The 72,089-nt window shown below is 43.8% G+C and overlaps 4 protein-coding genes across 11 annotated transcripts in view; 2 read left to right on the top strand and 2 right to left on the bottom strand.

Moving 5' to 3' along the window:
• Positions 1 to 23,591, top strand: part of cpm (carboxypeptidase M) — a 136,583-nt gene extending 112,992 nt beyond the window's left edge. Inside the window, exons 5-9 of the mRNA XM_071331677.1 lie at positions 11,477 to 11,664; positions 12,235 to 12,405; positions 14,263 to 14,415; positions 19,657 to 19,805; positions 22,765 to 23,591. Of these exons, the coding sequence (XP_071187778.1) occupies positions 11,477 to 11,664; positions 12,235 to 12,405; positions 14,263 to 14,415; positions 19,657 to 19,805; positions 22,765 to 23,019 (916 nt within the window). The 3' untranslated portion in view covers positions 23,020 to 23,591. The remainder of the gene's footprint in view (positions 1 to 11,476; positions 11,665 to 12,234; positions 12,406 to 14,262; positions 14,416 to 19,656; positions 19,806 to 22,764) is intronic.
• A 5,257-nt stretch (positions 23,592 to 28,848) lies between these two features.
• On the top strand, positions 28,849 to 42,222 carry LOC139533550 (NLR family CARD domain-containing protein 3-like). The gene is given in 12 exon segments (XM_071331687.1): positions 28,849 to 30,171; positions 30,351 to 30,404; positions 31,212 to 31,450; positions 32,314 to 33,935; positions 33,937 to 34,112; positions 34,941 to 35,117; positions 36,155 to 36,328; positions 36,578 to 36,748; positions 38,724 to 38,894; positions 39,910 to 40,083; positions 40,621 to 40,667; positions 41,092 to 42,222. Coding segments are annotated over 12 exon segments (3,591 nt in total). The 5' UTR covers positions 28,849 to 30,160; the 3' UTR covers positions 41,667 to 42,222.
• Positions 42,223 to 43,592: 1,370 nt separating this feature from the next.
• On the bottom strand, positions 43,593 to 58,950 carry mdm2 (MDM2 proto-oncogene). 8 transcript variants are annotated; one of them, XM_071331674.1, is made up of 11 exons: positions 58,792 to 58,950; positions 57,031 to 57,120; positions 56,843 to 56,917; positions 53,480 to 53,613; positions 52,553 to 52,602; positions 52,319 to 52,377; positions 48,111 to 48,180; positions 46,944 to 47,107; positions 46,211 to 46,366; positions 45,893 to 45,958; positions 43,593 to 45,097 (listed from the first exon to the last, which is right to left on the bottom strand). In XM_071331674.1, exons 2-11 carry the CDS (start codon positions 57,106 to 57,108, stop codon positions 44,489 to 44,491), a joined length of 1,461 nt encoding a protein of 486 aa, XP_071187775.1. In that variant the 5' UTR covers positions 57,109 to 57,120; positions 58,792 to 58,950; the 3' UTR covers positions 43,593 to 44,488. The 8 variants fall into 8 exon arrangements, with proteins under 8 accessions (XP_071187775.1, XP_071187772.1, XP_071187774.1 ...); XM_071331671.1 differs by having other exon boundaries at positions 45,887 to 45,958; XM_071331673.1 differs by lacking the exon at positions 58,792 to 58,950 and adding an exon at positions 58,580 to 58,791 and having other exon boundaries at positions 45,887 to 45,958.
• Positions 58,951 to 70,818: 11,868 nt separating this feature from the next.
• slc35e3 (solute carrier family 35 member E3) overlaps positions 70,819 to 72,089 on the bottom strand; it is a 5,177-nt gene continuing 3,906 nt past the window's right edge. The window contains exons 4-5 of the mRNA XM_071331690.1: positions 71,881 to 71,963; positions 70,819 to 71,572 (exon numbers count right to left, since the gene is read on the bottom strand). Of these exons, the coding sequence (XP_071187791.1) occupies positions 71,386 to 71,572; positions 71,881 to 71,963 (270 nt within the window). The 3' untranslated portion in view covers positions 70,819 to 71,385. The remainder of the gene's footprint in view (positions 71,573 to 71,880; positions 71,964 to 72,089) is intronic.

The raw sequence follows: 72,089 nt of genomic DNA on the forward strand, positions 1-72,089 counted from the left end.
GTATGGTGGCGTTAAAACACAGTGAAAGATTTGACCAGGACATCCTGTTGGTTTACAGCCAGCGGTATGATGCCGTTAAAACACAGTGAAAGATTTGACCAGGGCATCCTGTTGGTTTACAGCCAGCGGTATGATGGCGTTAAAACACAGTGAAAGATTTGACCAGGGCATCCTGTTGGTTTGCAGCCAGCGGTATGATGCCGTTAAAACACAGTGAAAGATTTGACCAGGGCATCCTGTTGGTTTACAGCCAGCGGTATGATGGCGTTAAAACACAGTGAAAGATTTGACCAGGGCATCCTGTTGGTTTACAGCCAGCGGTATGATGGCGTTAAAACACAGTGAAAGATTTGACCAGGACATCCTGTTGGTTTACAGCCAGCGGTATGATGCCGTTAAAACACAGTGAAAGATTTGACCAGGACATCCTGTTGGTTTACAGCCAGCGGTATGATGCCATTAAAACACAGTGAAAGATTTGACCAGGGCATCCTGTTGGTTTACAGCCAGCGGTATGATGGCGTTAAAACACAGTGAAAGATTTGACCAGGGCATCCTGTTGGTTTGCAGCCAGCGGTATGATGCCGTTAAAACACAGTGAAAGATTTGACCAGGGCATCTTGTTGGTTTACAGCCAGCGGTATGATGGCGTTAAAACACAGTGAAAGATTTGACCAGGGCATCCTGTTGGTTTGCAGCCAGCGGTATGGTGGCTATAAAACACAGGGAAAGATTTGACCAGGACATCCTGTTGGTTTCTTAACTGTTGAGTTTTTCAAACCTTCGACCACCCAGAGATATGTGTGTTTTTACTACATTCTGATTCTTGGAAGTTAAAAGCCATTGGAGTGAGCCCCCTCCCCCCCCCGTAATGAAGATGCTGTTGAAGATGCGTTGATGATATAAAGATGTCCGTTGTGTAGTGGATGATGAGCATTAGCAGACAACAAACTCTCGACATCAAAGCGTTGTAAACATCTAAGTTCATAGGGATTCCTGCAGGGGATCATTTGTTTCTCTGTGGTCTGGTGTAAACAGACCTGATTTTGTGTGTGTGTGTGTGTGTGTGTGTGTGTGTGTGTGTGTGTGTGTGTGTGTGTGTGTGTGTGTGTGTGTGTGTGTGTGTGTGTGTGTGTGTGTGTGTGTGTGTGTGTGTGTGTGTGTGTGTGTGTGTGTGTGTGTGTGTGTGTGTGTGTGTGTGAGACCTGGTCGTGCTGTGTTTTAATCACTGTAAAAGGCACAATCTGGGATATTTCCTACTGGTCATTGGCTGACCCGCTGCTGGAGTGCATTGGGTTGAAATAGGAATTAAAATATACTAGACTCAATATTAATGCCAAGACAATGCTTTTTACATCCTTGAGGGGTAGTGTACACTTGGAGGATAAGGAATGATTGCACTACCTCCTTGAGAGGTAGTGAACAAGTACAGGAGTTGATTCAGAATTAGGGTTTCTCTCAGCCTACCTCAGCCTGCCTGGGCCAAGCCTACAGCCTCTTCCAGCCTGACCGTGACAGCTATAATAACCTCTGGAAGGGAAGGGTTAGACAGATAAACCGGGCAGTCAGCCACAGACCAGACAGATAAACCAGGCAGTCAGCCACATGCCAGACAGCTATACCAGGCAGTCAGCCACAGGCCAGACAGCTATACCAGGCAGTCAGCCACAGGCCAGACAGCTAGACCAGGCAATCAGCCACAGGCCAGACAGATAAACCAGGCAGTCAGCCACAGGCCAGACAGATAAACAAGGCAGTCAGCCACAGGCCAGACAGATAAACCAGGCAGACAGCCACAAGCCAGACAGATAAACTAGGCAGTCAGCCACAGGCCAGACAGATAAACCAGGCTACACCCGAGGCAGCTCTGTAAATGTTTTTACTCAATATACTGTCCATTTGAACGTGGACTCCCTGGAAAGCCGTGGCAATTGTTACTGAGGAGATAAATAAAACACAAGTGTCGCTGGTAAGCTTTCTCGACTTGGACATCATGTTTGCCAACACATTTAACCAGCTAAACAGCTGCTCTTAGCGAACATGTTAAGAGTTTAGGATTGTTCAGAATGAGTACAGGTGACTGACGTTTCGACATCAAACAGAATGTACTCATCCTGAACGACGGAATAAAGTGAGATGAATTATTCTCTGCCTTTTTGTTGTTGAGTGTTCCAACTCCTTTCTGCCTTGAATCAGTTTCTTGGTAAGCCCTGTGTTCCAACTCCTTTCTGCCTTGAATCAGTTTCTTGGTAAGCCCTGTGTTCCAACTCCTTTCTGCCTTGAATCAGTTTCATGGTAAGCCCTGTGTTCCAACTCCTTTCTGCCATGAATCCGTTTCTTGGTAAGCCCTGTGTTCCAACTCCTTTCTGCCTTGAATCCGTTTCTTGGTAAGCCCTGTGTTCCAACTCCTTTCTGCCTTGAATCAGTTTCTTGGTAAGCCCTGTGTTCCAACTCCTTTCTGTCTTGAATCAGTTTCTTGGTAAGCCCTGTGTTCCAACTCCTTTCTGCCTTGAATCAGTTTCTTGGTAAGCCCTGTGTTCCAACTCCTTTCTGCCTTGAATCAGTTTCTTGGTAAGCCCTGTGTTCCAACTCCTTTCTGCCTTGAATCAGTTTCTTGGTAAGACCTGTGTTCCAACTCCGTTCTGCCTTGAATCAGTTTCTTGGTAAGCCCTTTTCATGGTTTTTGCCATTGCTGTCCAGCGCCCCTCCTTTCCTGCATTTGCTGAAGCCAAGGTCCACCTGAACTCTAATCTACCTAAATAGATTCATTATATAATGTTGATTACTTCTCCACGACATTGTCATTCACCTGATGAGACAAGATGTGAAGAAACTAAATGTTTTGTTAACGTATGATAGGGGCCCCTGGTTCGGCAGTTTCCCCTGGTCAAATTGTTTTTAAAGACCCCTGATGTAGAGACACGGCCTGGGAGTGAATCAAACTGCAATGTCTTCTTCTTCCCTCGACTGTAGCAGAGCTGCGATTCCCCCTTGAGAGGCAGCGTGAGGATAAAGAGCTCTCTGTTCTCTGGGGAGAGGTGGAGTAGAGGGGAGGCAGAGAGGGGGGGTTTGAGATAGCCTTATAATGTTTACCTAATGCACCTCATATCGCGGCCCGGTCACGCACTGACGAGTTCAGCAAACATCCTGGCACTTCCTCCTCCTCCGCTCTGAGCCTCCTTCCTTCTCCTGGCTTGTGTCACAAATGGCACCCTATTCCTGTCACGTCCTGCTCCTCCCCTCCGGCGTTCGACGTCGCCGGAAAACTAACCACCGGTCCTGGGATTCTTCATTACGCACACCTGTAGACCATTATGATTCACACCTGTAGATCATTATGATTCACACCTGTAGATCATTATGATTCACACCTGTAGATCATTATGATTCACACCTGTAGATCATTATGATTCACACCTGTAGACCATTATGATTCACACCTGTAGATCATTATGATTCACACCTGTAGATCATTATGATTCACACCTGTAGATCATTATGATTCACACCTGTAGATCATTATGATTCACACCTGTAGATCATTATGATTCACACCTGTAGATCATTATGATTCACACCTGTAGATCATTATGATTCACACCTGTAGATCATTATGATTCACACCTGTAGATCATTATGATTCACACCTGGACTCCATTACCTCCCCTTTATCTGTCCCTCTATTACCTCCCCTTTATCTGTCCCTCCATGACCTCCCCTTTATCTGTCCCTCTATTACCTCCCCTTTATCTGTCCCTCTATGACCTCCCCTTTATCTGTCCCTCCATGACCTCCCCTTTATCTGTCCCTCCATGACCTCCCCTTTATCTGTCCCTCCATGACCTCCCCTTTATCTGTCTCTCCATGACCTCCCCTTTATCTGTCCCTCCATGACCTCCCCTTTATCTGTCCCTCCATGACCTCCCCTTTATCTGTCCCTCCATGACCTCCCCTTTATCTGTCCCTCTATTACCTCCCCTTTATCTGTCCCTCTATTACCTCCCCTTTATCTGTCCCTCTATTACCTCCCCTTTATCTGTCCCTCCATTACCTCCCCTTTATCTGTCCCTCCATTACCTCCCCTTTATCTGTCCCTCCATGACCTCCCCTTTATCTGTCCCTCTATTACCCCCCCCCTTTATCTGTCCCTCCATGACCTCATCTTTATCTGTCCCTCCATTACCTCCCCTTTATCTGTCCCTCTATTACTTCCCCTTTATCTGTCCCTCTATTACCTCCCCTTTATCTGTCCCTCTATTATCTCCCCTTTATCTGTCCCTCCATTACCTCCCCTTTATCTGTCCCTCATTTACCTCCCCTTTATCTGTCCCTCCATTACCTCCCCTTTATCTGTCCCTCATTTACCTCCCCTTTATCTGTCCCTCCATTACCTCCCCTTTATCTGTCCCTCATTTACCTCCCCTTTATCTGTCCCACCTTTACCTCCCCTTTATCTGTCCCTCCATGACCGCCCCTTTATCTGTCCCTCCATGACCTCCCCTTTATCTGTCCCGTCATTACCTCCCCTTTATCTGTCCCTCCAAGACCTCCCCTTTATCTGTCCCTCCATTACCTCCCCTTTATCTGTCCCGTCATTACCTCCCCTTTATCTGTCCCTCCAAGACCTCCCCTTTATCTGTCCCTCCATGACCTCCCCTTTATCTGTCCCGTCATTACCTCCCCTGTATCTGTCCCTCCAAGACCTCCCCTTTATCTGTCCCTCCAAGACCTCCCCTTTATCTGTCCCTCCATTACCTCCCCTTTATCTGTCCCTCCATTACCTCCCCTTTATCTGTCCCTCCAAGACCTCCCCTTTATCTGTCCCTCCAAGACCTCCCCTTTATCTGTCCCTCCATGACCGCCCCTTTATCTGTCCCTCATTTACCTCCCCTTTATCTGTCCCTCCATTACCTCCCCTTTATCTGTCCCTCCATTACCTCCCCTTTATCTGTCCCTCATTTACCTCCCCTTTATCTGTCCCTCCATTACCTCCCCTTTATCTGTCCCTCCATTACCTCCCCTTTATCTGTCCCTCCATTACCTCCCCTTTATCTGTCCCTCATTTACCTCCCCTTTATCTGTCCCTCCATTACCTCCCCTTTATCTGTCCCTCCATTACCTCCCCTTTATCTGTCCCTTCATGACCTCCCCTTTATCTGTCCCTCCTTTACCTCCCCTTTATCTGTCCCTCCTTTACCTCCCCTTTAACTGTCCCTCCATTACCTCCCCATTATCTGTCTCTCCATGACCTCCCCTTTATCTGTCCCTCCATGACCTCCCCTTTATCTGTCCCGTCATTACCTCCCCTTTATCTGTCCCTCCATTACCTCCCCTTTATCTGTCCCTCCAAGACCTCCCCTTTATCTGTCCCTCCATTACCTCCCCTTTATCTGTCCCGTCATTACCTCCCCTTTATCTGTCCCTCCAAGACCTCCCCTTTATCTGTCCCTCCCTTACTTTCATTCCTCAGTCGGTATTGTTCCTGTGTTGAATGCCATACCGCCACTGTTACACTGTCTCGTGTGTTGTTCTGTTAAACGTTTTCACCTGCTTCTCGACTCACAGCGTCATCGTTACAATTCCCTATATAGTGCCCAGGCGCTGGTCAACAGTAGTGCACTATATAGGGAATAGTGTGTTATTTGGGACGCAGTGCTGGATAAACAGTAGGATTTTTAATCAAGGTCGCGACTGGCCCTGAACCTCATGAATGGAGCGACATATGATTTATGTATCTCTTCACTAAGACCTGAAGACGCTCAAATGATGTTACTGGATGGTGTTAGAGGTTTGAAGTCACTGTGAGTGTCATCACAGAGCAGAGAGAGAGAGAACAGTAGCAAGACAGTGGTTTGGTATAGGTCCACCTCAGTCTGTACGGTGAGTGACTGTTTGGTATAGGTCCACCTCAGTCTGTACGGTGAGTGACTGTTTGGTATAGGTCCACCTCAGTCTGTACGGTGAGTGACTGTTTGGTATAGGGCCACCTTAGTCTGTACGGTGAGTGACTGTTTGGTATAGGTCCACCTTAGTCTGTACGGTGAGTGACTGTTTGGTATAGGGCCACCTTAGTCTGTACGATTACTGACTGTTTGGTATAGGTCCACCTTAGTCTGTACGATTACTGACTGTTTGGTATAGGTCCACCTTAGTCTGTACAGTGAGTGACTGTTTGGTATAGGGCCACCTTAGTCTGTACGGTGAGTGACTGTTTGGTATAGGTCCACCTTAGTCTGTACGGTGAGTGACTGTTTGGTATAGGGCCACCTTAGTCTGTACGATTACTGACTGTTTGGTATAGGTCCACCTTAGTCTGTACGATTACTGACTGTTTGGTATAGGTCCACCTTAGTCTGTACGGTGAGTGACTGTTTGGTATAGGTCCACCTTAGTCTGTACAGTGAGTGACTGTTTGGTATAGGGCCACCTTAGTCTGTACGGTGAGTGACTGTTTGGTATAGGTCCACCTTAGTCTGTACGGTGAGTGACTGTTTGGTATAGGTCCACCTTAGTCTGTACGGTTACTGACTGTTTGGTATAGGTCCACCTTAGTCTGTACGGTGAGTGACTGTTTGGTATAAGTCCACCTTAGTCTGTACGGTGAGTGACTGTTTGGTATAGGGCCACCTTAGTCTGTACGGTGAGTGACTGTTTGGTATAGGTCCACCTTAGTCTGTACGATTACTGACTGTTTGGTATAGGTCCACCTTAGTCTGTACGGTGAGTGACTGTTTGGTATAGGTCCACCTTAGTCTGTACGGTTACTGACTGTTTGGTATAGGTCCACCTTAGACTGTACGGTTACTGAATGTTTGGTTTAGGGCCACCTTAGTCTGTACGGTTACTGACTGTTTGGTATAGGGCCACCTTAGTCTGTACGGTTACTGACTGTTTGGTTTAGGGCCACCTTAGTCTGTACGGTTACTGACTGTTTGGTATAGGGCCACCTTAGTCTGTACGGTGAGTGACTGTTTGGTATAGGTCCACCTTAGTCTGTACGATTACTGACTGTTTGGTATAGGTCCACCTTAGTCTGTACGGTGAGTGACTGTTTGGTATAGGTCCACCTTAGTCTGTACAGTGAGTGACTGTTTGGTATAGGGCCACCTTAGTCTGTACGGTGAGTGACTGTTTGGTATAGGTCCACCTTAGTCTGTACGGTGAGTGACTGTTTGGTATAGGGCCACCTTAGTCTGTACGATTACTGACTGTTTGGTATAGGTCCACCTTAGTCTGTACGATTACTGACTGTTTGGTATAGGTCCACCTTAGTCTGTACGGTGAGTGACTGTTTGGTATAGGTCCACCTTAGTCTGTACAGTGAGTGACTGTTTGGTATAGGGCCACCTTAGTCTGTACGGTGAGTGACTGTTTGGTATAGGTCCACCTTAGTCTGTACGGTGAGTGACTGTTTGGTATAGGTCCACCTTAGTCTGTACGGTTACTGACTGTTTGGTATAGGTCCACCTTAGTCTGTACGGTGAGTGACTGTTTGGTATAAGTCCACCTTAGTCTGTACGGTGAGTGACTGTTTGGTATAGGGCCACCTTAGTCTGTACGGTGAGTGACTGTTTGGTATAGGTCCACCTTAGTCTGTACGATTACTGACTGTTTGGTATAGGTCCACCTTAGTCTGTACGGTGAGTGACTGTTTGGTATAGGTCCACCTTAGTCTGTACGGTTACTGACTGTTTGGTATAGGTCCACCTTAGACTGTACGGTTACTGAATGTTTGGTTTAGGGCCACCTTAGTCTGTACGGTTACTGACTGTTTGGTATAGGGCCACCTTAGTCTGTACGGTTACTGACTGTTTGGTTTAGGGCCACCTTAGTCTGTACGGTTACTGACTGTTTGGTATAGGGCCACCTTAGTCTGTACGGTGAGTGACTGTTTGGTATAGGTCCACCTTAGTCTGTACGATTACTGACTGTTTGGTATCCTCGCTCGTCATCTTTCAATGCGGCAGGATGCCACTGGGTAAACAGCGACCACAGAATTTCAATCGAGCTCTTTGCCTGAATCTTATGAATGGACCAATGACTGTTTTTAAATAAGGAATGGTCTGATGATACTGAATGGGACATCAGTGCTCTGAATGTCTTCACAGCGCAAAGAGAGAGCCATAGAAAGAGAGAGGGAAACAATTCCACCAGCTGTTGGTGCTTTCAGACAGGTCCCCTTGTCTGTCCCTATTTGGACCCTCTATATAAATGTGGTTGTGTGTTTAGATGACGCCATTTGTCATGACCCGTGGATCTCAGTTTGTACTGATGGCTATGTGGGGGGATAAATCATGCCCCGTGGATCTCAGTTTGTACTGATGGCTATGTGGGGGGGATAAATCATGCCCCGTGGATCTCAGTTTGTACTGATGGCTATGTGGGGGGATAAATCATGCCCCGTGGATCTCAATTTGTACTGATGACTATGTGGGGGGGATAAATCATGCCCCGTGGATCTCAGTTTGTACTGATGGCTATGTGGGGGGATAAATCATGCCCCGTGGATCTCAGTTTGTACTGATGACTATGTGGGGGGATAAATCATGCCCCGTGGATCTCAGTTTGTACTGATGGCTATGTGGGGGGGATAAACCATGCCCCGTGGATCTCAGTTTGTACTGATGGCTATGTGGGGGGGAATAAACTGAACTTGAACTAAAACATTCCAACTGTGAAACAATAGAAAAATAAACGAGATCCATGTCTGAACGACGACATTAACATACAGCTGGCGGGTTATACACGCTATCGGTAGGACAGAACAGCAGCCTCTGTTAAGACACGGGGCCGGGGCCTATGCAGTTACGTAAACAACAGCTGGTGCACGATATCTAAGGAAGTCTTGAGGTTTTGCTCGCCTGAGGTAGAGTATCTCATGATAAGCTGTAGACCACACTATCTACCGAGAAAATTTTAATCTGTATTTTTCGTAGCTGTCTACATACCACCACAGACCGATGCTGGCACTAAAACCACACTCAATGAGCTGTATTCCGCCATAAGCAAACAGGAAAACGCTCACCCAGAGGCGGCGCTCCTAGTGGCCGGGGACTTTAATGCAGGGAAACTTAAATCAGTTTTACCTCATTTCTATCAGCATGTTAAATGTGCAACCAGAGGGGAAAGAACTCCAGACCACCTTTACTCCACACACAGAGATGCATACAAAGCTCTCCCTTGCCCTCATTTGGTAAATCTGACCATAATTCTATCCTCCTGATTCCTTCTTACAAGCATAAATTAAAGCAGGAAGCACCAGTGACTCGGGTCTATAAAAAAGTGGTCAGATGAAGCAAATGCTAAACTACAGGACTGTTTTGCTAGCACAGACTGGAATATGTTCCAGGATTCTTCCGATGGCATTGAGGAGTACACCACATCAGTCACTGGCTTCATCAATAAGGGCATCGAGGACGTCGTCCCCACAGTGACTGTACGTACATACCCCAACCAGAAGCCATGGATTACAGGCAACATTCGCACTGAGCTAAAGTGTAGAGCTGCTGCTTTCAAGGAGTGGGACTCTAACCTGGAAGCTTATAAGAAATCCCGCTATGCCCTCCGACGAACCATCAAACAGGTAAAGCATCAATACAGGACTAAGATCGAATCGTACTACACCGGCTCCAACGCTAGTCGGATGTGGCAGGGCCTGCAAACTATTACAGACTACAAAGGAAAGCACAGCCGAGAGCTGCCCAGTGACACGAGCCTACCAGACAAGCTAAATAACTTCGAGGCAAGTAACATGCATGAGAGCATCAGCTGTTCCAGATGACTGTGTGATCACGCTCTCCGCAGCCGATGTGAGTAAGACCTTTTAAACAGGTCAACATTCACAAGGCCGCAAGGCCAGACGGACTACCAGGGCGTGTACTCAGAGCATGCGCTGACCAACTGGCAAGTGTCTTCACTGACATTTTTAACCTCTCCCTGTCTGTAATAGTCTGTAATACCAACATGTTTCAAGCAGACCATCATTGTCCCTGTGCCCAAGAACACTAAGGTAACCTGCCTTAATGACTACCGACCCGTAGCACTCACGTCGGTAGCCATGAAGTGCTTTGAAAGGCTGGTCATGGCTCACATCAACACCATTATCCCAGAAACCCTGGATCCACTCCAATTTGCATACCGCACCAATAGATCTACAGATGATGCAATCTCTATTGCACTCCACACTGCCCTTTCTAACCTGGACAAAAGGAACACCTATGTGAGAATGCTATTAATTGACTACAGCTCAGCGTTCAACACCATAGTGCCCTCAAAGCTCATCACTAAGCTAAGGACCCTGGGACTAAACACCTCCCTCTGCAACTGGATCCTGGACTTCCTGACGGGCCACCCCCAGGTGGTAAGGGTAGGTAACAACACATCCGCCACGCTGGTCCTCAACACTGGAGCCCCTCAGGGGTGCATGCTCAGTCCCCTTCTGTACTCCCTGTTCACTCATGACTGCACGGCCAGTCACGACTCCAACACCATCATTAAGTTTGCTGATGACACAACCGTGGTAGGCCTGATCACCGACAGCTATGAGACAGCCTATTGGGAGGAGGTCAGAGACCTGACAGTGTGGTGCAAGTGTAACGGATGTGAAATGGCTAGCTAGTTAGCGGGTACGCGCTAATAGCATTTCAATCGGTTACGTCACTTGCTCTGAGACCTGAAGTAGGGTTTCCCCTTGCTCTGCAAGGGCCGCGGCCTTTGTGGCGCGATGGGTAACGATGCTTCGTGGGCGACCGTTGTTGATGTGTGCAGAAGGTCCCTGGTTCGCGCCCGTGTCGGGGCGAGGGGACGGTTTAAAGTTATACTGTTACACAAGGACAACAACCTCTCCCTCAACGTGATCAAGACAAAGGAGATGATTGTGGACTACAGGAAAAAGAGGGCCGAACACGCCTCCATTCTCATCGACGGGCTGCAGTGGAGCAGGTTGAGAGTTTCAAGTTCCTTGGCATCCACATCACCAACAAACTAACATGGTCCAAGCACACCAAAACAGTCGTGAAGAGGGCACGACAAAATCTACTCCCCCTCAGGAGACTAAAAACATTTGGCATGGGTCCTCAGATCCTCAAAAGGTTAAAGAGCATGCTGACGGGTTGCATCACTGCCTGGTATGGCAACTGCTTGGCATCCGACTGCAAGGCATTACAGAGGGTAGTGCGTACGGTCCAGTACATCACCAGGGCCAAGCTTCCTGCCATCCAGGACCTCTATACCAAGCAATGTCAGAGGAAGGCCCTAAAAATTGTCAGACTCCAGCCACCCTAGTCATAGACTGTTCTCTCTGCTACCACACAGCAAGTGGTACCTGAGTGCCAAGTCTAGGTCCAAGAGGCTCCTTAATAGCTTCTACCCCCAAGCCATAAGACTCCTGAACAGCTAATCAAATGGCTACCCAGACTATTTGCTTTGTACCTAGTGAACTTAATATTCTGTATTTTGTCATATGGTTCCCTGACAGGTTCAATAAGAACGGCATCGATCTGAACAGGAACTTCCCAGATGCCTTCTCTAAGCAGGAGAGTGGAATGAGAGAGATGGAGGTGAGAGCCATTATGGACTGGCTGAAGACTGAGAGCTTCGTCCTGTCGGCCAACCTGCACGGTGGGGCTGTGGTGGCCAGCTACCCCTACGACAACAGCAACGGAGGTACGTTACACCGTCACACACAGAGAGAGAGAGGCTGAGTGATCCCAATATAGAGACTACTAGAATGACTACAGAGTAACAACAGGTGTCTAATATAGAGACTACTAGAATGACTACAGAGTAACAACAGGTGTCTAATATAGAGACTACTAGAATGACTACAGAGTAACAACAGGTATCTAATATAGAGACTACTAGAATGACTACAGAGTAACAACAGGTGTCTAATATAGAGACTACTAGAATGACTACAGAGTAACAACAGGTATCTAATATAGAGACTACTAGAATGACTACAGAGTAACAACAGGTGTCTAATATAGAGACTACTAGAATGACTACAGAGTAACAACAGGTGACCCTGCCAAGAGATCAATAGATCAACCAATCACGTCAATATTTGTTATGTCTCTCTTGTGTCCCAAATAGCCCAGGGCCCTGGTCAAAAGTAGTGCACTATATAGGGAATAGGGCTCTGGTCTAAAGTAGTGTACTATATAGGGAATAGGGCTCAGGTCTAAAGTAGTGCACTATATAGGGAATAGGTTGACGTGTTGTGTTGTCACCCAGGTAGTGAGCTGCAGAGTGGATCCAGTGTTGCCCCTGACAACGACGTGTTGATCCAGCTGGCTAAGACCTACTCCTACACCCACAGCGAGATGCACAAGGGAGACCACTGTTACGACTCCAAGGACTTTAAGGAGGGCGTCACCAACGGTTACTACTGGTACCCTCTACCAGGTCAGTCAGTACACCTATCAGCTTACAGATCTGTGGTAATAGCTAAGGGTGCTGGGTTGACAGTCGCATGCTCCCCCCCCCCCCCCCCACCGCCTGGTTCAAAGTTCAAACCACGGGACTAATTCGCTACAGTACTAATACTAGAGGTCACGTGTACAGACATGACCTTTCACTGGGGGGTGGAACCTGTCCGTGGTGTCATCACCCTGGAGATATCGGGCTAAGATTTATCAGAGTTGATAACACATCCAAGTCAGAACTGAAGTCCCTCTTGTCTACAATAGAACGTTCTCGTAAAATCATTGATGTCAATGTTCCGGTATGTTCCACATCATCTCAGTGTAGAATACATATAGAACTGCACACAGTCTTTCCCTTCACCCTATAGATACTGGTCTAATAGACTACGGTGACTGGTAGAGTGACGTCCGTTCAGTCTTTCCCTTCACCCTATAGATACTGGTCTAATAGACTACGGTGACTGGTAGAGTGACGTCCGTTCAGTCTTTCCCTTCACCCTATAGATACTGGTCTAATAGACTACGGTGACTGGTAGAGTGACGTCCGTTCAGTCTTTCCCTTCACCCTATAGATACTGGTCTAATAGACTACGGTGACTGGTAGAGTGACGTCCGTTCAGTCTTTCCCTTCACCCTATAGATACTGGTCTAATAGACTACGGTGACTGGTAGAGTGACGTCCGTTCAGTCTTTCCCTTCACCCTATAGATACTGGTCTAATAGACTACGGTGACTGGTAGAGTGACGTCCGTTCAGTCTTTCCCTTCACCCTATAGATACTGGTCTAATAGACTACGGTGACTGGTAGAGTGACGTCCGTTCAGTCTTTCCCTTCACCCTATAGATACTGGTCTAATAGACTACGGTGACTGGTAGAGTGACGTCTTTCCCTTCACCCTATAGATACTGGTCTAATAGACTACGGTGACTGGTAGAGTGACGTCCGTTCAGTCTTTCCCTTCACCCTATAGATACTGGTCTAATAGACTACGGTGACTGGTAGAGTGACGTCCGTTCAGTCCTTCCCTTCACCCTATAGATACTGGTCTAATAGACTACGGTGACTGGTAGAGTGACGTCTTTCCCTTCACCCTATAGATACTGGTCTAATAGACTACGGTGACTGGTAGAGTGACGTCCGTTCAGTCCTTCCCTTCACCCTATAGATACTGGTCTAAAAGACTACGGTGACTGGTAGAGTGACGTCTTTCCCTTCACCCGATAGATACTGGTCTAATAGACTACGGTGACTGGTAGAGTGACGTCCGTTCAGCCTTTCCCTTCACCCTATAGATACTGGTCTAATAGACTATGGTGACTGGTAGAGTGACGTCCGTTCAGTCTTTCCCTTCACCCTATAGATACTGGTCTAATAGACTACGGTGACTGGTAGAGTGACGTCCGTTCAGTCTTTCCCTTCACCCTATAGATACTGGTCTAATAGACTACGGTGACTGGTAGAGTGACGTCTTTCCCTTCACCCTATAGATACTGGTCTAATAGACTACGGTGACTGGTAGAGTGACGTCCGTTCAGTCTTTCCCTTCACCCTATAGATACTGGTCTAATAGACTACGGTGACTGGTAGAGTGACGTCTTTCCCTTCACCCTATAGATACTGGTCTAATAGACTACGGTGACTGGTAGAGTGACGTCCGTTCAGTCTTTCCCTTCACCCTATAGATACTGGTCTAATAGACTACGGTGACTGGTAGAGTGACGTCTTTCCCTTCACCCTATAGATACTGGTCTAATAGACTACGGTGACTGGTAGAGTGACGAGCACCATTCTGGCTCTAGTCTGGCTCAGTTTCATGTTTTTCTATCCGTTTCCTAGGAGGGATGCAGGACTATAACTACGTGTGGGGCCAGTGTCTAGAGATCACCTTGGAGCTGTCCTGTTGTAAATTCCCTCCAGAGAGTGATCTGCCTGGGCTCTGGGAAGCCAACCGGGCCGCGCTGCTGGCATACATGCAACAGGTCCATCTGGGTTAGTACCACGCTGTCTATTGTGGGTTAGTACCACGGGGTTAGTACCACGGGGTTAGTACCACGGGGTTAGTACCACGCTGTCTATCGTGGGTTAGTACCACGCTGTCTATCGTGGGTTAGTACCACGCTGTCTATCGTGGGTTAGTACCACGCTGTCTATCGTGGGTTAGTACCACGGGGTTAGTACCACGCTGTCTGTTGTGGGTTAGTACCATGGAGTTAGTACCATGCTGTCTATCGTGGGTTAGTACCACGCTGTCTATCGTGGGTTAGTACCACGCTGTCTATCGTGGGTTAGTACTATGCTGTCTATCGTGGGTTAGTACCACGCTGTCTATTGTGGGTTAGTACCACGCTGTCTATCGTGGGTTAGTACTATGCTGTCTATCGTGGGTTAGTACCATGCTGTCTATTGTGGGTTAGTACTATGCTGTCTGTCCTGGGTTAATACCACGCTGTCTATCGTGGGTTAGTACCATGCTGTCTATCGTGGGTTAGTACCACGCTGTCTATCGTGGGTTAGTACCACGCTGTCTATCGTGGGTTAGTACCACGCTGTCTATCGTGGGTTAGTACCATGCTGTCTGTCCTGGGTTAGTACCACGCTGTCTATCGTGGGTTAGTACCACGCTGTCTATTGTGGGTTAGTACCACGGGGTTAGTACCATGCTGTCTGTAGTGGGTTAGTACCATGCTGTCTATCGTGGGTTAGTACCACGCTGTCTATCGTGGGTTAGTACCACGCTGTCTATTGTGGGTTAGTACCATGCTGTCTATCGTGGGTTAGTACCACGCTGTCTATCGTGGGTTAGTACCACGCTGTCTATCGTGGGTTAGTACCACGCTGTCTGTCGTGGGTTAGTACCACGCTGTCTATCGTGGGTTAGTACCACGCTGTCTATCGTGGGTTAGTACCACGCTGTCTATCGTGGGTTAGTACCACGCTGTCTATCGTGGGTTAGTACCACGCTGTCTATCGTGGGTTAGTACCACGCTGTCTATCGTGGGTTAGTACCACGCTGTCTATTGTGGGTTAGTACCACGCTGTCTATCGTGGGTTAGTACCATGCTGTCTATCGTGGGTTAGTACCATGCTGTCTATCGTGGGTTAGTATCATGCTGTCTGTCGTGGGTTAGTACCACGCTGTCTATCGTGGGTTAGTACCACGCTGTCTATCGTGGGTTAGTACCATGCTGTCTATCGTGGGTTAGTACCATGCTGTCTGTCGTAGGTTAGTACCACAGGGTTAGTACCACGCTGTCTATCGTGGGTTAGTACCACGGGGTTAGTACCATGCTGTTTATCGTGGGTTAGTACCATGCTGTCTATCGTGGGTTAGTACCATGCTGTCTATCGTGGGTTAGTACCATGCTGTCTATCGTGGGTTAGTATCATGCTGTCTGTCGTGGGTTAGTACCACGCTGTCTATCGTGGGTTAGTACCACGCTGTCTATCGTGGGTTAGTACCATGCTGTCTATCGTGGGTTAGTACCATGCTGTCTGTCGTAGGTTAGTACCACAGGGTTAGTACCACGCTGTCTATCGTGGGTTAGTACCATGCTGTCTATCCTGGGTTAGTACCACGCTGTCTATTGTGGGTTAGTACCACGCTGTCTATCGTGGGTTAGTACCATGCTGTCTATCGTGGGTTAGTATCATGCTTACTGTCGTGGGTTAGTACCACGCTGTCTATCGTGGGTTAGTACCACGCTGTCTATCGTGGGTTAGTACCATGCTGTCTATCGTGGGTTAGTACCACGCTGTCTATGGTGGGTTAGTACCACGCTGTCTATTGTGTGTTAGTACCATGGGGTTAGTACTATGCTGTCTCTCGTGGGTTAGTACCATGCTGTCTGTCCTGGGTTAGTACCATGTTGTCTATCGAGGGTTAGTACCACGCTGTCTATCGTGGGTTAGTACCACGCTGTCTGTCGTGGGTTAGTACCATGCTGTCTCTCGTGGGTTAGTACCACGCTGTCTGCCGTGGGTTAGTACCACGCTGTCTATCGTGGGTTAGTACCACGCTGTCTATCGTGGTTTAGTATCATGCTGTCTGTCCTGGGTTAGTACCACGCTGTCTATCGTGGGTTAGTACCATGCTGTCTATCCTGGGTTAGTACCACGCTGTCTATCGTGGGTTAGTACCACGCTGTCTATAGTGGGTTAGTACCACGCTGTCTATCCTGGGTTAGTACCACGCTGTCTATCGTGGGTTAGTACCACGCTGTCTATCGTGGGTTAGTACCACGCTGTCTATCGTGGGTTAGTACCACGCTGTCTGTCGTGGGTTAGTACCACGCTGTCTCTCGTGGGTTAGTACCACGCTGTCTATCGTGGGTTAGTACCACGCTGTCTGTCGTGGGTTAGTACCACGCTGTCTATCGTGGGTTAGTACCATGCTGTCTATCGTTGGTTAGTACCATGCTGTCTATCGTGGGTTAGTACCACGCTGTCTATCGTGGGTTAGTACCACGCTGTCTATCGTGGGTTAGTACCATGCTGTCTGTCTTAGGTTAGTACCACAGGGTTAGTACCTCGCTGTCTATCGTGGGTTAGTACCACGGGGTTAGTACCATGCTGTCTGTCGTGGGTTAGTACCATGCTGTCTATCGTGGGTTAGTACCACGCTGTCTATCGTGGGTTAGTACCACGCTGTCTATCGTGGGTTAGTACCACGCTGTCTATCGTGGGTTAGTACCATGCTGTCTATCGTGGGTTAGTACCACGCTGTCTATCGTGGGTTAGTACCACGCTGTCTATGGTGGGTTAGTACCACGCTGTCTATTGTGTGTTAGTACCATGGGGTTAGTACTATGCTGTCTCTCGTGGGTTAGTACCATGCTGTCTGTCCTGGGTTAGTACCACGTTGTCTATCGAGGGTTAGTACCACGCTGTCTATCGTGGGTTAGTACCACGCTGTCTGTCGTGGGTTAGTACCACGCTGTCTCTCGTGGGTTAGTACCAAGCTGTCTGTCGTGGGTTAGTACCACGCTGTCTATCGTGGGTTAGTACCATGCTGTCTGTCGTGGGTTAGTACCACGCTGTCTATCGTGGGTTAGTACCACGCTGTCTATCGTGGGTTAGTACCACGCTGTCTGTCGTGGGTTAGTACCACGCTGTCTCTCGTGGGTTAGTACCACACTGTCTATCGTGGGTTAGTACCACGGGGTTAGTACCATGCTGTCTGTCGTGGGTTAGTACCACGCTGTCTATCGTGGGTTAGTACCACGCTGTCTATTGTGGGTTAGTACCATGCTGTCTATCGTGGGTTAGTACCACGCTGTCTATCGTGGGTTAGTACCATGCTGTCTATCGTGGGTTAGTACCATGCTGTCTATTGTGGGTTAGTACCACGCTGTCTGTCCTGGGTTAGTACCACGCTGTCTATCGTGGGTTAGTACCACGCTGTCTATCGTGGGTTAGTACCACGCTGTCTATCGTGGGTTATTACCACGCTGTCTATCGTGGGTTAGTACCACGCTGTCTGTCCTGGGTTAGTACCACGCTGTCTATCGTGGGTTAGTACCACGCTGTCTATCGTGGGTTAGTACCACGCTGTCTATCGTGGGTTAGTACCATGGGGTTAGTACCACGCTGTCTATCGTGGGTTAGTACCACGCTGTCTATCGTGGGTTAGTTCCACGCTGTCTGTCGTGGGTTAGTACCACGCTGTCTATCGTGGGTTAGTACCACGCTGTCTATCATAAATACAATCAAATCAATCAATACTTCTGTACAGTGTTTCACTACCAAGGGGTGGCTTGATCATTTCAATGGTAGAATGATAGACTACTAGTCTATTTAGGTATGAATCGTTTAGGTAGTACGATTCATGTAGGTAAGAATCGGTCTACCCTGGGATGACTCCTGGTCCGGGTCAGTCATCACGGTCTACCCTGGGATGACTCCTGGTCCGGGTCAGTCATCACGGTCTTCTACCCTGGGAGACTCCTGGTCCGGGTCAGTCATCACAGTCAATAGTAGTGCACTATATAGGTATTAGGGTGCCATTTGAGATGCACAGGGAGAGTCAGTGTGATGCTTGGTGCCTCAACTGACATCACAACAATCACCACTGTAACGTGACCCTGGCTAAAAGGTCATATTTAATAACCAACAGAAGCTCCCCCTGTAGTCCAGTCAAAAGCTTTTCCAGAATAGTCTGACTGTCCTCCTGTGTTGTGTCGAGGTAAACACAGAATAGTCTGACTGTCCTCCTGTGTTGTGTCGAGGTAAACACAGAATAGTCTGACTGTCCTCCTGTGTTGTGTCGAGGTAAACACAGAATAGGGCGACGAAGGGTTCATTCATTCCAGTGAAGTTAAGAAGGGGAAACTCCACCCCTTCTGAATAGTTAATGGAGTATCGTCTAACTAACAACCGGACTATTGAGTAGCAGCGCACAAGCTCCGCCCACCTGAGGATCTATTTCCTGAGGGGGAGGGGCAAAATCCACCTGACATTTAAATCTCGCTGGATTGATTAATTTAATTTTACTCCTGCGAATCATTCATACTCTTTGCTTGTGCCTGTCGTTTTTAATGTTTACAAAGTAGATGCGCTGAAATGAAAGCAACTTCCTGAAAATGAACACTGGGATGATAGGGATATTATGTCTGATCTCACAAACAATGTAAAGTCTGTTTAGATAGATGTCATCTAGAGCCAAGCCTGTTGATCTTTAATCTGAGGGCATCCTGCTAGTGACACAACATGTTGAATTATGCAACAGACCCTGACAACAGTAATTAATGAGGCTGTCTAGACCGAGCAGGTAGGCCTAGACAGAGCTGGTGTTTGGTGGTTGCAGGCCAGTTCCACGTATGTTAATTTATTCATATATGCATATTACCTAGTATGTTTATGCAAATGAGGCATATATAGTTTTCTTTATTTTAACACATATTTTTTAATTACTTGATACTGTTAGAATATGGATATGAGTGCATTCTAAGAAAATAAAAGTGAAATTTGACAAATTGAGTTCCAAAATCCCAGAAGTCCAGGTATTATTTGTCCGTGCCAGTAAAATGTTTTATGTGCTATAATCCAGTTAACACCTGATGGAGTTTAGAGGATCTTCATCCGTTGTTCAACTGTTCCATTTATTACAATGGTTTTTAAAACCTTTTAACAATTTGGATTACCGTTGCTAAATTGAGAACCAATTGGCTTGGGTTGGTTGGTATTGATTGTCTTTCTCTCCTTCCGTCCCGCTGTGTGTGTGTGTGTCTCTAGGTGTGAAAGGGCAGGTGTTGGACGCGGAGGGAAACCCATTACAGAATGCTCTGGTGGAGGTGGAGGGGAGACAGAACCTCTGTCCCTTCAGAACGGACCACCATGGAGAGTACTACAGACTGCTGCTGCCAGGCAACTACACCTTTACGGTGAGACAGCACCCTCTGGTGGTAGTATTGATAGTTTAGGATGGTTTATTCAACTGCTGTTGCTGTCTCAAATGGCACCCTATTCCCTATGTAGTGCACTACTTTTGACCGGAGCCCTATTCCACTATACAGGGAATAGGGTGCCATTTGGGACCGGTCTGTGTATCTGGGTGGTAGTTATTTATTTGGACGGTGAAGCTAAAACGTTTAATTTGGCTCTATTACTCCCAGCATTTTGGATTTGAGATCAAATGTTTCATATGAGGCGACAAGTACAACATGTCACCTTTTTTTATTTGAGGGTATTTTCTTACATATCTGTTTTAACGTTTAGAAAATTAAAGCACTTTTATTAGGGTGCGATTTAAAAATCTGTGATGTGAAGAACATTGACAGAGTCACGGAGTCTAGACAATAAAACGGAATTCAACAATATTCAAAAATGTATGGAATATAGTAGGAAATCAACTAAATGTATTAATTTGCCCAAGTTTATTATAAAACATGAACAGAATGCGTCAGTGATTCGTATTTCTTTCAACTTTCTAAACAGGCATCGAGAATTCCCCTGTCTGTGTTCTCGTCTACCACTCTGTGTAGCTGTTAGCGATGATGCTAATAAAATAAAAACAGTCTTCTGGTAGATGGAAAGGCTTTCCCAAAAACCTTCTCAATTAAATGTTAACTACAAAGTAGCCTTTGCCTACCTGGCAGAATTATATTGTGATTATTTGATTCAGTCCAGTGGGTCATTTGTTTTGTCAACTCTACCATCACACATGTGCTACAAAAACACCACCTAACAGCAGCCTCTGGCTGGGTGCACAGTGGAATTAAAGGGGAACTATACCCAAAACTTAACATTTCCAAAACATTTCCCAGACCTCAAGTGGTCTCCTGATGTGGTTTAAACATTGTTGTGGTTTTAGAAAATCCCATTTATATTAATAATAAAAGAATGGATTTTATAGGGTTCTGCTGTATGTATCTTTTGAAGGTCTCATAAGCGTTTGGACAAATGTACCTCTGTGTGTATTAAAGTAGTCAAGTGTAGTATTTGTTCCCATATTCCTAGCAAGCAATGACTTCATCAAACTTGTGACTCTACAAATTTGTTGGATGCATGTTTGCTGTTTAGCCCCCCCCCCCTGAGATTGGACTGGGAGCGATAGGAATGATTTAACTGCTCTCAAATAAACCAAGAGGGGTGTAGGGTAAACGTTCTCTAAGTGGCATGGGGAGGACACGGGGCTTTGGTCAAACTAGTGCACTATATATGGATTAGGGTGCCGTTTCGGACACAGTCTAGAATGAGACAATCCTATGAGCTCTAGTCAAAAGTAGGGAGCCATTTGGGACACAGCCTCAATGAATGTTTCTCAGTGTTTTTACTTTGACCCAGCTCATACAAAGCCACGTGGGTGGTCCTGCCGGGTCGTGTGGTGCAGTAGCACGTATGAGGTCCCACATCTCCCACATCTCCAGTAAACATCTGATCTACGAACAGATAACAAACCGTCCCTCCGCAGACAGATCAGAGAGAAAGCACCAGAACATTTTCAACAACAGAGATATTGTGAAACCATGAGAATAACAATGTTTTACCCTTTATTATATTCATCCCATCTGTTCAGACGGAATAGATACTTGATCTACAGTACAATACTGTATCTTTAGTTGGTATACAGCTGGGTATGAATCAATCTACAGTACAATACTGTATCTTTAGTTGGTATACAACTGGGTATGAATCAATCTACAGTACAATACTGTATCTTTAGTTGGTATACAACTGGGTATGAATCAATCTACAGTACAATACTGTATATTTAGTTGGTATACAACTGGGTATGAATCAATCTACAGTACAATACTGTATCTTTAGTTGGTATACAACTGGGTATGAATCAATCTACAGTACAATACTGTATCTTTAGTTGGTATACAACTGGGTATGAATCAATCTACAGTACAATACTGTATATTTAGTTGGTATAAAACTGGGTATGAATCAATTTACAGTACAATACTGTATCTTTAGTTGGTATACAACTGGGTATGAATCAATCTACAGTACAATACTGTATATTTAGTTGGTATAAAACTGGGTATGAATCAATTTACAGTACAATACTGTATATTTAGTTGGTATACAACTGGGTATGAATCAATCTACAGTACAATACTGTATCTTTAGTTGGTATACAACTGGGTATGAATCAATCTACAGTACAATACTGTATCTTTAGTTGGTATACAACTGGGTATGAATCAATCTACAGTACAATACTGTATATTTAGTTGGTATACAACTGGGTATGAATCAATCTACAGTACAATACTGTATCTTTAGTTGGTATACAACTGGGTATGAATCAATCTACAGTACAATACTGTATCTTTAGTTGGTATACAACTGGGTATGAATCAATCTACAGTACAATACTGTATATTTAGTTGGTATAAAACTGGGTATGAATCAATCTACAGTACAATACTGTATCTTTAGTTGGTATACAACTGGGTATGAATCAATCTACAGTACAATACTGTATCTTTAGTTGGTATACAACTGGGTATGAATCAATCTACAGTACAATACTGTATATTTAGTTGGTATAAAACTGGGTATGAATCAATTTACAGTACAATACTGTATCTTTAGTTGGTATACAACTGGGTATGAATCAATCTACAGTACAATACTGTATATTTAGTTGGTATAAAACTGGGTATGAATCAATTTACAGTACAATACTGTATATTTAGTTGGTATACAACTGGGTATGAATCAATCTACAGTACAATACTGTATCTTTAGTTGGTATACAACTGGGTATGAATCAATCAATCGTGTCAAATCAATCAATGTGATTGACATATTTGCCTGTGTGTGAAGTTTACTCCACATTGTAATAATTGATCAATACATTAACTAATCGATCAATGTGATTGACAGGTGACGTTCCCGGGCCACCAGGTGTTGACGGAGACGTTGACGGTCCCGTACGGTCCCGACTCATTCTCGGCCCTCGTCCACAACTTCCAGCTGCAGAGGTCCGCAGCCACCATCCCTGGCCCCAGCCACCCCACCCAGTCCTGCACCCCACCCCAGGTCTGGAGGCCCCTGGGTGGCCACTCTCCCAGCCTGGGCCCCTCGGGTGTCACCATCCTCCTGGTTCTCCAGGTTCTCTGGAATACCGTGTTACTGTGACCGAGAGATGGGTCATGTCTCAAAAGGAACCTTATTTCCTGTATAGTGTAGGACTCTGGTCGAAAATAGTGCACTATATAGGGGATAGGATGCCATTTGGGACGTATCCATGGAGACGGACAGACAGACTGACTGAGATGGGATCTCCCAGTCCAGAGACATTGTCTTTTTTTCAGTATTTTTGTACAAACAAAAAAATCCTATATATATTTTCTTGTAACACTTTGCATTGCTCTACCTTGCACAAACACGTGAGCCATTTTGTGTTTTTTTTTTTTAATTGTATGTTTTTTATTGATGCTTTTAGTTTTTTTTTTATATTGTGCTGAAAGAAAACAATACTGCCAGCCAGCAATCTGCCATGCCAAGATAAGAAGAAGAGACAAAAGACAAGGAAGGGAAGGAAGGTTGTTGAGGACAAGGGGTAAGGGATGGATGGAGGGAGGGGTGTTGAGAAGGACAAGGGGTAAGGAAGGGATAGAGGGAGGGGTGTTGAGAAGGACAAGGGGTAAGGGATGGAGGGAAGGGTGTTGAGAAGGACAAGGGGTAAGGAAGGGATGGAGGGGTGTTGAGAAGGACAAGGGGTAAGGAAGGGATGGAGGGAGGGGTGTTGAGAAGGACAAGGGGTAAGGAAGGGATGGAGGGAGGGGTGTTGAGAAGGACAAGGGGTAAGGAAGGGATGGAGGGAGGGGTGTTGAGAAGGACAAGGGGTAAGGAAGGGATGGAGGGAGGGGTGTTGAGAAGGACAAGGGGTAAGGAAGGGATAGAGGGAGGGGTGTTGAGAAGGACAAGGGGTAAGGAAGGGATAGAGGGAGGGGTGTTGAGAAGGACAAGGGGTAAGGAAGGGATGGAGGGAGGGGTGTTGAGAAGGACAAGGGGTAAGGAATGGATAGAGGGAGGGGTGTTGAGAAGGTCTAGAAGTGCCTCTAAGAATGCCTACCCGTCAACGTGATACCTGGAATCACACCTCCACCTGCAAACATGACAAGACTTGCTTTTAGACAGAGACTACCTGCCTGAGCTCACTGCACAGCACAGAGAACAGGGAACACACAGCAGATAACAAACACTATGTTCCTAGGTAACAAAAATAACATCAATTAAAACACAGCCACGGCCATCCTCTTTCCAGACTGTAGACTGTATCACAATACCTGTACTAGTGGACTGTAGACTGTATCACAATACCTGTACTGGTGGACTGTAGACTGTATCACAATACCTGTACTGGTGGACTGTAGACTGTATCACAATACCTGTACTAGTGGACTGTATCACAATACCTGTACTAGTGGACTGTAGACTGTATCACAATACCTGTACTAGTGGACTGTAGACTGTATCACAATACCTGTACTGGTGGACTGTAGACTGTATCACAATACCTGTACTAGTGGACTGTATCACAATACCTGTACTAGTGGACTGTAGACTGTATCACAATACCTGTACTAGTGGACTGTAGACTGTATCACAATACCTGTACTAGTGGACTGTAGACTGTATCACAATACCTGTACTAGTGGACTGTAGACTGTATCACAATACCTGTACTAGTGGACTGTAGACTGTATCACAATACCTGTACTAGTGGACTGTAGACTGTATCACAATACCTGTACTAGTGGACTGTATCACAATACCTGTACTAGTGGACTGTATCACAATACCTGTACTGGTGGACTGTATCACAATACCTGTACTAGTGGACTGTAGACTGTATCACAATACCTGTACTGGTGGACTGTAGACTGTATCACAATACCTGTACTAGTGGACTGTATCACAATACCTGTACTAGTGGACTGTATCACAATACCTGTACTGGTGGACTGTATCACAATACCTGTACTAGTGGACTATAGACTGTATCACAATACCTGTACTAGTGGACTGTAGACTGTATCACAATACCTGTACTAGTGGACTGTAGACTGTATCACAATACCTGTACTGGTGGACTGTAGACTGTATCACAATACCTGTACTAGTGGACTGTATCACAATACCTGTACTAGTGGACTGTATCACAATACCTGTACTGGTGGACTGTATCACAATACCTGTACTAGTGGACTATAGACTGTATCACAATACCTGTACTAGTGGACTGTAGACTGTATCACAATACCTGTACTAGTGGACTGTAGACTGTATCACAATACCTGTACTGGTGGACTGTAGACTGTATCACAATACCTGTACTAGTGGACTGTAGACTGTATCACAATACCTGTACTAGTGGACTGTATCACAATACCTGTACTAGTGGACTGTAGACTGTATCACAATACCTGTACTGGTGGACTGTATCACAATACCTGTACTAGTGGACTGTAGACTGTATCACAATACCTGTACTAGTGGACTGTATCACAATACCTTTACTAGTGGACTGTATCACAATACCTGTACTAGTGGACTGTAGACTGTATCACAATACCTGTACTGGTGGACTGTAGACTGTATCACAATACCTGTACTAGTGGACTGTAGACTGTATCACAATACCTGTACTAGTGGACTGTAGACTGTATCACAATACCTGTACTAGTGGACTGTAGACTGTATCACAATACCTGTACTAGTGGACTGTATCACAATACCTGTACTAGTAGACTGTAGACTGTATCACAATACCTGTACTAGTGGACTGTAGACTGTATCACAATACCTGTACTAGTGGACTGTAGACTGTATCACAATACCTGTACTAGTGGACTGTAGACTGTATCACAATACCTGTACTAGTGGACTGTAGACTGTATCACAATACCTGTACTAGTGGACTGTAGACTGTGTCACAATACCTGTACTAGTGGACTGTAGACTGTATCACAATACCTGTACTAGTAGACTGTATCACAATACCTGTACTGGTGGACTGTAGACTGTATCACAATACCTGTACTAGTGGACTGTAGACTGTATCACAATACCTGTACTAGTGGACTGTAGACTGTATCACAATACCTGTACTAGTGGACTGTATCACAATACCTGTACTAGTGGACTGTATCACAATACCTGTACTAGTGGACTGTATCACAATACCTGTACTAGTGGACTGTATCACAATACCTGTACTAGTGGACTGTAGACTGTATCACAATACCTGTACTAGTGGACTGTAGACTGTATCACAATACCTGTACTAGTGGACTGTATCACAATACCTGTACTGGTGGACTGTATCACAATACCTGTACTAGTGGACTGTAGACTGTATCACAATACCTGTACTAGTGGACTGTAGACTGTATCACAATACCTGTACTAGTGGACTGTAGACTGTATCACAATACCTGTACTAGTGGACTGTAGACTGTATCACAATACCTGTACTGGTGGACTGTATCACAATACCTGTACTAGTTGACTGTAGACTGTATCACAATACCTGTACTAGTGGACTGTAGACTGTATCACAATACCTGTACTAATGGACTGTAGACTGTATCACAATACCTGTACTAGTGGACTGTAGACTGTATCACAATACCTGTACTGGTGGACTGTATCACAATACCTGTACTAGTGGACTGTAGACTGTATCACAATACCTGTACTAGTGGACTGTAGACTGTATCACAATACCTGTACTAGTGGACTGTAGACTGTATCACAATACCTGTACTAGTGGACTGTAGACTGTATCACAATACCTGTACTGGTGGACTGTATCACAATACCTGTACTAGTGGACTGTAGACTGTATCACAATACCTGTACTAGTGGACTGTAGACTGTATCACAATACCTGTACTAGTGGACTGTAGACTGTATCACAATACCTGTACTGGTGGACCGTATCACAATACCTGTACTAGTGGACTGTAGACTGTATCACAATACCTGTACTAGTGGACTGTATCACAATACCTGTACTAGTGGACTGTAGACTGTATCACAATACCTGTACTAGTGGACTGTATCCCAATACCTGTACTAGTGGACTGTAGACTGTATCACAATACCTGTACTGGTGGACTGTATCACAATACCTGTACTAGTGGACTGTAGACTGTATCACAATACCTGTACTAGTGGACTGTATCACAATACCTGTACTAGTGGACTGTAGATTGTATCACAATACCTGTACTAGTGGACTGTAGACTGTATCACAATACCTGTACTAGTGGACTGTAGACTGTATCACAATACCTGTACTAGTGGACTGTAGACTGTATCACAATACCTGTACTAGTGGACTGTAGACTGTATCACTATAGTTATTGTCAAAAACAGAACCTTCCTGAAGCATTATGATGAATGGTAGACCCATAAATGGCACCCTATTCCCTACCTAGTGCACTACCTTTGCCCAAAGCCCTATAGACCCTGGTTAAAAAAGTAGTGCACTATATAGGAAACAGATTGGGTGCCATTTGGGACAGAGACGATATTGTCCATAGATGCCTCTCATGTTGTTCTACCTCATCTAACAACTGACCTTTGACCTTTCAGCTGACAACGATTGTTGTGCCTTGATGATTAAATCTATCTCAATTTATGTTTTAGGATCAGTCATTTTTTTCACGTCTGTGGTTCCATTGTTCATGTGTGGGCTATGTCTTAAGGTGTTATGTCAAAGTTAACCAATATATTGTAGCGATTAAGGTGTTGGCTTGACATTTGCTGTACAGGTATTGTACACCTTCAATATATGTAGCTTAAATCATGACTCTACACATTAACCTTGCTTGAGAGGTGATGATGGGTAGTGGATGGAGGAAGATTCTGATAATAGTTATGAGCTTTTTACCAGCAGGTGGAGTCCTATCTCCACTATGACTAAAGATCTGCAGGTCAGGGATAGGTCTACTGTAGTCAGCCACCTGGGAACCCAGCCAGACCCACACCACCATAATCCAGACCTGTAATTTTATTTATTTATTCAGGGAAAACCAATGAGACCAGGGTCACATCCCCCAGGGTGCCCTGGTTTACAGTACTACAACAATCAAAAAAGATGTGAAACTAAACAGCAATCAATACAATGTCAAATAAAATGTAAATACAGCACAACGTTCCATTCCTCAGCTACTAGGTCCCCAACACCCTAAACGGCACCAGAACATCTAATTGTTATGAGTTCTGCAAATTGTTCCAGCAGTGAGGCACATTAAAAAGCGTATTCTCCTAATTCACTGGCGACCCGAGGAACCTCAAAGAGTTAACCAACCTTGTGTAACAGAGCTTTGTAAATAAAAAAGGGAATATGCAAGTATGAGGACCAGCCAGCCTTTTGATACAGGATGTAGTGATGAGTATTAAAACTGTCACCTGTGATAAAAACCAATGGCACTCTGGTAGACTGCATCCAATGGTTTAAGAGTAGTGGCTGCTGCATTCTGGTAAATGGTGTCACCGTAGTCAACAACTGTAACAGTCTTGTTATCTATTGTCTAGTCTCAACATGTATTAATAAGAACATTAGTATTCATATGATTCTTAGAAATTATTTACGTTGTTACATTAGCTGAAATGCTCAGTGGTAGTTGGGTATGTACTTTACAGTTAGAAATATGTTGAAACTGTATCCATCCTTAATTATAAAATATTTCATAGTGCACCATGGCTTTTTCTGCCCCCAGGTTAAACACCTGTTAGGTTTATGCTATACTATGGTGTTGAGTCACTGGACTTTGACCAGATATTATTGCATTCAAAAGATCAACTGTAACCTAGAACATAGATACTGAGCACTCGTCATCAGGAAGGAAATATCTCAATGTCTTGACATGTTCTGGTTGTGAATTCAGGCTACAAGGTAAGAATTCTGCCAGGGATTATTGTAAAGTGTGTAGGGAAATTAAATGTATGGTGTTATTTTAGTAAAGTGAATGACAGGAACAGTCTATTTCACCTGAAACGGGTACAGTTCAGTCATACAAAATGGCAGTAATCGCTCATGGACAAGTCAAATTCAAAACCATATTGTTCATATATTTCTACATCATGGTTATTTTACAATTTGTTCATCTTTATATATTGTAGTTTTTATGACAATAAGCTCCTGCTTCGTGTTATTTGGTATGAAACCATTGACCACACTTTTCTTAACATTGCTATTATGATTAGGCTGATGCTACATCATTTGAGTCCCCTGGAATTCCTTAATAGCATACCGTAACCTGCTGACCAAAGCAACACAATAGAAGGAGATGAATGATTTAAAGACACCGTGATGAGTTATTATTAGTTCCACTAAGACCAGAGGGCTATCCTACGAAGCACTAGATCTACTCAGGGTTTTCTAAAGCTAATCAACTTCAGTTAGCTTCACGTTGATTCCAGCTCAGGTTGGTTAACTCATCGGTACAACAAACGGTGCATATTGCTCGTCCGCCTGCGGCTAACTAACTCTAGCAGGCGTGTAACTACGCCTAACCAAAAGGCAATTACAACTTCCACTCGGTTGAACTCGTTGCATTCCACCCAGAGGAAGTTCGTCTTGTGTAGTGTATATCCACTAGGAGGATATTTCTGCAACGTCTTGCTAAGTTCGTTGTAGCCAAAGGAATTTCTAGTTTCAACATTAGCAAAGCTAGCAGCACAGTCACATTAGCTAGCTAGCAACATGTCATCGTTAACATTCTGACGGAATACCAAAACCAGCCCGGGTTGACTTCAGAGTGCCAGGCTGTAGATATTGTTTTTTTTTCTCCTTGTCGGATTCGAACAGAGGTACGTTACAACAGGTCTTGCTCTTGGTTAACTGACTTGCCTAGTTTAAATACAGGTAAACAAATTATATTGAGAAAAGACCATACCACACGCCTTAAACCGGATATAGAATTCCCAGATTTTGCCCAACCCAGAAACGAAGTTAGAAGTTCCGCACTTGAAAGTGAGGCTATATATAAATGACTCTCGTTAAAAAAACTAAACTAAACAATAAGGATTTATATCAGCCTAATCGATGTGTAGATTACATCACGGACGCCAGTGTTTGAACTTGAAATGGGATTCATGGGATTTATATAAATGCAACTCTGCACATCCAATGACAATGCCGGCGATAGGTATAAAATGTGGAGATGCTTGTTGATTTGACAGCTACAAAGCAGTTACATTTCTGACACCACCTAAACAAAAGCGAGGTTACCGCGGATCCAATTCAATTCTGGCAGGAATGGAGAAGAGGTGAAAAATAGCAGTCATGACTACATGTACCTGTGATTTGCATTAAATCACCAGAATATTTGGATTTGTCTGCTTAGTAAATGTTTGATTTCTAAGAGAATGTTATGAATAATAGAGAACAATTCTCATTCAATATTGAGCTGTCACTGTGTTAACCACTATGCTGGATCTCTGTTTAGGGGTCAGTGCTCTAAAATGAGTCTCTCAGGGGAACTTGACACGGAAGCTAACAGGTAAGATAAACATTTTACTTCCATATCTGAACACAAAGTAAATGAGACCTCATGTTTGACACTGTATGACTACAAACATCCCTGGGCTTTCTCAACAATCACAATGAATCAAACTATTATTATCGTACCACTGATCAATGGTAAGAAGTCAAGACTCCTGCAGTATTTTACAGTGTTTTACATACTACTGCTGCTACTACCGAAATCACTGGTACCACTACTACTACCGCTACTACTACTACCACTACTACTACCACTTGTACTACAACAACAACTACTACTACTACTACTACTACTACTACAACCACTACTACTACTACAACCACTTGTACTACTACTACAACCACTACTACTACTACAACCACTTGTACTACTACTACAACCACTACTACTACTACTACAACCACTTGTACTACTACTACAACCACTTGTACTACTACTACAACCACTTGTATTACTACTACAACCACTACTACTACTACAACCACTTGTACTACTACTACAACCACTACTACTACAACCACTTGTACTACAACAACAACAACTACTACTACTACTACTACAACCACAACTACTACTACTACTACCACCACTACCCCTACTACCATAAGAGTGACTGGTCTATGGGAGAAGGAATCTATTTCAGAAAAAGCGATTGTACCACTGATCCATGATAAGAATTGACGTGTGTGTGTGTGTGTGTGTGTGTGTGTGTGTGTGTGTGTGTGTGTGTGTGTGTGTGTGTGTGTGTGTGTGTGTGTGTGTGTGTGTGTGTGTGTGTGTGTGTGTGTGTGTGTGTGTGTGTAGTGGATGGTCTACTCTGTCAGAGGATCAGTCCAGGTGTGCAGTGTGTGAGCAGGTGCTGACAGATCCAGTCTCTATCACCTGTGGACACAGGTTCTGCAGACAGTGCATCACCAGATACTGGGAGCAGCCTGCTCCTTCAGGACACTATGGCTGTCCTCGGTGTAGAAAGAGGTTCAGGACACGTCCAGTTCTACTGCAACTGGCTGAACCCAACGATGACGCGAGAGGCTCTGAAAACAGTAAGACCTTTTGCTCATTCTCATTAAGCTCATGTTTCATTGACCAAACCATGTACACTGACTGGACCAAAATATTGGACTCTACAAGGTGACGAAAGTGTTCCACAGGGATGCTGGTCCATGTTGACTCCAATGCTTCCCACAGTTGTGTCAAGTTGGCTGGATGTCCTTTGGGTGGTGGACCATTCTTGACACACACGGGAAACTGTTGAGCATGAAAAAACCCAGCAGCGTTGCAGTTCTTGACACAAACCGGTGCGCCTGGCACCTACTACCATACCCCGTTCAAAGGCATTTAAATCTTTTGTCTTACCCATTCACCCTCTGAATGGCACACATACACAAGTGGTTAGAGCGTTGGACTAGTAACCGAAAGGTTGCCAGATCGAATCCCCGAGCCGACAAGGTAAAAATCTGTTGTTCTGCCCCTGAACAAGGCAGTTTAACCCACTGTTCCTAGGCCGTCATTGAAAATAAGAATTTGTTCTTAACTGACTTGCCTAGTTAAATAAAGGTCAAATAAAAATGTCTCAAGGCTTAAAAATCCTTCTTTAACCTGTCTCCTCCCCTTCATCTACACTGATTGAAGTGGATTTAACAACTGACATCAATAAGGAATCATAGCTTTCACCTGGATTCACCTGGTCAGTCTGTCATGGAAAGAGCAGGTGTTCTTAATGTTTTGTCCACCCGGCCCTTTGTATTTTGAAATGTTAGAACTTCTAGTCTTCCAGCATGTGGCAAGACGAGATACACAGGAATACAAGTGAATGTGGCAAGACGAGATACACAGGAATACAAGTGAATGTGGCAAGGAAAGATACACATGAAAATTCTCAGCAAATTCTATTCTTCTCTTTCAGTGGATGTCAGCCTGCAGAGAGCTATAGTAAACCATAAAGACAGTCTGAAAAGGAGGTATGAATGTGTGATAGAAGGCCTGGTAAAAGCAGGGAGTCAAGCCCCCCTCAACAGGATTTACACAGAGCTGTACATCACAGAGGGAGAGAGTGAAGGGGTTAACGATGAACATGAGATGTGGCAGCTAGAGACAGCATGCAGGACGACAACTTCACATGACACAGCAATCCACTGCAATGACATCTTTAAACCCTTACCTGGCCAAGAGAGAAGCATCAGAACTGTGCTGACCAAGGGCATCGCTGGCATCGGAAAAACTGTCTCTGTGCAGACGTTCATCCTAGACTGGGCTGAAGGGAAGGTAAACCAAGATGTAGATATCATATTTGTGCTTCCTTTCCGGGAGCTGAACTTGATCAAAGATCTCCAGTACAGTCTTCTGAGACTTCTCCATGACTTCCACCCAGGACTAGACATGGGCAATGTAGAGAAACTCACTGCCTGTAAAGCTATGTTCATCTTTGATGGTTTGGATGAAAGCAGAATTCCGTTGGATTTTCAGTGCAACAAAATGATGTCTGATGTCACACAGACATCGTCTATAGATGTTCTGCTGACAAACCTCATCAAGGGGAATCTGCTTCCCTCTGCTCTCCTCTGGATAACCTCCCGACCAGCAGCAACCGATCAGATCCCCCCTGAGTGTGTCGACCAGGTGACAGAGGTACGAGGGTTCAACGACGCACAGAAGGAGGAGTACTTCAGGAAGAGATTCAGTGATGATGAGGACCTGGCCAACAGAATAATCTCCCACATAAAGACATCAAGGAGCCTCCACGTCATGTGTCACATGCCAGTTTTCTGTTGGATTTCTGCAATAGTCCTTGAACACATGTCGAGTACAGACGAGAGACGAGAGATGCCCACGACCCTGACTGAGACGTTCACACACTTCGTGCTCATTCACACCAGCCTGAAGAACCAGAAGTATCATGGAAAAGACGAAATGGATCAACAGGAGCTCATGGACCCTGATAAGGAAGTTCTTCTGAAGCTGGGGAAGCTGGCGTTTGAACATCTGGGAAAAGGAAATGTCATGTTCTATGAAGAAGACCTGAATGAGTGTGGCATTGATGTCAAAGAAGCCTCAGTGTACTCAGGTGTGTGCACACAAGTCTTTAAAGAAGAGTCTGTGTTATTCCAGAGAGTGGTGTACTGCTTTGTTCATCTGAGCGTTCAGGAGTTTCTCTCTGCTGTCTACGTGTACCATTGTTACACAACCAAGAACATGGATGACCTGAAGCTCTTCCTCCAGGCGACTAGAGCCACGTCTGAAGAGCTAACCTTACACGAGCTGCTGAAGAGGACCGCGAATAAAGCCCTGGAGAGTAAGACCGGACATCTGGACCTTGTGGTCCGCTTCCTTCATGGCATGTCACTGGCGTCCAATCAGAAACTCCTACGAGGTCTGGTGACACAGACAGAAAGCAGTCCAGAGAGCGTCAAGAAAACAATCCGATCCCTGAAGATGATGCAGAGTACCGACATGTCCCCCGAGAGGTGCATCAATCTCTTCCACTGTCTGATAGAGATGAAGACACATTCAGTACAGCAGGAAATCGAAAAAATACTTGAGGTCAGAGAAAAGATCCAAAAACCTGCCACTGACGTACTGTTCGGCGCTGGCCTACATGCTGCAGATATCAGAGGAGGTTCTGGAGGTGTTTGACCTGAAGAAATACAAGACCTCTCAGGAGGGCCGTAGGAGACTGCTTCCAGCTGTGAGAGTCTGCAGAAAGGCTCTGAGTATTCCTGGAAATATCACTCACACCAAACTATACTGGTAGGTAGAGCTGTATTTTCACTGGCTGACTAGATTTTCTATTCAAATAATAAACAAAAGCATTTTTTTTTAAATAGAAATTGATCAGGAAATGTATTGAGTCGTGTATTCATGGTGTACACCTTTACTTATGACAGGTGATCGTGTACATGTAACTGTAGGTACTCAAATATAGCTGGGTTGATGGACACGTCTGATAGAGGACAGATATAGCTGGGTCCATGTCCAGAAAGGAGACACGTCTGATAGAGGACAAATATAGCTGGGTCCATGGACAGAAAGGAGACACGTCTGATAGAGGACAAATATAGCTGGGTCCATGTCCAGAAAGGAGACACGTCTGATAGAGGACAGATATAGCTGGGTCCATGGACAGAAAGGAGACACGTCTGATACAGGACAAATATAGCTGGGTCCATGGACAGAAAGGTATAGGCTATAATTGCGCAGGTGTCCACAATTAACTTAGTAACAGAGTTCCATATTACTAAACAGTAACTCCAAACAGGGTCACAAAACATCTCACATGAATTATTCTGTAAGTAATACAGCACATGCCCGACAGAGGACGCGCCTGATACAGCAGCCATAATATAATTAAGAACTGGTGCCAACTGTTTGACAACTGACAAACCTTAAAGGGCCGGCGCACAATTTTACTATAGTGCCATACTGGTATTATCAACTTTACTATGACATCCAAAGGTAACACAGGTTTACACTAGCAGGGAAAGCTAAATTTACACTAACATTAATACAACCTCTAATGTATCTACTCTGTATTTACAGACTTGCTGGCTGTCAACTCATAGAGGCATCGTGTGAACTGTTGTTCTCAGCTCTCAGCTCGAACCCCTCAAACCTGAGAGAGCTGGACATGAGTAACAATGACCTGAAGGATTCAGGAGTGAAGCTACTCTCTGCTGGACTGGGGAATCCCCACTGTAAACTGGAGACTCTGAAGTCAGTACCCCACTTCTTGTTCAATAAGTGATCCACAGTTTGAGAATACTGTTTTTATAAGATTTAGAATGGTATCAAAATCAATTGTCCATCTTTATCAGTGATTAGAGGATATGCGTGTCTCATGTTAGAATGGGGGGGGGGGGGGCTAAAATGGGTCTCTAATGGGTGTACTGTACATGATTGGACATTTTGGTTCAAATACAAGGTAGAAGACAAAAATGGCCAATTTTGATTGATTTTCATATGGAATGACCCTGCAAGCTATTTTGATTGATTTTCATATGGAATGACCCTGCAGGCTATTTTGATTGATTTTCATATGGAATGACCCTGCAGGCTATTTTGATTGATTTTCATATGGAATGACCCTGCAGGCTATTTTGATGGATTTCATATGGAATGACCCTGCAGGCTATGTTGATTGATTTCATATGGAATGACCCTGCAGGCTATTTTGATAGATTTTCATATGGAATGACCCTGCAGGCTATTTTGATGGATTTCATATGGAATGACCCTGCAGGCTATTTTCATATGGAATGACCCTGCAGGCTATTTTGATGGATTTCATATGGAATGACCCTGCAGGCTATGTTGATTGATTTCATATGGAATGACCCTGCAGGCTATTTTGATTGATTTTCATATGGAATGACCCTGCAGGCTATATTGATTGATTTTCATATGGAATGACCCTGCAGGCTATGTTGATTGATATTCATATGGAATGACCCTGCAGGCTATGTTGATTGATTTTCATATGGAATGACCCTGCAGGCTATTTTGATTGATTTTCATATGGAATGACCCTGCAAGCTATGTTGATTGATTTCATATGGAATGACCCAGCAGGCTATTTTGATTGATTTTCATATGGAATGACCCTGCAAGCTATGTTGATTGATTTCATATGGAATGACCCAGCAGGCTATTTTGATTGATTTTCATATGGAATGACCCTGCAAGCTATGTTGATTGATTTCATATGGAATGACCCTGCAGGCTATGTTGATTGATTTCATATGACCCTGCAGGCTATCAGGCTGTGGAGTTACAGAAGAAGGCTGTGCTGCCCTGGTCTCAGCTCTGAGGTCAAACCCCAACCACCTGAGAGAGCTGGACCTGAGTGACAATCACCTAGGAGACTCAATAGTGCAACATGTCTCTCCTGGATTAGAAGACTCAATCTGGAGACTGGAGATCCTAAGGTCAGCAATATGGTTGGATTGTTTGCAAGTTGAATTACTTTGTTTTGAGTAATGCAACAGGTTTTATCTTCGGAGTTTGTAATTTACCATTAACTGCTGTAAACTCAGAGGAAACCTCATGTATTGACTCTGTATCTGCAGACTCCCTGGCTGTAAACTCAGAGGAAACCTCATGTATTGACTCTGTATCTGCAGACTCCCTGGCTGTAAACTCAGAGGAAACCTCATGTATTGACTCTGTATCTGCAGACTCCCTGGCTGTAAACTCACAGAAACATCTTGTGAAGTGTTGGCCTCAGCTCTCAGTTCCTCCTCACACCTGAGAGAGCTGGATCTGAGTAACAATGACCTGCTGGATTCAGGAGTGAAGCTGCTCTTTGCTGGACTGGGGAATTCACCATGTAAACTGGAGATTCTGAGGTCAGTTTTCCTGTATTTAGGGGATAACAGTTCACCAGATCTGTTTGTTATTAACAAATTCAGCATTATACTCAATATATCTGACACCTCACTGTCTCTTATGAAGCTGGTCCTTTTTAAACTTAAACCAAATATTGTAATTGTTGTTGTTCAATCTAGTTTGTCAATACGTGAGTCCAATAACTATGAATAGTTTTAACTTTATAAAGGCATGTTGATTTGGTGACTTGACGTGTCTTCACATTACAAGCAACATACGAGGCAGCAGCTAAGTGAGGATCCTTAGAAATAAAATGTTTAAAAAAAGTTCCCACATTAGCATATGCCAGGGTAGGACCAAACCTCTTCTGTACATGACCCCAAATGGAGATGCAGTGTACCTCACTTGAAAACAATGATATTCCCTAGGTAACACTGCAGTGTACCTCACTTGAAAACAATGATATTCCCTAGGTAACACTGCAGTGTACCTCACTTGAAAACAATGATATTCCCTAGGTAACACTGCAGTGTACCTCACTTGAAAACAATGATATTCCCTAGGTAACACTGCAGTGTACCTCACTTGAAAACAATGATATTCCCTAGGTAACACTGCAGTGTACCTCACTTGAAAACAATGATATTCCCTAGGTAACACTGCAGTGTACCTCACTGGAAAACAATGATATTCCCTAGGTAACACTGCAGTGTACCTCACTTGAAAACAATGATATTCCCTAGGTAACACTGCAGTGTACCTCACTTGAAAACAATGATATTCCCTAGGTAACACTGCAGTGTACCTCACTTGAAAACAATGATATTCCCTAGGTAACACTGCAGTGTACCTCACTTGAAAACAATGATATTCCCTAGGTAACACTGCAGTGTACCTCACTTGAAAACAATGATATTCCCTAGGTAACACTGCAGTGTACCTCACTTGAAAACAATGATATTCCCTAGGTAACACTGCAGTGTACCTCACTGGAAAACAATGATATTCCCTAGGTAACACTGCAGTGTACCTCACTTGAAAACAATGATATTCCCTAGGTAACACTGCAGTGTACCTCACTTGAAAACAATGATATTCCCTAGGTAACACTGCAGTGTACCTCACTTGAAAACAATGATATTCCCTAGGTAACACTGCAGTCATATTCCCTAGGTAACACTGCAGTCATATTCCCTAGGTAACACTGCAGTCATATTCCCTAGGTAACACTGCAGTCGTATTCCCGAGGTAACACGGCAGTCGTATATTCCCGAGGTAACACGGCAGTCGTATATTCCCGAGGTAACACGGCAGTCGTATTCCCGAGGTAACACGGCAGTCGTATTCCCGAGGTAACACGGCAGTCGTATTCCCGAGGTAACACGGCAGTCGTATTCCCGAGGTAACACGGCAGTCGTATTCCCGAGGTAACACGGCAGTCGTATTCCCGAGGTAACACGGCAGTCGTATTCACTCAAGTTGATGTCCCTCAAGCTATCCCAACACATACAGATGTACTGTCTTAATTTGGCCAGCTTCTCACCGCAAATTTTTTCCCCTACAGAAACAGGAAATGTGAATGATTATGGGTATTATAATTAATGGATGTTTTTGTAGGGCTTGATAAAAAAAAATCTTCGTTAGGGCAAATCAAGTCTGACGTTTTAAAGTGGAAGTTACAAACTTTAAAAGCCTTTTTAAACCTTGAATACATTACAAGTTTCCATTTTCTGGCGTGCAGGAACATTCTCTGCGACAACGGAGTGATCAGGACATCTGTGATAATGACATGAAAGCCATTCTAATAGTGTAAAAGGCTTGTTTGCCGGTTTAATTACTTTGTTTTGAGTAATCCAACAGGTTTGATCTTCAGAGTTTGTCATCTACCATCAACTGCTGTAAACTCAGAGGAAACCTCATGTATTGACTCTGTATCTGCAGACTCCCTGGCTGTAAACTCAGAGGAAACCTCATGTATTGACTCTGTATCTGCAGACTCCCTGGCTGTAAACTCACAGAAACATCTTGTGAAGTGTTGGCCTCAGCTCTCAGTTCCTCCTCACACCTGAGAGAGCTGGATCTGAGTAACAATGACCTGCTGGATTCAGGAGTGAAGCTGCTCTTTGCTGGACTGGGGAATTCACAGTGTAAACTGGAGATTCTGAGGTCAGTTTTCCTGTATTTAGGTGATAACAGTTCACCAGATCTGTTTGTTAACAAACTCAGATATAAATCTGACTGTCTCTTGACTGACACTTATGAAGCTGTTACGTTTTAAACTTTTTATTTTTAAATTAATTTTACAAGCAATGCTGTGATAATTTCATATCAAATATTGTAATTGTTGTGCCATTCTAGTTTGTCTATATGTGAGTCCAATAACTATGAATGGCATGAATGGCACTATGAAGGCATGTTGATTTGTTAACTTGACGTGTCTTCACATTACGAGCAACAAAGGAGAGCGATGCTTTCCTTGTGATCGCAACACATAACGATGACAGGAACGCGCTGTGATTGGCAGAGAGGTTTGGAACTGTCTTTTGTTATTGGATCTATTAACCAATTTACCGCATGGTGATGTCACAATGGAGAGCCAAAACTCCGGCCCATGTAAACCTGCTGATCAGAAGGTTCAGTATAGATTGTATTTTCAACCAACCAACTATCAGGAAATAACACGGATCACATGTTTTCCCACAGTTCTACACTCTTAGTTTCATCGGCTGTTGTTACGATGTAATATCAAACACCTCTGTTGAACAATATGATATGAAACACAGGGGGAAAACAGAATTGTGACTTCGCTCGGTCTTTCAGTTTAGGTCCTGAAAGCCATCACATACTGTAATGATGACATGAAGGCATTGTGATGCTAACAGGTTGAATTCTATACCCATCTGAAGAGAACGAACATTTTTAAACATTACACATTTAATCAGGGGACCCCATCCCCCGACCCCAATTTTGGGAACCACTGGCATATGGCCAAACTTCAATACAGCATCTGATTGGCCATATGCCAGTGGTTCCCAATCAGATGCTGTATTACGGATATTATGCAAATAACACCACAGTAATGATATTATGAATGCATGTATAAATGGATACAGCTGCCAGTCTATTTTCACCACCATAGAATAGCTGTGTGATTTTGGAATCATGTTAAAACTCTCTGCAGGTTGGCATTCTGTGAAGTCACCGAGGAAGGCTGTGCTTCTCTGGCCTCAGCTCTGAGGTCAAACCCCTCACACCTGAGAGAGCTGGATCTGAGTTACAATCACCCAGGAGACTCAGGACTCAGACTGCTCTCTGCTGGACTGGAGGATCCACACTGCAGACTGGAGAAACTCAAGTATGTAGAGGGTTTATGTCAGTCCATGTTGAGTGACATACTGTAAGACATGTTTCTGACCTATCAGGTTAGTTATGCTAATTTATGTATACTGTAAGACATGTTTCTGACCTATCAGGTTAGTTATGCTAATTTATGTATACTGTAAGACATGTTTCTGACCTATCAGGTTAGTTATGCTAATGTATGTATACTGTAAGACATGTTTCTGACATATCAGGTTAGTTATGTCTTACAGTACACATACATTAGCATAACTAACCTGATGGCTCAGAAACATGTCTTACTGCACACATAAATTAGCATAACTAACCTGATGGCTCAGAAACATGTCTTACTGCACACATACATTAGCATAACTAACCTGATAGGTCAGAAACATGTCCTACTGTACATGTAATTATCATGTTTCTGACCTATCAGGTTAGTTATGATAATTACATGTACTGTAAGCCAAACATACTTACCACCACATGGACGGTGTGATGTGGTGACCTTGTGTGTACATTGCCTGTCTGTTCTTCTTACCTCCTACAGTGTGGAACATGGCGGACAGTACACAATAAAACACGGGCTTAGAAAATGTGAGTGTTGACTGCTGTGAAGAAAAATCCTGTTAGTCTTATTTCAAGTTGACTCAAAGAAAGATAATTTTTCAGAGCCTGAGGTGTGTGTGTGTGTGTGTGTGTGTGTGTGTGTGTGTGTGTGTGTGTGTGTGTGTGTGTGTGTGTGTGTGTGTGTGTGTGTGTGTGTGTGTGTGTGTGTGTGTGTGTGTGTGTGTGTGTGTGTGTGTGTGTGTGTGTGTGTGTGTGGGGGGGGGTTACACTAACAGGACCTCGCTCTGTTGGGATTTTCCCTTGGCTCTTTAATACCTAGACACATTATCATTCTGGTGGGGCTCTTTAATACCTAGAAACATTATCATTCTGGTGGGGCTCTTTAATACCTAGAAACATTAACATTGTGATGTGATGATTTGTAATATTGTGTCCTGGTCTCCCCCATCAGATGGCTGTGTGCTCACACTGGACCCGAACACAGCACACAGAAACCTCTCTCTGTCTGAGGAGAACAGAAAGGTGACGTGGAGGACAGAGGAGCAGCCGTATCCTGATCACCCGGAGAGATTTCAAGATTTCGCCCAGGTGCTGTGTAGAGAGGGTCTGTCTGGGCTCTGCTACTGGGAGGTAGAGTGGAGTGGGAGAGGGGCTCATATCGGCGTGACATATAGAGGAATCAATAGGTCAGGAAGGGGTGATGACAGTGGGCTTGGACCTTGTGACAAAGCTTGGTGTCTGGTCTGTTGTGATGACCATTACTCTGCCTGGATCCATAATAAGCTCACTACCATACCTTCCCCCTCCTCCCCCCCGTCCAACAGAGTAGGACTGTATCTAGACTGGCCAGCCGGCACTATGTCTTTCTACAAGGTCTGTTCTGATACACTGACTCACCTGTACACATTCTACACCACATTTACCGAGCCCCTCTACCCAGGGCTTTTTGTTTGGTGTCACTCCTCAGTGTCCCTGTGTCAGGTGGTGGCCCCTGTGTCAAACACACAACGTGATGTTTCACTCTAATCACGGTCCTGTTCAGTAGTAGGAGACGCAGGTGTCGCGTCGTGTACCACACCACCCGGGCCTTATTGCTTAATTATAAAACGGCTCCCTGGGAAATCTGCAATTTGACGGGTTTAAATGGTGTGTCAAGCCATTGACAATTCCCCTATTCCCACACATCATTTAGATGTAGTATCATAATATAGATAGTTAGTATTGATTCGAGATGGTAATATTGGCCATTCAATCCTGTCTTGACCATATTACCACAAACCCCCATGAGGTGCCTTTATTGCTATTATAAACGGGTTACTAATGTAATTAGAACAGTAAAAATACATGTTTTTGTCATACCCGTGGTATACGGTCTGATATACCACAGCTGTCAGCCAATCAGCATTCAGGGCTCCCAACCACCCAGTTTATTACCTTTTTTATGATAAAGTTCTGCTTCCGTGTGAACTAAATTACACAGAATGGAAATGACATGTCACAGATTTGACCTGTGTGAAATGAAGACGATGGAATAAGAGTTTGAATTGTTTAAATGGTATTTGAATAAATAAACTAAAGTTTGGCCAGAGTTTCTTCCCTTTTATTCCTGTAATTACACATGAAAATTAAATGTAGAACTTATGTCCCACGTTGACATTTTGACACAGTAATATATCACACGTTGTTTATGGCATAACCCTTTACATCATTTAAATCAGAGTAAATGACCACAGTAATGTCACCGGGTAGTTGTTGAAAGCTCTAAATTGGAGTTCCTGTCCAGACAGGATCCATTTTTATTTTATTTAAGCAAGTCAGTTAAGAACAAATTCTTATTTTCAATGACGGCCTAGGAACAGTGGGTTAACTGCCTTTTTCAGGGGAAGAAGGACAGATTTGTACCTTGTCAGCTCGGGGATTCGAACTTGCAACCACTAGGCTACGCTGCCGCCCCATTTAGAGAGGACAGAGCAGGATAGCCTGCAATTTCTAAACTAGAATGAAGAAAGTACTTCAGAACAATAATTTAACTGAACAAAGACCTGATGTGTCAAGATCTATTTGTGCTGCCTCATTCAATATCAATATTGGTAGACTGGACAGAAAGCAACATATCCTGTTTAGAAAGAAAGTTGACCAGTCTCTCCTCCTCCCTGTCCCCACCACAGACCCTACAGGAGGTAGTCTCTCCTCCTCCCTGTCCCCACCACAGACCCTACAGGAGGTACTCTCGTCCTCATCACAGACCCTACAGGACAGTAGATCTCCAGGAAGAGGGTTTAGTGTAATAACACCTTTTTACCAGCAGGGGGAGGCAGAAAACCGTAGCGCCTACTGCAGTAGAGTAGACACTTTCTTCAGGGAGAACTAGACAGTTACTGATTCTGCAAAGATTTAAGAATTGATGACCGTTGCCATAAATACATGTCTTTAATATAAGATATCAAATCCTTCTTATAGGGAAAACAAATCCTGGGATTCCTCAGCACTAGTAGAACAGGACACCTTTAATACTTCTCTCACAGCCAACACTAAGAGCACTGGAGGGGAAAGCCATGACAACCAACACTAAGATCACTGTGGCGGGGAAAGCCATGACAACCAACCCTAAGATCACTGTGGCGGGGAAAGCCATGACAACCAACACTAAGATCACTGTGGAGGGGAAAGCCATGACAACCAACACTAAGATCACTGTGGCGGGGAAAGCCATGACAACCAACACTAAGATCACTGTGGAGATGAAAGCCATGACAACCAACACTAAGATCACTGTGGAGGGGAAAGCCATGACAACCAACACTAAGATCACTGTGGAGGGGAAAGCCATGATGGCTAGAAGTACTAGATTGGAGGCTTGTCAGGTGGGGTGAGGTTTAGTACTAGATTGGAGGCTTGTCAGGTGGGGGAAGATTTAACTACAAAAACAGGGTTTAAAGAACTAGAATCACAGCAAATCAAAACCTGGGTTTTAATATCATTCAAAAGGTCTCTTCAGCACTCCAATGGCATAAACGACAGCCTTAAATGTTTACAACTTGTTAGTTGGCTTGAGACTTGAGAAAGTAGCAGTGTTTGTGTTATGTTGTGGCCCAAAAGTGGTTAATAGTTGTGCACTAGAAACGGGAATAGGGTACCCTAGTGACTGGGGGGGCGAGGCAAGTTGTCATCAGGGGCAATGGATATAGATGAGGCTAGACAAGAGAACAGGTTGAGGCATGTTTCCTGAAGATTTAAATGAAAAGCCATCCCCCTCGCAACTACTACCCACTCGCTCTCTTGTCGACAAGTCAACAACAAATGTCTCTTTCTACTGGTGAACTTTGAGACATTAGACGTTCACGTAGCTTATTAAACCCCATATCATTATAGATACAATTATAAAAGACTATCATCATCTGTGCAGAATAGAGGGAAGACACAAGGTGAAAATAAACAAAGAAAAACCTAAATATATATATGTTAATTTGCTAGATATTCTTTATTCAATAAAAATAAAAAATATACCACTGCTAAGAGAATTTGATCCATTTGAAAAACTACAAAGGCTATTTGACTGAACACTAGAAATCAAACCCAAATCAACACAACAGGCACCTTGTTTGATAGTCAACAAACTGTTAATAAATAAAATAACTTCCAAATAAACAAATTAAAACATATTATTTATTCATTCAGGATTTAAGTTGTTTTGAGGATCAGGGAGCTGTGTAGCTTTGGGTTACATCCTATTCCCTATGTAGTGCACTACTTTAGACCAGAGTCCTATGTGGCCATGGTTGAAAGTAGTGCACTACATAGGGAATAGACTGCTATTTGGAATGTACAGTCTTAGCCGATAGCCGTCCTCAACTGAGATAAATTAAGACGACAGACTGGATAGGCTCCCTGCAGACAGGACACAGCTTGTTCCTCTTCTTCAGTTTCCTGGCGCAGGTGTAACAGGCCATGAGGTGTCCGGTGCGTCCGTGGACGATGCAGCCGTTCTTGGGCCTGGTCTGACAGATGACACAGGGTTCCAGGCAGCTGGCGGGGAGGTGAGCCTCCAGGCTGTTAAAACGCTCCAAGTCTGGCGCCATCACTTCTTGGCTGAAGGGGGCGCTAGAGGACGAACATGAGCCTACACCATTGGAGTTCGAAGAAGAGGTGGAGGGCTGGGAGGAGCAGGCCGAGTCTTGGGAATCGGGCCCAGAGACCAAATCCTGGGAGTCTTTGAGGAGGGGAAGGGGCGACCTGGCTCTCTTCCCGTCTGGGACATCCAGTCCTTCGGTCTCGTCGGGCTCTGTCGGGGCAGGGGAAGGCTTGGGGGGAAAGGGTTTGAGGTTAGGGGCTATGGTGGCGGTAGCAGAGTTGCTGTCGGACTCGGGAAACCAATCCATTCTACGCGTCCAGCAGCGGTTGCAGTTACGGGGGAGGGGAGGGTTCAACTCCTCACACTTTGAGCACTTCCAGTAGTCCTGAAACAACACCGCTAGATTAGACCACAGCACCACTAGATTAGACCACAGCCAGCACCGCTAGATTAGACCACAGCCAGCACCGCTAGATTAGACCACAGCCAGCACCGCTAGATTAGACCACAGCCAGCACCGCTAGATTAGACCACAGCCAGCACCGCTAGATTAGACCACAGCCAGCACCGCTAGATTAGACCACAGGCACCACCGCTAGATTAGACCACAGGCACCACCGCTAGATTAGACAACACCGCTAGATTAGACCACAGGCACCACCGCAAGATTAGACAACACCGCTAGATTAGACCACAGGCACCACCGCTAGATTAGACAAAACCGCTAGATTAGACAACACCGCTAGATTAGACCACAGGCACCACCGCTAGATTAGACAACACCGCTAGATTAGACCACAGGCACCACCGCTAGATTAGACAAAACCGCTAGATTAGACAACACCGCTAGATTAGACCACAGGCACCACCGCTAGATTAGACAAAACCGCTAGATTAGACAACACCGCTAGATTAGACCACAGGCACCACCGCTAGATTAGACCACAGGCACCACCGCTAGATTAGACAACACCGCTAGATTACACCACAGGCACCACCCCTAGATTAGACCACACCCCTAGATTAGACAACAGGCACTAACCAACCAGAACATTGGTAGCGAATGACAAAAAACAGCTAAGCAACATGTTGGCCAATCAGAATTCTGAGAAATGATCTGTGGTATCCTTGTGTTGATTAGATGTGTTTTATTATGGGTAATATGAAAACATACTGCTGCCGTGATTTCAGTGTCGTCATCGAACGAGTCCTCCTCCTCTGCCTCAAAGATGGTGACTTCATACACCTGTGAGAGAACGACAGAGAGTCAACCGCTGCAGTTTGACCCCAGGACACTAGAGGGAGCTGTTTGAAATGACACACACACCAATGTTTCCTCGGGGGGTCCGGGAGCATGCCCCCCCCCCCCGTGATAATTTTAGAACCACTGAAAAGGTCTGCTTTTTGTTGGTGTGGTGGTGGTGCACCACAGCTAAATAAATGCAGCGGAAACAAACACACACACACACACACAGTTGAAAAGACAGTGAGCCGAGACCTCGTCCTCTCCAGACACCGAAGCCTCTTCGGGATCGCTGTAGGCATCCGAGTCGATGGACTCCACCTCAAACTCCACGCTGAAGTTATCAGACTCAGAGTCCAGATCCTGGCTCAGACCATCGTCACACACGTCACTGACCAACGAACCTACTTCCTGTTGAGAGAGACAAGAGAGAGAGCTCAGTAACATGGGACTTACATAGCTGCCGATAGATTTACAAATTACAATCATCTTTTGTTACTCAGAATCTAAAGTACTGAACAAACCGATGTCACACACTAGACGTGAAACATTTAGTCTGACCATTATGTGTAGGAATTAATAATCTCATTCCTTCATCTGTATAATTTTGTAACCCAGCAGGTATTCTCTAGTTTAGGATCTCACCCTCCTTTTATTTAGGATTGGTGAAACTACCGTGACAGGGTAAATAGTTGTACTGCAGGAGGCTCCCCACAGAGTTACAGGGGGCTGGCCCACAGAGTTACAGGAGGCTGACCCACAGAGTTACAGGAGGCTACTCCACAGAGTTACAGGAGGCTGACCCACAGTTATAGGAGGCTACTCCGCAGAGTTACAGGAGGCTACTCCGCAGAGTTACAGGAGGCTACCCCACAGAGTTACAGGAGGCTGACCCACAGAGTTACAGGAGGCTGACCCACAGAGTTACAGGAGGCTGACCCACAGAGTTACAGGAGGCTGACCCACAGAGTTACAAGAGGCTACTCACAGTGTTACTGTGGGAGTTTGAAGACTCGCTGCTCTTCTGGTCTCGTCTCAGGCCTCCAATCACACACCAGGACATGCTGTCATCAAAGGTCAGAGAAAAGCTGTCTGACCTATGTCTCTTCCTGGGCTCACACCCGTCCTCCTCTTGTGTCGATGATGTCCCCTCTGGAAGGGAACAGAGAGGTGAGCAGTGGTTTTAGTCGGGTTGACACATCAAATACGACTGTCAACAATTTATTTCAAATGAGCCATTTCTCCTCTGATGGCCATAGAGAAGAACATTGTGCATCCGATCACTCCGTTGACATATTGAAACATACTGATAAGTCTTTAACAAAGCTGTTTCTCCCTTGATGACAATTTAATATCTTATGTGATGTTCACAAGACATCAAGGATTTGTTTATAGCCGTATCTGTGTACTGGGCCCTGAGGTACGACCGGTAGCTAAGAGCAATAAAATCCCCAGTCTTTAAAAATGGTCCATATCAATTAATCAGGCGAGGACTTGTGGATTCCCCCCCTGGTCCGTTGGGAACAGACATGTCTTTGTGGTTGTCTATGTGTGGAGGCCGTCAGGCTGCTTTGGGCCTGAAGAGACTCATTGTGAGGAAAAGTCATCTGAAACCATTCTCCACAGCCTCCAGACCAGAGTGTTCCTACGGTCTGATAGCTGGTCCTATCCTACACAGAGCTACCATCTCAGACCACCACGTCTGCCTGCCTGGCTACAGATGGCCAGAACACCCCTGTCATGAAGGACAAGTCTGGGCGGACCCATTAAAAGTGACTGTGGTTCTATGCTTTGATGGATCCATAACTCAGTCTTTGCTTCCCCAACAGACTTGACAGGGCAACACATGAAGCCATGCGGTCTGACACGACATCAGTCTTTCTCCAGGAGGAAATTACAGCACAGATTCACATGAGCAGGACTGGTATAGTTAGTAGGTGTAGGCTTATGTACACACTGCTGGAGTACTCCAACAACACAGACAGAGAGAGAGAGGGCCAGGCAGGCAGACAGAGAGGCAGGCAGACAGAGAGACAGGCAGCGAGGCAGGCAGACACAGGCAGCGAGGCAGGCAGACACAGAGACAGGCAGCGAGGCAGGCAGGCAGACAGAGAGAGGCAGGCAGGCAGAGGCAGGCAGACAAACAGACACTCACCAGGGTCACTACTCCTCCTCCTCCTCCTGCGTTCTGAGGTAGATGATGAATGACAGTCTGAGTCTGTGTCCTGTAAACAGATGAAACAGGAGGAAGCGTTAGAGAAATCAACCAGTGAACCAGGACACTGAGGGAGGTCTGTCTATAAAACTCACTCAGGCACAGCTACCACTTTAAATGACATCACAGGAAAAACCGCATCAGCAGCTCCAAGGGAGACCGTCTTGGAACACGTGCCAGTATAAACATCACTCTACAACCAAACTAAAGTTGTTTCAACTTGAGTATGTTTACGTCCCCGACCCAGAGCTAGGCAATTAGTTTGATCACAAGCATTTTCACTACACTCACAATAACATATGTATGTGACCAATAAAATTTGATTTACAGTTTGTTTGTAACTATTTAAAATGGAGGGTGATGGAGAAGTGTTTCCCCTATATTAATTTAGTAACGGTGGCCCACCGCTATACAACAATTTTTTGAGCCCGGTTGTAAACCAAGGTTTCCAGAACCCCTCTGCTGCTCTCTTAGGTGGTTTAACTAAGGGAAAGCAGAGGTAAAATACAGAATTGAAAGATGTGAGAAAAGTCTGGTAAGCAGACTCCACATCGGCCTAAATATTTTCCCATGAAATACCATCAAACAACATCTTAAAAGTGCTCGCAACTACTTTTGTTAAATAGTCTACATTTAAAAATGCTACTAATCATTCCTCTCTGTTTATTTCCAACTGCCAAAGAGAAGTGGAAAATTAGAAAGTGGTCAGAATGCATCGGAGTAGGATTCTAGTTGCATTGACAGGCACGACTCATGCCTGTGAGCCACAACCAATCAGAGCTGCAGTTGGCCTATATGCAAATAGACCATTGCCATATATGGATCTGTGCCATTCACTGGACTGTTTTTACAGCATGAGCGGTCGTGAGTAGATGAACTGGACTGTGTTTACAGCATGAGCGGTTGTGAGTAGAAGCGCTTGTTTTGAGATCAAAGCGAGAGCGACTTGTGCACATTTGTTCATATCCTTTGCTAGTGAGTTATTAGCCCAGTTATTAGTTAGTGAGTTATTAGCCCAGTTATAGATCATTTGTAGTCAGCAATAGGGGAGTGATTGCTTCCTACAAGACCACGAAACGTGTACATTTCTAGACATATTTGAAAAGCCAGTCAGGTAAAAAGCTTTTTTTTTTTTGTCTTAAAGGGGCATTATCTCCATGTTAAAATGTTATGGGATGCATTTTCTCCATTGTTTTTGATGGTAGACCACTCTGGTAGGACAACATTATGATCAAATAGCCACAGTAGCCTACTTGTCCACTGTTAAAACTGTAACTTAAAGCGGGTGCAGCCTCAGTGTTCACAGTTAACGCATTCCGGAGCATTGAACAGGATTTCCACAACGTTCAAGTTTGTACTCATCAGACCTGAAATTTGCTCAGTGATAAAAAACAGAGGGAACAGTGGTTGGGACGGAGTGCAGATTGGAGTGGGTCTACGGCAGTGCTCTCTAACAGGTCGACAGCCAGAGACTAGTAGCTACCAGCTCACCTATGACTAGCTCGACAAAACTATTCTGAAAGTACATGAAATTCTCACGTGTTCCACCGCAAACTGTCATAAACAGATCTCACTAGTATCAGACAGTACCAGCTACTGTCTAATCAATGCAACATTGACATTATCCCAGCCCTGGTTAAACACTAGTATCAGACAGTACCAGCTACTGTATAATCAATGCAACATTATCCCAGCTTAGTTAAACACTAGTATCAGACAGTACCAGCTACTGTATAATCAATGCAACATTATCCCAGCCCTGGTTAAACACTAGTATCAGACAGTACCAGCTACTGTATAATCAATACAGCATTATCCCAGCCCTGGTTAAACACTAGTATCAGACAGTACCAGCTACTGTATAATCAATACAACATTATCCCAGCCCTGGTTAAACACTAGTATCAGACAGTACCAGCTACTGTATAATCAATGCCACATTGACATTATCCCAGCCCTGGTTAAACACTAGTATCAGACAGTACCAGCTACTGTATAATCAATACAACATTATCCCAGCCCTGGTTAAACACTAGTATCAGACAGTACCAGCTACTGTATAATCAATACAACATTATCCCAGCCCTGGTTAAACACTAGTATCAGACAGTACCAGCTACTGTATAATCAATGCAACATTGACATTATCCCAGCCCTGGTTAAACACTAGTATCAGACAGTACCAGCTACTGTATAATCAATGCAACATTGACATTATCCCAGCCCTGGTTAGACACTAGTATCAGACAGTACCAGCTACTGTATAATCAATACAACATTATCCCAGCCCTGGTTAAACACTAGTATCAGACAGTACCAGCTACTGTATAATCAATAAAACATTATCCCAGCCCTGGTTAAACACTAGTATCAGACAGTACCAGCTACTGTATAATCAATACAACATTATCCCAGCCCTGGTTAAACACTAGTATCAGACAGTACCAGCTACTGTATAATCAATGCAACATTGACATTATCCCAGCCCTGGTTAAACACTAGTATCAGACAGTACCAGCTACTGTATAATCAATGCAACATTGACATTATCCCAGCCCTGGTTAAACACTAGTATCAGACAGTACCAGCTACTGTATAATCAATGCAACATTGACATTATCCCAGCCCTGGTTAAACACTAGTATCAGACAGTACCAGCTACTGTATAATCAATACAACATTATCCCAGCCCTGGTTAAACACTAGTATCAGACAGTACCAGCTACTGTATAATCAATACAACATTATCCCAGCCCTGGTTAAACACTAGTATCAGACAGTACCAGCTACTGTATAATCAATGCAACATTGACATTATCCCAGCCCTGGTTAGACACTAGTATCAGACAGTACCAGCTACTGTATAATCAATACAACGTTGACATTATCCCAGCCCTGGTTAAACACTAGTATCAGACAGTACCAGCTACTGTATAATCAATGTAACATTGACATTATCCCAGCCCTGGTTAGACACTAGTATCAGACAGTACCAGCTACTGTATAATCAATACAACATTATCCCAGCCCTGGTTAAACACTAGTATCAGACAGTACTAGCTACTGTATAATCAATACAACATTATCCCAGCCCTGGTTAAACACTAGTATCAGACAGTACCAGCTACTGTATAATCAATACAACGTTGACATTATCCCAGCCCTGGTTAGACACTAGTATCAGACAGTACCAGCTACTGTATAATCAATACAACATTATCCCAGCCCTGGTTAAACACTAGTATCAGACAGTACCAGCTACTGTATAATCAATACAACATTATCCCAGCCCTGGTTAAACACTAGTATCAGACAGTACCAGCTACTGTATAATCAATGCCACATTGACATTATCCCAGCCCTGGTTAAACACTAGTATCAGACAGTACCAGCTACTGTATAATCAATACAACGTTGACATTATCCCAGCCCTGGTTAAACACTAGTATCAGACAGTACCAGCTACTGTATAATCAATACAACATTATCCCAGCCCTGGTTAAACACTAGTATCAGACAGTACCAGCTACTGTATAATCAATACAACGTTGACATTATCCCAGCCCTGGTTAAACACTAGTATCAGACAGTACCAGCTACTGTATAATCAATACAACATTATCCCAGCCCTGGTTAAACACTAGTATCAGACAGTACCAGCTACTGTATAATCAATACAACATTATCCCAGCCCTGGTTAAACACTAGTATCAGACAGTACCAGCTACTGTATAATCAATACAACATTATCCCAGCCCTGGTTAAACACTAGTGGCTACAAAAGCCAAACCCAAAAGTTTTCTCAAGGGGCAGCCCGTAAAATTGAGTTGGAATTACAGAAAGAGCTCGGGGCAGATGAGTCGAAGCCAGAACTGATGTTCAAAAGGTCTTGTCGGTTGTAATAAATTACAGCGGAAACAATTTATGGGATTTTTTTTATATAATTACGACTAAAGAATGACAAAAGAGCAAAGTTGGGTCGGATCTTGTAAAACAGCTGCCATGTAGTACGGCAACATTATAGCAATGCCCCCAACTGGAATGTATCAACCAACCACATGCTCTTGTTCCCCCACCCCCCCATTTAGTTTAATGTGTCCAGCATAGACATACAATGAATAGATGCTCTTTCAATGTGGTCTTCTTACCTTAGGCCCTCTATCCGGTTCACTCTGGCTCCTGGGTTCCGTGAAGACAGATTGGGATTCTAAAAAGGAAAAAAAGAAACATCTACATTTAAAAATCAGAATAGACTACTTCCTCACTTGTCTTATCAGCCCAATACATTGAACTGCCTAGCGTACAAATGGCTTTTTCAAAAGAGGTATATCAACTAGAAACTACAGGACAATAGGAAGTGACAAAAGGAAAGCTAAAAGTACCTTGATTTTTCACCGCGAGGAGATTTTGTGTGATCATAGCGAAGAGGACTCTGAAAGAACAAAAAACACACAAGGCTAACATTAGCATAGTGAAACGGTTTCACTATCAGACATCTCTCATTTGTTTAGCAAAACAGAAGGCTGCTCATCAGTAACTGAGCCAACACATGCAACAGGTGACAGCATATTAAGTGGCTGTACTAGAGGCCAGAGTCTGTATTAGAGGACCAGAGGAGCTGTACTAGAGGCCAGAGTCTGTATTAGAGGACCAGAGGAGCTGTACTAGAGCCCAGAGTCTGTATTAGAGGACCAGAGGAACTGTACTAGAGCCCAGAGTCTGTATTAGAGTCTGTGTAGAGGGGCTGCATTAGAGGCTGCATTAGAGGCTGTGTAGAGGGGCTGCATTAGAGGCTGCGTAGAGAGGCTGCATTAGAGGCTGTGTAGAGGGGCTGCATTAGAGGCTGTGTAGAGGGGCTGCATTAGAGGCTGTGTAGAGAGGCTGCATTAGAGGCTGTGTAGAGGGGATGCATTAGAGGCTGTGTAGAGGGGCTGCATTACAGGCTGTGTAGAGGGGCTGTGTAGAGGGGCTGCATTAGAGGCTGTGTAGAGGGGCTGCATTAGAGGCTGTGTAGAGGGGCTGCATTAGAGGCTGTGTAGAGGGGCTGCATTAGAGGCTGTGTAGAGGGGATGCATTAGAGGCTGTGTAGAGGGGCTGCATTAGAGGCTGTGTAGAGGGGCTGCATTAGAAGCTGTGTAGAGGGCTGCATTAGAGGCCTAGAGAAGTTGTATTAGAGCAACGCGAGCCGAGCAAACAGGGTGTGTGTGTTGAGGGTGTATTGTCCGTCCCAAGCTGTGTGTGTTATTGTGTGAGTGTGTGAAGGCTGTTTGATGGAGAAGATGTCCACACCGTGCAGTGTGTGTCCTCACCGTGGTTCTTTAACAGAGAAGCTGTCCACTCCCAGTACAGCCCCCAGTGGGTCATCAGCACAGTGCACTATGTGTTGCTGCTTCATGTCATAAAGCTGTTTCTTCATGATGTACTGTCCCAGGTAGAATATCACCTGACAATAGACAGAACAGGGGTCAGAGGTCAACACCACAGCGTCACACGAGAGAGAGAGAGAGAAACAGGGTACAGGCAGAGGTCAAGAGAAGAAGCCTGGGAATGTCTCAGGATAAGACTGCACCACCAGACAGTCCTGTCTCAGTCTAGTTGATATCCTCCATATACTGATCCAGACAGTCCTGTCTCAGTCTAGTGGATAGCCTCCATATACTGATCCAGACAGTCCTGTCTCAGTCTAGTTGATACCCTCCATATACTGATCCAGACAGTCCTGTCTCAGTCTAGTGGATACCCTCCATATACTGATCCAGACAGTCCTGTCTCAGTCTAGTTGATACCCTCCATATACTGATCCAGACAGTCCTGTCTCAGTCTAGTTGATACCCTCCCTCCATATACTGATCCAGACAGTCCTGTCTCAGTCTAGTTGATACCCTCCATATACTGATCCAGACAGTCCTGTCTCAGTCTAGTGGATATCCTCCATATACTGATCCAGACAGTCCTGTCTCAGTCTAGTGGATTTCCTCCCTATACTGATCCAGACAGTCCTGTCTCAGTCTAGTGGATATCCTCCATATACTGATACAGACAGTCCTGTCTCAGTCTAGTTGATACCCTCCATATACTGATCCAGACAGTCCTGTCTCAGTCTAGTGGATATCCTCCATATACTGATCCAGACAGTCCTGTCTCAGTCTAGTTGATACCCTCCCTCCATATACTGATCCAGACAGTCCTGTCTCAGTCTAGTTGATACCCTCCCTCCATATACTGATCCAGACAGTCCTGTCTCAGTCTAGTTGATATCCTCCATATACTGATCCAGACAGTCCTGTCTCAGTCTAGTGGATAGCCTCCATATACTGATCCAGACAGTCCTGTCTCAGTCTAGTTGATACCCTCCATATACTGATCCAGACAGTCCTGTCTCAGTCTAGTTGATACCCTCCATATACTGATCCAGACAGTCCTGTCTCAGTCTAGTGGATATCCTCCATATACTGATCCAGACAGTCCTGTCTCAGTCTAGTTGATACCCTCCATATACTGATCCAGACAGTCCTGTCTCAGTCTAGTGGATATCCTCCATATACTGATCCAGACAGTCCTGTCTCAGTCTAGTGGTATCCTCCATATACTGATCCAGACAGTCCTGTCTCAGTCTAGTTGATACCCTCCATATACTGATCCAGACAGTCCTGTCTCAGTCTAGTGGATATCCTCCCTATACTGATCCAGACAGTCCTGTCTCAGTCTAGTTGATACCCTCCATATACTGATCCAGACAGTCCTGTCTCAGTCTAGTGGATATCCTCCATATACTGATCCAGACAGTCCTGTCTCAGTCTAGTTGATACCCTCCATATACTGATCCAGACAGTCCTGTCTCAGTCTAGTTGATATCCTCCATATACTGATCCAGACAGTCCTGTCTCAGTCTAGTTGATACCCTCCATATACTGATCCAGACAGTCCTGTCTCAGTCTAGTTGATACCCTCCATATACTGATCCAGACAGTCCTGTCTCAGTCTAGTTGATACCCTCCATATACTGATCCAGACAGTCCTGTCTCAGTCTAGTTGATACCCTCCATATACTGATCCAGACAGTCCTGTCTCAGTCTAGTTGATATCCTCCATATACTGATCCAGACAGTCCTATCTCAGTCTAGTTGATATCCTCCATATACTGATCCAGACAGTCCTGTCTCAGTCTAGTTGATACCCTCCCTCCATATACTGATCCAGACAGTCCTGTCTCAGTCTAGTTGATACCCTCCATATACTGATCCAGACAGTCCTGTCTCAGTCTAGTGGATATCCTCCATATACTGATCCAGACAGTCCTGTCTCAGTCTAGTGGATATCCTCCATATACTGATCCAGACAGTCCTGTCTCAGTCTAGTGGATATCCTCCATATACTGATCCAGACAGTCCTGTCTCAGTCTAGTGGATATCCTCCATATACTGATCCAGACAGTCCTGTCTCAGTCTAGTTGATACCCTCCATATACTGATCCAGACAGTTCTTTCTCAGTCTAGTGGATAGCCTCCCTCCATATACTGATCCAGAGTATTCTGGGTCACAATTTAAACAGGCAACTGATAGACACATGATCACAGCACTGAGTAGAAGTATATGACTACACCCAATATACTTCTCTAGTTGACAGGAGGCTATTGTGATAGACTGATCACTGCCATAAAGGCATCAGTTCCTTATGATAAAAGCAGATTACACAGACTGTAAACACATTTTCCAGCAATCAATGTGGACCAGTAAAACGCTCAGCACTCCCATACACTCTATAAACTAAAGCATCAGAGGAGCGCCTCTCTCTCTCTCTCTCTCTGAGATAACTCTGTCTCCCTGATGAACAACAGAGAGAGGAAGGAGCCAAAAACAGAGTCCCAGACTAGTTCGACATTCCAGAGGTCCAGTAGAACCCCAGTGAGTCAGAGGTGACTGAACGCTCTAACATTCTAACTAAGATAATCACCAGTCTCTCTATGACTCAGACTCTCACACAGACAGACCCCCTTGACATGTCTCATCAAAGCTGTGTGACGTGTCCTCAAACCAAGGTGGCCTGCTAGCCAAACATAGCTCGTAAATGACAGTGCATTTGTATTCTAGTTTAGTAGACACGGTTATCCAGAGTGACTTACAATCAGTTCAATCAACTAAAGTAGGTAAAAACAGCATACCAATAGGAACCAATAGGAAAACAATAGAACCAAGTCAAAAGCCATTCTAATGTTTGAGAGCAACTACCTTATGCAGTGCTTAGTTGATGAAAGTGACAATCAATAGTGAAACTAGTGTAAATCCAGTGATGCAGAGAATAATCCATAAACACATACACAAAGTAGATACCTGTAGTTTGGCTGCTAACGACAAATTAAGAGTGACTTACCCCCCTTTAGAAACTAATATCCACTATTCTAGGAGTAAACGCTAAGATATACTGCAATTGGAAATTCAAAACATTAAATATTTAAATGTTAAAAAATTATTTAAAAAAATGTGAGACTAGAAAATAATTACAGAAACTGAAAAGTCTGGGAGATAATGTCTATTGAAGATCTTAAAAGATTTCCTCTGTCTGCTTCATGGAACAATAACTTGATTATTAACTAAAGTTAAGCCAAAGACTAGTGGTTCTATACCAGCAGGATATAGGAAACAAGACAGCCAGCTGTCAGGTCACGTCTTACCTCTTTCACGGTGAAAATGTCTTTGTCTGCACCTGCCTGCTGTAATAAGATATGCAGTTTCTCTTTTGGTCTTACCTGTGAAAATACAGCACATAAACAAAAAAACATTATTTTAGATTCAATGTAACTGTAAACAAATATGACTTAAATAGTGTGATAGGGAGAAAGCGGTTTAAGTTAATACTTACAAGTTTCTCATTGTCCAACGTATTTATTTGGGAACTACTTCTATGCCATTCTGCCATTCTCTCACAATTCTCTGCCATTCTGTCTTTCACCTGTCGAAGAGTAGAGGTAAAATACATTTTAATTTCCAAGTTAACATGCAATGCCTTATAAAAGTATACAACTACATACATGTCAAGACAAGCTTTGGAAGACAAAAACAAGTTTACCTAAATAAATAAAAGTACTAATGAGTAGATGTTCTTTATCTACCCCCTCTATAATACACCCTTCATATTCTGTACATAAAGTGCTTCAGCTCGGCTGGTAGCATTAGGAACTACTTTCCCGTCTCCCCCGGATTTAAATAGGCTCTGAGAGACATGTCAGGACTAGCACTGTTGACGCTAGGATGCTATTGGGCGCAGCCGGCGTCTGGTTGAAGCTAGATTACTAACCGTAACATGTTTTAGCATGACGAGCACACCGCTTTGACCCGCCCACCTAGCGGTCACCCTGCCTCGGTGCACCCGCCTCCACCCTTAGTGCGGAGTTGGCTGCTAGAGTTGGATATGCCCGGGCATGTCCCAGTTTACTACAGCCCTGCATTGTGTAATAATCAGCTGTTTGACTGACATGGGCAGGGTGTCTCGACTGACTCCCTTAGCTATTGCTTTTCCAAACAAAGAAAGAGCCATGCAGGTTGACAGGTGAAATATTGGACATGAAAACTGGTTGCCACTGGATATTAACGTTACCACCGTGGATATGAAATTACAAAGTACGGGATTAAAGCCAAAGTAACGATTTGTCACTAACATTAAGAGGGGTTTGACATCTGGACTCACTGATAAATGTTTTATCTGATATAACATTTGGTTTGACATCTGGATTTACTGATAATTCTTTTATCTGATCTAACATTTGGTCATGATGAGTTTAGTTTTTCTGTTGCAGATATCCATCAATGTTATTCAATCGCATGAAAGAAACTGACCTGCGAAAAGTTACCTACACTTCAATCCTCATCCTTTTATTGCTACCTAACCAAATGGGATAGTGTCCTATCAATCTGTAAAAACACAATGAAGACAAACAGCTTGGAAAGACCCACGACCCAGTTGTGGGGCTCTGGAAGCCAGTAAAGTAGACCCGTGTGCAATATTGGCAAGTTAGTATAGCTGATAGCTTATTAATAACATCAACGTTACAGTCAAATGTATTTAACATAGGCATCTAGCTAGATTCAATGTGTGGTATTTACAATTAATGTTTTAACTAGCTAACCACTAACGTTACGCTGCACCGCCAAAAATAAAACTGTTGAACGAGCAACTACTACAGTCCAGACGTTGACTAAGTTAGCAAGTTGGTGTCGCTGACCAGGCAGCGATTTTTGATATATCTTCATGTGCCTTTTGTTAGATGGGTAACTACGACACCACAGATAGACATATTTGACGACACTCTTACTAGGTTAACATTACATTGCATGTTTAGCCGTTGTACTACTAGCTACCACAACTTCGCTACTATGTGTTGACGTCTAGCTATTCAACGTTAACTCCTTACTAGTAGTTTCCGTTTTAGCCATCAGGAAAACACGAGGATGAGGCCTTGTAGCATGTGGCTAATGCTATTCAAACATCAACTATAAAATGTAGTGGTTGTACAAATTACATGTCAAAATAACGCATAGTTAAACTATTATACACAATAGCTTCCATTTAAACTTTCATAGCAATAGTTAAATAGATTTAGAGCACATTATTGGCTTCACTTACGTTACTTTCACAATCCAAGTTAGCGAGGCAAACGAACGTTAATTTTGTCGCCTCTAGTGGCGGTTCCAAAGTAGGGCACGTGCACCGAAGATGAATCAGGTTGACTAATCAATCACAAGAAGAAGACAAATATGTCTGTTTTTACAAGAAGAAGAAAATAGACTACCTGCATGTGGGGAATGTTCATAGTTTTATAGTGGAAAGAAACATTGGAACTGATTGGCTGGATTGATTGATCAATGCATTCTTTGCCTAATCATTGATACTGTAACGACCCATGCTCGAGCGGCAGAGTCGATTCCCGCGCTTATAAACCCAGGGTCGTTACAATACAATCATCAGAGGGTAAAGGGCATTGGTTGTCATTCAAATCACGCAGTCACTGTGAAGAAGAAATCAATCACATTGAATTAATATAATAGACAGGTTTCTGTATATCTGGCTTTATAAGTGTATTCATCATCATTATCCCCTGAGAGAGGAATACATCAGTGTTCTTCTGTATCTTCACTCCAATATGGGTCAACTCTTGACATGGCACTCGCTCGTTGAAACAGGGGGCATTGTGACTCTTCACATGGCTACTTGCTGACTGCGAAAACATTGCCTCCTTCTGCCAGAGACAAAAGTGTGTTTGTGTTACGTTCTGTTATTCTGTCAACCAGCTCTGCTCTAGGGCCATGTATCAAGCGTAGGAGTGCTGATCTGGGATTCGTTCTGCCTTTTAGATCACAATGAATAAGATAACATGGACATGGGGGACCTGATCCTAGATCAGCAGTCCTATTCTGCCCCTGGTCTGGTCGGATGCTGAGACATGTCCTGGCAGTTCACACTTCATCATCATAGTGCCATGATGCTAGTCCATATGATGCTAGTCCTTATGATGCTAGTCCATATGATGCTAGTCCTTATGATGCTAGTCCATATGATGCTAGTCTTTATGATGCTAGTCCTTATGATGCTAGTCCTTATGATGCTAGTCCTTATGATGCTAGTCCTTATGATGCTAGTCCATATGATGCTAGTCCATATGATGCTAGTCCTTATGATGCTAGTCCTTATGATGCTAGTCCATATGATGCTAGTCCATATGATGCTAGTCCTTATGATGCTAGTCCATATGATGCTAGTCCTTATGATGCTAGTCCATAAGATGCTAGTCCATATGATGCTAGTCCTTATGATGCTAGTCCTTATGATGCTAGTCCATATGATGCTAGTCCATATGATGCTAGTCCATATGATGCTAGTCCTTATGATGCTAGTCCTTATGACGCTAGTCCTTATGACGCTAGTCCTTATGATGCTAGTCCTTATGATGCTAGTCCATATGATGCTAGTCCATATGATGCTAGTCCATATGATGCTAGTCCTTATAATGCTAGTCCATATGATGCTAGTCCTTATGATGCTAGTCCTTATGATGCTAGTCCATATGATGCTAGTCCTTATGATGCTAGTCCATATGATGCTAGTCCTTATGATGCTAGTCCTTATGATGCTAGTCCTTATGATGCTAGTCCATATGATGCTAGTCCTTATGATGCTAGTCCATATGATGCTAGTCCTTATGATGCTAGTCCTTATGATGCTAGTCCTTATGATGCTAGTCCATATGATGCTAGTCCTTATGATGCTAGTCCTTATGATGCTAGTCCATATGATGCTAGTCCTTATGATGCTAGTCCATATGATGCTAGTCCATATGATGCTAGTCCTTATGATGCTAGTCCATATGATGCTAGTCCTTATGATGCTAGTCCATATGATGCTAGTCCTTATGATGCTAGTCCATATGATGCTAGTCCATATGATGCTAGTCCTTATTATGCTAGTCCATATGATGCTAGTCCTTATGATGCTAGTCCTTATGATGCTAGTCCATATGATGCTAGTCCATATGATGCTAGTCCATATGATGCTAGTCCATATGATGCTAGTCCTTATGATGCTAGTCCATATGATGCTAGTCCTTATGATGCTAGTCCATATGATGCTAGTCCTTATGATGCTAGTCCATATGATGCTAGTCCTTATGATGCTAGTCCTTATGATGCTAGCCTTTATGATGCTAGTCCTTATGATGCTAGTCCTTATGATGCTAGTCCATATGATGCTAGTCCATATGATGCTAGTCCTTATGATGCTAGTCCTTATGATGCTAGTCCATATGATGCTAGTCCTTATGATGCTAGTCCTTATGATGCTAGTCCTTTGGTTCGAAGAACAGAGAATAAACTGGTATCAGTGAATCTACAACAGAAGATACATGGAACTAATGGAACTAATGGTGATGGAACTAGTGGTCATGGAACTAGTGGTCATGGAACTAATGGTCATGGAACTAGTGGTCATGGAACTGGAGTGGTCATGGAACTAATGGAACTAGTGGTCATGGAACTAATGGAACTAGTGGTCATGGAACTAATGGAACTAGTGGTCATGGAACTAATGGAACTAGTGGTCATGGAACTAATGGAACTAGTGGTCATGGAACTAATGGAACTAGTGGTCATGGAACTAGTGGTCATGGAACTAGTGGTCATGGAACTAATGGTCATGGAACTAATGGTCATGGAACTAATGGTCATTGAACTAGTGGTCATGGAACTAGTGGTCATGGAACTAATGGTCATGGAACTAGTGGTCATGGAACTAGTGGTCATGGAACTAGTGGTCATGGAACTAATGGTCATGGAACTAGTGGTCATGGAACTAATGGTCATGGAACTAATGGTCATGGAACTAGTGGTCATGGAACTAGTGGTCATGGAACTAATGGTCATGGAACTAATGGTCATTGAACTAATGGTCATGGAACTAATGGTCATTGAACTAATGGTCATGGAACTAATGGTCATGGAACTAGTGGTCATGGAACTAGTGGTCATGGAACTAGTGGTCATTGAACTAATGGTCATGGAACTAATGGTCATTGAACTAATGGTCATGGAACTAATGGTCATGGAACTAGTGGTCATGGAACTAATGGTCATGGAACTAGTGGTCATTGAACTAATGGTCATGGAACTAATGGTCATGGAACTAGTGGTCATGGAACTAGTGGTCATGGAACTAATGGTCATTGAACTAGTGGTCATGGAACTAATGGTCATGGAACTAGTGGTCATTGAACTAATGGTCATGGAACTAGTGGTCATTGAACTAATGGTCATGGAACTAGTGGTCATGGAACTAGTGGTCATTGAACTAATGGTCATGGAACTAGTGGTCATTGAACTAATGGTCATGGAACTAGTGGTCATTGAACTAATGGTCATGGAACTAGTGGTCATGGAACTAATGGTCATGGAACTAGTGGTCATTGAACTAATGGTCATGGAACTAGTGGTCATGGAAGAAATGGAACTAGTGGTCATGGAACTAGTGGTCATTGAACTAATGGTCATGGAACTAGTGGTCATTGAACTAATGGTCATGGAACTAGTGGTCATGGAACTAATGGAACTAGTGGTCATTGAACTAGTGGTCATGGAACTAGTGGTCATGGAACTAATGGTCATTGAACTAGTGGTCATGGAACTAATGGTCGGTCATTGAACTAGTGGTCATGGAACTAATGGTCGGTCATTGAACTAATGGTCATGGAACTAATGGTCGGTCATTGAACTAATGGTCATTGAACTAGTGGTCATTGAACTAGTGGTCATTGAACTAGTGGTCATGGAACTAGTGGTCATTGAACTAGTGGTCATTGAACTAGTGGTCATGGAACTAGTGGTCATTGAACTAATGGTCATTGAACTAGTGGTCATTGAACTAGTGGTCATTGAACTAGTGGTCAGTGAACTAATGGTCATGGAACTAGTGGTCATGGAACTAATGGTCATGGAACTAGTGGTCATTGAACTAATGGTCATGGAACTAGTGGTCATGGAACTAATGGAACTAGTGGTCATGGAACTAATGGTCATGGAACTAATGGTCATGGAACTAGTGGTCATGGAACTAATGGTCATGGAACTAGTGGTCATTGAACTAATGGTCATTGAACTAGTGGTCATTGAACTAGTGGTCATTGAACTAGTGGTCATTGAACTAATGGTCATGGAACTAGTGGTCATGGAACTAATAGTCATGGAACTAGTGGTCATGGAACTAGTGGTCATGGAACTAGTGGTCATGGAACTAATGGTCATGGAACTAGTGGTCATTGAACTAATGGTCATGGAACTAATGGTCATGGAACTAGTGGTCATGGAACTAGTGGTCATGGAACTAATGGTCATTGAACTAATGGTCATTGAACTAGTGGTCATGGAACTAATGGTCATTGAACTAATGGTCATGGAACTAATGGTCATGGAACTAGTGGTCATTGAACTAATGGTCATGGAACTAGTGGTCATTGAACTAATGGTCATGGAACTAGTGGTCATGGAACTAGTGGTCATTGAACTAATGGTCATGGAACTAGTGGTCATTGAACTAATGGTCATGGAACTAGTGGTCATGGAACTAATGGTCATGGAACTAGTGGTCATTGAACTAATGGTCATGGAACTAGTGGTCATGGAACTAATGGAACTAGTGGTCATGGAACTAGTGGTCATTGAACTAATGGTCATGGAACTAGTGGTCATGGAACTAATGGTCATGGAACTAATGGTCATGGAACTAGTGGTCATGGAACTAATGGTCATGGAACTAGTGGTCATGGAACTAATGGTCATGGAACTAATGGTCATTGAACTAGTGGTCATGGAACTAATGGTCATGGAACTAATGGTCATTGAACTAATGGTCATGGAACTAATGGTCATTGAACTAATGGTCATGGAACTAATGGTCATGGAACTAGTGGTCATGGAACTAATGGTCATGGAACTAGTGGTCATTGAACTAATGGTCATGGAACTAATGGTCATTGAACTAATGGTCATGGAACTAATGGTCATTGAACTAATGGTCATGGAACTAATGGTGATGGAACTAGTGGTCATGGAACTAATGGTCATTGAACTAATGGTCATGGAACTAATGGTCATGGAACTAGTGGTCATGGAACTAATGGTCATGGAACTAGTGGTCATTGAACTAATGGTCATGGAACTAATGGTCATGGAACTAGTGGTCATGGAACTAATGGTCATTGAACTAATGGTCATGGAACTAATGGTCATTGAACTAATGGTCATGGAACTAATGGTCATGGAACTAGTGGTCATTGAACTAATGGTCATGGAACTAGTGGTCATTGAACTAATGGTCATGTAACTAGTGGTCATGGAACTAGTGGTCATTGAACTAATGGTCATGGAACTAGTGGTCATTGAACTAATGGTCATGGAACTAGTGGTCATGGAACTAATGGTCATGGAACTAGTGGTCATTGAACTAATGGTCATGGAACTAGTGGTCATGGAACTAATGGAACTAGTGGTCATGGAACTAATGGTCATGGAACTAATGGTCATGGAACTAGTGGTCATGGAACTAATGGTCATTGAACTAATGGTCATTGAACTAATGGTCATTGAACTAATGGTCATGGAACTAATGGTCATGGAACTAGTGGTCATTGAACTAATGGTCATGGAACTAGTGGTCATTGAACTAATGGTCATGTAACTACTGGTCATGGAACTAGTGGTCATTGAACTAATGGTCATGGAACTAGTGGTCATTGAACTAATGGTCATGGAACTAGTGGTCATGGAACTAATGGTCATGGAACTAGTGGTCATTGAACTAATGGTCATGGAACTAGTGGTCATGGAACTAATGGAACTAGTGGTCATGGAACTAGTGGTCATTGAACTAATGGTCATGGAACTAGTGGTCATTGAACTAATGGTCATGGAACTAGTGGTCATGGAACTAGTGGTCATTGAACTAATGGTCATGGAACTAGTGGTCATTGAACTAATGGTCATGGAACTAGTGGTCATGGAACTAATGGTCATGGAACTAATGGTCATTGAACTAGTGGTCATGGAACTAATGGTCATGGAACTAATGGTCATGGAACTAATGGTCATTGAACTAATGGTCATGGAACTAATGGTCATGGAACTAGTGGTCATGGAACTAATGGTCATGGAACTAGTGGTCATTGAACTAATGGTCATGGAACTAATGGTCATTGAACTAATGGTCATGGAACTAATGGTCATGGAACTAGTGGTCATGGAACTAATGGTCATGGAACTAGTGGTCATTGAACTAATGGTCATGGAACTAATGGTCATGGAACTAGTGGTCATGGAACTAGTGGTCATGGAACTAATGGTCATTGAACTAGTGGTCATTGAACTAATGGTCATGGAACTAGTGGTCATTGAACTAATGGTCATGGAACTAGTGGTCATGGAACTAGTGGTCATTGAACTAATGGTCATGGAACTAGTGGTCATTGAACTAATGGTCATGGAACTAGTGGTCATGGAACTAATGGTCATGGAACTAGTGGTCATTGAACTAATGGTCATGGAACTAGTGGTCATGGAACTAATGGAACTAGTGGTCATGGAACTAGTGGTCATTGAACTAATGGTCATGGAACTAGTGGTCATTGAACTAATGGTCATGGAACTAGTGGTCATGGAACTAGTGGTCATGGAACTAATGGAACTAGTGGTCATTGAACTAGTGGTCATGGAACTAGTGGTCATGGAACTAATGGTCATGGAACTAGTGGTCATGGAACTAATGGTCATTGAACTAGTGGTCATGGAACTAATGGTCGGTCATTGAACTAATGGTCATGGAACTAATGGTCGGTCATTGAACTAATGGTCATTGAACTAGTGGTCATGGAACTAGTGGTCATTGAACTAGTGGTCATGGAACTAGTGGTCATGGAACTAGTGGTCATTGAACTAATGGTCATTGAACTAGTGGTCATTGAACTAGTGGTCATTGAACTAGTGGTCATTGAACTAGTGGTCATTGAACTAGTGGTCATGGAACTAGTGGTCATGGAACTAGTGGTCATGGAACTAGTGGTCATGGAACTAGTGGTCATGGAACTAGTGGTCATGGAACTAGTGGTCATTGAACTAATGGTCATTGAACTAGTGGTCATTGAACTAGTGGTCATTGAACAAGTGGTCATTGAACTAATGGTCATGGAACTAGTGGTCATGGAACTAGTGGTCATGGAACTAATGGTCATGGAACTAGTGGTCATGGAACTAATGGTCATGGAACTAGTGGTCATTGAACTAATGGTCATGGAACTAATGGTCATGGAACTAGTGGTCATGGAACTAGTGGTCATGGAACTAGTGGTCATGGAACTAGTGGTCATTGAACTAGTGGTCATGGAACTAGTGGTCATGGAACTAGTGGTCATTGAACTAGTGGTCATGGAACTAATGGTCATGGAACTAGTGGTCATTGAACTAATGGTCATGGAACTAATGGTCATGGAACTAGTGGTCATGGAACTAGTGGTCATGGAACTAATGGTCATTGAACTAGTGGTCATGGAACTAATGGTCATTGAACTAATGGTCATGGAACTAATGGTCATGGAACTAGTGGTCATTGAACTAATGGTCATGGAACTAGTGGTCATTGAACTAATGGTCATGGAACTAGTGGTCATGGAACTAGTGGTCATGGAACTAGTGGTCATGGAACTAGTGGTCATTGAACTAATGGTCATGGAACTAGTGGTCATGGAACTAATGGTCATGGAACTAGTGGTCATTGAACTAATGGTCATGGAACTAGTGGTCATGGAACTAATGGAACTAGTGGTCATGGAACTAGTGGTCATTGAACTAATGGTCATGGAACTAGTGGTCATGGAACTAGTGGTCATGGAACTAGTGGTCATGGAACTAATGGAACTAGTGGTCATTGAACTAGTGGTCATGGAACTAGTGGTCATGGAACTAATGGTCATGGAACTAGTGGTCATGGAACTAATGGTCATTGAACTAGTGGTCATGGAACTAATGGTCGGTCATTGAACTAATGGTCATGGAACTAATGGTCGGTCATTGAACTAATGGTCATTGAACTAGTGGTCATTGAACTAGTGGTCATTGAACTAGTGGTCATGGAACTAGTGGTCATTGAACTAGTGGTCATGGAACTAGTGGTCATGGAACTAGTAGTCATTGAACTAATGGTCATTGAACTAGTGGTCATTGAACTAGTGGTCATTGAACTAGTGGTCATTGAACTAGTGGTCATTGAACTAGTGGTCATGGAACTAGTGGTCATGGAACTAATGGTCATGGAACTAGTGGTCATGGAACTAATGGTCATGGAACTAGTGGTCATTGAACTAATGGTCATTGAACTAGTGGTCATTGAACTAGTGGTCATTGAACTAGTGGTCATTGAACAAGTGGTCATTGAACTAATGGTCATGGAACTAGTGGTCATGGAACTAATGGTCATGGAACTAGTGGTCATGGAACTAATGGTCATGGAACTAGTGGTCATGGAACTAATGGTCATGGAACTAGTGGTCATGGAACTAATGGTCATGGAACTAGTGGTCATGGAACTAGTGGTCATGGAACTAGTGGTCATGGAACTAGTGGTCATGGAACTAATGGTCATTGAACTAATGGTCATTGAACTAGTGGTCATGGAACTAATGGTCATTGAACTAATGGTCATGGAACTAATGGTCATGGAACTAGTGGTCATTGAACTAATGGTCATGGAACTAGTGGTCATTGAACTAATGGTCATGGAACTAGTGGTCATGGAACTAGTGGTCATTGAACTAATGGTCATGGAACTAGTGGTCATTGAACTAATGGTCATGGAACTAGTGGTCATGGAACTAATGGTCATGGAACTAGTGGTCATGGAACTAATGGTCATGGAACTAGTGGTCATGGAACTAATGGAACTAGTGGTCATGGAACTAGTGGTCATGGAACTAGTGGTCATGGAACTAGTGGTCATGGAACTAGTGGTCATGGAACTAGTGGTCATGGAACTAATGGAACTAGTGGTCATGGAACTAGTGGTCATGGAACTAGTGGTCATTGAACTAATGGTCATGGAACTAGTGGTCATTGAACTAATGGTCATGGAACTAATGGAACTAGTGGTCATGGAACTAGTGGTCATTGAACTAATGGTCATGGAACTAGTGGTCATGGAACTAATGGTCATTGAACTAGTGGTCATTGAACTAGTGGTCATTGAACTAGTGGTCATTGAACTAATGGTCATGGAACTAGTGGTCATTGAACTAATGGTCATTGAACTAGTGGTCATTGAACTAGTGGTCATTGAACTAGTGGTCATGGAACTAATGGTCATGGAACTAGTGGTCATGGAACTAGTGGTCATGGAACTAGTGGTCATTGAACTAGTGGTCATTGAACTAGTGGTCATTGAACTAGTGGTCATGGAACTAATGGTCATGGAACTAGTGGTCATTGAACTAGTGGTCATGGAACTAGTGGTCATTGAACTAATGGTCATTGAACTAGTGGTCATTGAACTAGTGGTCATTGAACTAGTGGTCATGGAACTAGTGGTCATGGAACTAGTGGTCATTGAACTAATGGTCATGGAACTAGTGGTCATGGAACTAATGGTCATTGAACTAATGGTCATTGAACTAATGGTCATTGAACTAATGGTCATTGAACTAGTGGTCATGGAACTAATGGTCATTGAACTAATGGTCATGGAACTAATGGTCATTGAACTAGTGGTCATGGAACTAGTGGTCATGGAACTAATGGTCATTGAACTAATGGTCTTGGAACTAATGGTCATTGAACTAATGGTCATTGAACTAGTGGTCATTGAACTAGTGGTCATTGAACTAGTGGTCATTGAACTAGTGGTCATGGAACTAATGGTCATGGAACTAATGGTCATTGAACTAGTGGTCATGGAACTAGTGGTCATGGAACTAATGGTCATTGAACTAATGGTCATGGAACTAGTGGTCATTGAACTAATGGTCATGGAACTAATGGTCATTGAACTAGTGGTCATTGAACTAGTGGTCATGGAACTAATGGTCATTGAACTAGTGGTCATTGAACTAGTGGTCATTGAACTAATGGTCATGGAACTAGTGGTCATGGAACTAGTGGTCATGGAACTAGTGGTCATGGAACTAATGGTCATGGAACTAATGGTCATGGAACTAGTGGTCATGGAACTAGTGGTCATTGAACTAGTGGTCATGGAACTAGTGGTCATGGAACTAGTGGTCATGGAACTAATGGTCATGGAACTAGTGGTCATGGAACTAGTGGTCATGGAACTAGTGGTCATGGAACTAATGGTCATTGAACTAGTGGTCATGGAACTAGTGGTCATTGAGACCGAGAGAAACGTCACGACTTTCCTTGGTTAATGAAAGTCAAACCACAACTTCTAAAAAGGAAAAGGCCTACTGGTCAGAAATGGCTCCTTGATTTGGATTAAATCATTTCACACATGTGTTTATTGATGGACAAAATGAAAAGTGGAAGATTCATTATAAATGGTCTGTTTTGTTGATAACTTCTGTGTGCATAAAAATACATCAAAACTTCTATTTGTCCTTGAATCAGCAGAAAGTTTTTGGTCTCTGGTACCGTTTGCATATTTACCAGTCTGCTCCCCCTCTCCTTCCAAGAAGGGCTAAAACAATGAGTCAGATGTTATTTTAGAACGACATGTTCTTTCAGAGCCTCAACATGTCAGGGCATGTTATAAAGCCTTATAACCTCATAATAAGTGTTATTAATCCTTTATAACTTCTAATTAGTACAAATGGAATGACAAAGGCCATTAACACACATTTGGATTTAGCCTTAAAGCATTAAGTGATTAAAGAATTAGGATGAGTATAGAATTTGTAAAGTAATTGACATTGTGATTAGATTTACTTAAAGGGTCTCTGGCGACTGGAAATAATTTCTATAATACTAAATCTTACATGATGACGCTGTCTCATCAGTCTCACAACAAGTCTCTCACCGGCGTCATTGACTTTGCAAATGAGCAGGATAGGCTAACGTTGAAGAGTTATAAATAGCCACGTAACCATTCAGTTCCAGTTTATACTGAAAGGGGAATCTGCCTCTCGAATGGCATCCTATTCCCTAAATATAGGGTACTACTTCCCTATGGGGCTCTTGTCAAAGGTAGTGCACTATATAGGGAGCAGGGTGGCATTTGTGACGTAAGCCCCCGGGGACTGAAGTTCTGCGCTACCACAGATATGTCCTTGTTATTTGGCTCATGTGTTTTTGTTGGCCTCTGGTGGTTGGGTGTGTACACACTAGACTGAGCCACAATGGCAGGCCTGTGAACCTAGAGAGGCTGAGCAGACAGCAGAACACACTGAGGCCTCTCTCTGAGACCAGGGAACTGCCTGTACCTTGTAGCAGAGTCGCCAACTAGATTTTTCTCGTCCACACCACCTCCCATCGCAGGTTCGTATTCACTAGATGCCAAACATTAGAAAACAGACTGAAACAGGAAAGGAATAACTTAACTTGTCCAGTAAGAAACGCCTGTTTTGGTTTTCTGTTGCAAAACGTTTTTGCTACAGTGTGCACTAATGAATATGACCCAACTCTTATTCCAGCCCTGTATGATACCATGTTGACTAACTTGTAAAGGGCAAGCCCATGTGTAACTCCGTGTTGTTGTATGTGTCAAATTACTATGCTTTATCTTGGCCAGGTCGCAGTTGCAAATGAGAACTTGTTCTCAACTAGCCTACCTGGTTAAATAAAGGTGAAATAAATAAAAAATAAAAGCTGTATGTACTCCTGTTTCTCAGGACTGTCCCAGCAGCAATCAGAGTGTTCAACAAAGAATGTGATTTAGTCCTTTTACCATGAAACAATCTGTACTTATAAAGTATTTGAGATATGCATTACTTTTCACTTCAGTAACCGTTGACATAAATAGGTTGTGAGCAGCACTATGAAAACAGAGTCCTTTTCTCTACGACCACAATGAGTGGTAGCCCAACCTAACCTCCATTCATACAGCTGTCAATGGGCCTCTCAATGCTCTGTGGCAGGTTCAGGTAACTTCCCCAAGCTTCCTAAATGAGACAAAAACTATCAATAAAATACAATTTATTGAAGATCACAGTATGAAAAAAGAAAATCATTAAATAATGCAAAAGTATCTTCAGCATTTGGAAATTGTTAAGAGTCCTCTGTTTGATCGTACCGGCAAAAATACTGAAATATAAGACAGCATCTTGAGTAATGCAAAAACAATGTAAATACTGAGCTCCCACATCTTCCAATACACTATACATTCCACTTCTTTAGCAGTGTATTATCATCGTCATCATTATCTTACAAAACATGATCATTAGTGTTCCCTGCCAGAACTATCTCCCTTTATCTCACTGTTTGGCCAGTTCCCCTTTCACTCAACAGTCACATTCCAACTATAGAATTCTAGTTCTGATTCCAACCTCTAGTTCTATGATTCCAACCTCTAGTTCTATGATTCCAACCTCTAGTTCTATGATTCCAACCTCTAGTTCTATGATTCCAACCGCTAGTTCTATGATTCCAACCTGGCCCTTCCCTCAAACAGACCTAGGGAACCAGTGAGTTGTCGAGTAACCAATGAGAGCAGCAGCCTCTATGGATTGGCACTCCGGTGGGCCTATCATGGCCTCTGGACCAGCTTGCTTTTGCCCTCCTCCTGCTCTGCCAGCTTGAAGTGGGTGTAGGAGAGGATGCCAGCGAGGGTACAGAGGATGCCCAGGCCCTGGTTTAGAGACAGGGGGTCCTGGAAGAGAACATAGCCCCCCAACAGGGTGATGCAGAACTTGAAGTGGCCAAACATGTTGTAGCTGTAGGAGTTCACGGTTAAGGTAAAATTAAAAAAAGAGCACACAGTGAATTTGAAATTTATCACATACACACCTTTGTAATATTGACCCCAGAGTTATACTAGTTGTCATGGTGATTCCTCATATCATATCTCCGCCTCCTTATCAACAATATTGGAGGAGAAGGTCAAAGGTCCCTCCACTCTGACATTATTCTTCAATGAGTTTTGAGAAGGAGAGAGGATGTGAGGAATCAAGGACAGATTAATTGACATTTTGAGACAGTACTATTGGTTGACCCTTGACCTCCAGCCAGAGCAAAAGGATACGTGACAGCAGAGGTGTTCCCTATGATCCAGTAGATTGACAGGTTGACTAGGAAGGCTATGAGGCCAGATAGCATCACCATGGCCTGAAGGTAGAGATACAACATGTTAGCATCACCATGGTCTGAAGATAGAGATACAACATGTTAGCATCACCATGGCCTGAAGGGAGAGATACAACATGTTAGCATCACCATAGCCTGAAGGTAACA

This window comes from Salvelinus alpinus, chromosome 11, assembly GCF_045679555.1.
Source record: "Salvelinus alpinus chromosome 11, SLU_Salpinus.1, whole genome shotgun sequence".
Lineage (NCBI taxonomy): Eukaryota > Metazoa > Chordata > Actinopteri > Salmoniformes > Salmonidae > Salvelinus > Salvelinus alpinus.

What these genes read in the sequence shown, in the direction of transcription:
- mdm2 (XM_071331669.1), bottom strand. An exon ending in CGGTGTCTGGAGAGGACGAG is followed by an intron (nt 45,959 to 46,210) that starts GTCTCGGCTCAC and finishes GTTCTCTCACAG; the next exon opens with GTGTATGAAGTCACCATCTT. An exon ending in ACACTGAAATCACGGCAGCA is followed by an intron (nt 45,098 to 45,886) that starts GTATGTTTTCAT and finishes GTGTTGTTTCAG; the next exon opens with GACTACTGGAAGTGCTCAAA.